At 37.8% G+C, this 72,089-nt stretch overlaps 2 protein-coding genes across 2 annotated transcripts; one reads left to right on the top strand and one right to left on the bottom strand.

Moving 5' to 3' along the window:
- The first annotated feature begins 28,526 nt into the window (after window positions 1-28,526).
- LOC105059287 (pyruvate dehydrogenase E1 component subunit alpha-3, chloroplastic) lies at window positions 28,527-41,200 on the top strand. The gene is given in 4 exon segments (XM_010942530.4): window positions 28,527-28,898; window positions 29,005-29,293; window positions 29,296-29,802; window positions 40,696-41,200. Coding segments are annotated over 4 exon segments (1,308 nt in total). The 5' UTR covers window positions 28,527-28,664; the 3' UTR covers window positions 40,974-41,200.
- Window positions 41,201-44,311: 3,111 nt separating this feature from the next.
- On the bottom strand, window positions 44,312-46,997 carry LOC105059286 (F-box/kelch-repeat protein SKIP25). Its single transcript, XM_010942528.4, has one exon. The coding sequence runs from the start codon at window positions 46,791-46,793 to the stop codon at window positions 45,564-45,566; it is 1,230 nt and encodes a 409-aa protein (XP_010940830.1). The 5' UTR covers window positions 46,794-46,997; the 3' UTR covers window positions 44,312-45,563.
- Window positions 46,998-72,089: the final 25,092 nt, after the last annotated feature.

The following is a 72,089-nucleotide window of genomic DNA, read 5'->3' as shown; positions in this document are numbered from 1 at the left end:
GTCCTTTAGTTCAAGCTATATAGGTAGTGGCACTTTGGCAGCCACCAAATGATCCATTTTTGGCTCTAACCCTACCACCATTGAGTCATTACTCTTGCCCCTATAGTCCAAGGTGAGCTCAATTAGGTTGGCATAGCCGACCTAGAAGCCCTGAACATGACCATCAGAGATGCTCCCCAACACCATGATCAAATAAGAATTCCACCCCGAGGCATTTCTCGTCCTAGTATTCAAGACATTGTTTAGCTCGAGACACCAATACTAATAGAAAGTTTCAAGATATGCTTTGTCAGATTGAGGCCTTAATAGGCCAAACCCAAGCTTAGCTCAATGAGTTTTTCAACATGAACTCATCATTCAGCCAGAAGATCATAGACGAACCGATCCCACCTTAGTTCAAAATATCGCAACTTGAGCCTTACGATGGGACAACTAATTCTATCAATCATCTAAACAGTTTCAAAGTCCTCATGCTCCTCCATAGCTTCACTTATGATGTTTGCTACTAAAACTTCCCCTCCACTCTTGTGAAGGTGGCCCAAGTCCGGTGCTTGAGCTTCCAGCCAAATTTGACTTATTTCTTTGAATAGCTTGGTCGAGTATTTATAATATACTTCATTAGTAGAAGAACAGACAGCACCACAGATCGGAACCCTAGACATCAACACTATAATAGAAAAGAGTACTTGCAATACAAAAAAAAATATCACAAATACTAAATTTTCATCACAAATACTTATTTATGATGAAAATCTTATCGCTTATACTGCGTTGCTAAAAATACGATCGCAAATAATATTTTGTGATGGAAATAAAATTTTTGTCACTAAAAATTATTTTTTTACGTCAAAATATTTGCATCGTAATTTTTTTTAAATTATTTGTAATAAAAAATTCATCACAAATAACATATTTCCATCGTAAATAAAATTATTTATGATAAAAAATTTTCATCATCAATAATTTAATAAATAAATTTAATATTTTTTTAAAAAATAAAATAAATTATTTTTACAACATAAAATTTTATTGTAAATAGTTTCATTGCCAAAAGAATTATTTGTGACATAATATTCCATCATAAATAATTTTAAAAAGATTTTTAAAATTTAAAAAATAAATTATTTATGATGGAATAGTTTCATCACAAATAATATTATTTACAATATATTTTTCATCATAAATAATTTCATCATTAATTAAAATATAATATTTTTAAAAAATATTTTATAAATATATATTTTTGATTTATAATTTTTAATATTTTATATTTATAATCTATAAAATTAAAATAAAAAATTCACATAATGAATTCATAAATAAATTTGATAATTTTATTATATTAAAATATAATTATAAAAAATAAATTTAATAATTATAAAAAATTTAAAATAAAAATAGAAAAATATAAAAATAAGCCACTGACTATCAAGCATCAGCATTTAGAGAAGGAGAACAGATGGAAAAGCTCGGACCAACCTGTTGCTGCCTCATCAGCTCCATCATTGGCTCCATTTGTGTCATCTGCTCCATCATCTACCTCATCAGTTGTCGATTCTCATCGGTCTGCTGTCGATCCTCAACGGTCTGTATTGTATCTCCATCAGTCGAGCATCACAAGTAGTATGGATGTCAGTCCTAGATGAGCATGAGGATGGGGGAGCACTGATCCCATACCCTAGCCTCTAACATAATAAGATCTCGTACCAAACATCTGATCACATATCTCATCATCTATAGGTACGATCAAGCCCTCAGAGATAGGCTAAGATCTGATCTTCATCATACGATCTTAAAAATTAAAGTTATAGCTATTCTAAGTTTGTACTGAAAATCAAAATATCGATGAAAAAATAGTTGAAAAAACTTATATAAAACTCCTGGTTCCCAATCATCCACTTTTCTAATCATTGCTGATGGATCCACTGGTAGATCTCGATCCTATCAAGAAGCTCGTCACTCTCTACATCTCTTTATAATTTGAGAATAATTAATAAAAAAATTTTAAATAGTTAAAAAATTAAAATATACTAAATAAAAATTACTTATCATTTGCTCTATATGACAAGCAAACGGCCTCGAACCCCCACAGTGCATGATGGTCTGTCTCGCCTGATTGATGGCATTTCGAGTATATCGATCCTGTATAGTTAATAGTCAAATTAGTAAGTAACTAATTGAATTTAAGAATAAATGATTCAATTATTAAACTCTAAAAAAAAAATTGGATGCTTAACCTAATTTATCGAATTCTTCGATGGATCTCACCGTCGTCTCACCACCTGTACCGAATAGTCTGAAATAATAATGAATAAATCATTAATATGATAACTATCTATAAACCTAATAAATATAATTAAAAATAAATTTTATTATATAAAAAATATTAATATACCACTCTAACCCATCTCTACAGCACCCTTTAGCGGCTCCGATGGTGCGGCAGTGGAAATAGGGAAAGACTCATCCTCAAGGGGAGGCTGGAAACTCGAACATGGTCATCTCCCTCGTGGCACCATACCAAACCGGATCTTGATCTGAATTCACTATCTACAGATTCTTCATATATAAATATAAGGTAATTGCTATCTAATTATTTTATTATTTAAAATGACTTACATAATAAATGCATCTGAGCATCAACTAATAGGTAAAGATAGATCCTATCCCTTTCAAAAATGTATCACTTTTATGGTTGCCACAGCTTTGTTCCTTGTTCCATATTTGGGGATAATCCGACAGCATCTCCCTTTAGTTCTCTAAGTACATGATATAGATGGATCATATTTTAACCACATCTAATATGTACCCGGAGAACAAATGAGATAACTGCGATAAAATTTCTCATAATAGAGCAAAGAATATCATGATAATAATAAAAAATTGATGCATTTCTGAACTGCCCAAATGGGACATCCAAGAGCCATTCACAGAGTCTATTTTGGAGACTCTGACACTGACTCTTGAACAGGAGTCTAAGATTACATCAATGCATGTATTAAATCACTACCATGCATCTCTCAAAGAAAATAGAGAGATGTATGCAGATCCAAATAGAGAGATGTACGCGATCTGGATCGGATCCCGATCTGGATTCGGATCAGATTTCGATCCAAATCCCAATCAGATCCGATCCGAATCTCGATTCGAATCCCAGATCGGATCTTGATCTGGATGTTGATCTGAATCTCAGACTGGATCCCGATCCAAATCTCGGACCGAATAGTTCATATGCATTAAAAAATTATTATTTTTATTAATAAATTATTAATTTTTAAAAATATTTTTTTATTTTATTAATAAATTATTAATAAATCATCCTCGCACAACACTCTCGGGCCCCAATGACCATCCATGGGAACACCACCCCCCTCCCTCAGCCACCGCAGGCCATTCGCAGGAACACAACCCCCCTCCCTTGGCCACCACAGGCCATCTGCGGGAACAAACATCCTACCCCCATCCTCCGACCCCTGACCCCCGGCTCGTGGTCCCCATCCTCTCCCCCCATCCTCTGCCCCATTCTCCACCCCCCCTTCCGCGTTCTCCACCCCCCGAACATCGCAGGCTGTTTGTGGGAGCAACCCCCCATGTCCTCCACCTCTCGGCGCCCCTCCACCCCACCCCGCTCCCCCTGGCCCATGGTCCCCCGCCCCTCCCTTCCTCGCAGAGCCAAAAAAAATATTTACCTTAAATGTCAGTGGTGGCAGCAGAGGTGCCAGTGTCGGTAGCAGCGGCGGCAGTGGAGGGGCGATGCGCTCGTCGGTGAGGAAGTCCAGGAGGGTTTCGATGGGTGAGAGGGAGGGAGAGAGGAAGAGAGCTAAGAGGGTGGAGAGAGAGAGACAGGAGGGTTTCATGCGAACCAAGTGATCTGGGATTTTTATAGGCTTTTTTGCAATATAATTATCAGTGATGAAAAATTTTTATTGCTAAACAATTTATTAGTGATGAAAATAATATTTTCATCATTAATATTTTCTATCAATTTTTTTTTCTTAAAAATTTTTTCTTCTAAAAAAATTTAACCAAAAATATTTTTCAAAAAAAACTAATTTGTGATAAAAATAAAATGTTCATCGCTAAAAATAATTATTAGTGACGAAAACTAAATTTTCATTGCCACTAATTCCTGCCAAAAAAAATTTTTTCCTCTAAAAATTTTTCACTATAAAAAAATTTAATAAAAAAATTCCAAAAAAAATTTATGATGATAATTTCAATTATTTATGATGCTAATTTTTATCGTAAATAATCTACTATTTATTTTTTAAAAAATTTTTAAAATTTTATATATTATTTGTGATTAAAATTTTGCATCATAAATAAGTTAATATCTATGATGAAAAGTTTTTTTTGCATCATAAATATAAATTACTTACAACATAAATTTTTCATCATAAATTATTTAATTTTTAAAAATTTTTAATTTTTTATCGTTTAGTTGAGATGAAAAATTTTTATCACAACTAATTTACTATTTGTGATGTAAATAAAATTTCTATCATAAATAATAACTTATTTGTGATGAATAATATCTTCCATCGCAAAAATCTTATTTTCTTGTAGTATAATTTTTTTCTAATTTTCTCTGATATGATTTTGAAATTTAAAATCTATCTTTACTATTCATTATCTAAATAATTATCGTTAGAGTATCATCACAAAAGATCATCTCGATCCGATAGCCCTATCTATATCGATCAATAAAATTTAATTTCGACGATCACGAACGAACGCATGATGATCTGATAGATAGAGACCATTGATAGATTCGAAAACTTATAACGATGATTCGGTAATATTTTTAGCATACTATCAAAATTTTTATTTTAATTAGACATCATTATTATGATCAATTTAGTACGGAATGATTTAAACCGTTAAACAAAAAATGAATGATCAAAAGGCCAAACGATATCGAATTGTAAGGTGATTTTTTTAGATAAATAATCTTTACTATTACTTTGATCATTATGCGGTAGTAATCATAAAATTTAAATCATGCATATATGAATCATCCAAAACTATATGTCTCTTGATACTCATTCTTAAAAGCCCTTAGGTAATTATACTTGTGCTTTTGTAAGATCCACTTAACATGGATGGTTCATATATGTGCGATTTATATTTTATGATTACCATCATACAAATGATTAAAGTAGTAGCAAAGATTATTTATCTAAAAAATTACCTTATAATCAGATGCCATTTGACCTTTTGATCATTATTTTTTATTTAACGGTCCAAATCATCCCATATTAAATTGACCATGATAATGATGTTCGATTGAAATAAAATTTTGATAGTATCCTATAAATATTATCAAGATTATCGTTGTAAATTTTTGAACCCATTGATGGTCTCTATCTATCAAATCATCACATGATCGTTCGTGACTGTCGAAATTAAATTTTATTGATCGATATAGCTAGAGATATCAGATTGATGCGATCTTTTATGATAATATTTTAATGATAATTATTTAAATAATGAATGGTGAAGATGAATTTTAAATTTTAAAATTATATCATATTCAAAAAAAATATAAAAAAATTATGTTCGATTGCAAAATATATTTTTGATCAATTTTTTGATGGTAAAATATTAAAAAATTTATGATCAAAAAATTGATTGTAAAATATTTGAATTATTTTTTAATTTATAAAATATTTATATCATAAATGATTTGATATTTTTTTTTTTTATTTTTGTTTTTCATCGATTATTTGTAATGAAAATTTTTCATTGCAAATAATTCACTATTTATGATGCAAAATATATTTTCTATCATAATTTCTTTTTATTGGCGATGCAATAAATTTACATCATAAATAATTTACTATTTATTTTTTAAAATTTTTTGATTTTCATCGATTATTTATGATGTAAATTTTTCTTCATAAATAAATCAATATTTATGATGAAAAAATTATTTTACATCATAAATATAGTTTATTTGTGATGTAAAATTTTAAGTCATAAATAATTTAATATTTATTTTTTTAAAAAAATTAATTCTTCTTGATTAGTTGCGATGAAAATTTTGTATGATAAATAATTTAATATTTATGATGCAAAATTTATTTTGTGCTGCAAATACTGATCATTTGTGATGCAAATATTTAGGTAGTAAATAATCTGCTATTTGTTTTTTAAAAAAAATTATTTTTATTAATTATTTATGATAAAAATTATACATCATAAATAATCAATATTTGCAATGGGAAATTAATTTTTCATTGTAAATAACTGATATTTGTGATGCAAAAAATTTTCATTGCAAATAAGTAATGAATTATTTTTTAATATTTATGATTTTTATCAATTATTTATGATAAAAATTTACATCATAAATTAGTTAATATTTATGATAAAAAATTATTTTATATTATAAATAATAATTATTTATGATAAAAATTTATTGCATCATAAATAATTGATTATTTACGATGAAACTACTTTTACATTATAAATAGCTTTATTTACAATGAAACTATTTGTATCATAAATAATTTCATCGTAAAAATCTTATTTTTTTGTAGTGCAAGTAGTGGGAGGAGTCCCTCAAGGACTATGTGAACCGCTTTAATACAACCACCTTAGAGCTTTGCATTCTAGATCGGTCGATTGCTATGTTTGTTCTGAAAAGTGGACTTTACAGGTATCATTTCCTCTTCTTCCTAAAAAAGAGATATCTAAACGATTTCATCAAGATGCTGGCTTGGGCAGAAAAGTTGCAAATGTCAAGGAAGTGATGGCCTCCGATAGAAAGTTAGAAAACTCACCTAGAAGGAAGCTTGAGAGAAGGAGAGAAAGAAGCCTGAGAGAAGGAAGGATGAGCCAAGGCATGGTGGCCACCAAAGAGAGAGGAGTTCGCATCGATCTAGAACTCTACCTTGAAGATTCAAGAGATGTACCCCCCTTAATGCATCTTAGACCTAGATCTTAACAAAGATTAAGGGACAAGGGTATGTGCAGTAGTCGAGGAGGATGCGAGCACCACCTCATAAGCAAAATTCAAGAAAGTATTGCCGATTTCATTATGACCATGATCATGATATGGAGGAGTGCATACAACTCAAAGATAAAATTGGAGCACTCATTCAATACGAATGACTTGGGAGGTATCTCAATTCATAGCAAGATTAGGAGGAAGATAGACTTGGATGGCAATAACCCAAGGAGAATTAGGACGACTGATCTATAGTCAGTATCATTAATACTAGCTCTGGAGGATAGTATGATAGTTCACTCCGAACTCCCAACTAAGAAGAGGAGGAAGCAACCATGAAAAGGCAGAGGACTAAGGACATCATCACCTTATCTAGCATAGATCTACAAGAAATCCAGTCCCTACATGATGATGAAGTCATTGTTTCATTAATTGTTGCAAATTATGATGTATGCCACATTCTAGTCGATATGGAAGCTCTGCTGATTTACTATGTTATGATGCCTTTTTCAGAATGCGATTGACTTTTGTTTTGGTTAAGAAGACATGATTCACCTCTTCTTGGCTTTTCTGAAGATGCTATCCTTATCGAAGGAATCATAGTCTTACTGGTCATCGAAGGTTGGAAGCTATGAGAATTGACCATATTGTTGAATTTCCTAATGGTTAAAGTTCAATCGACCTCCAACACAATCTTAGGATGGTTCAAGTTGAATGCACTTCAAGTTGTGGTGTCAACCTATCACTTGATGATGAGATTCTCAACAACAAATAAGGTCGCAGAAGTCTGAGGAGATCAAGCTCTAGCTCAGCAATACTACATGGTGACTCACCAAGAAGAAAAGTGCTTCGAAACCTTTTGCATTGAAGATTTAGATATGAGGAATGAGCTAAAGGAGCAACGAGATGAACCAGCTGAAGTGTGCTCATCTTGGTTTAGCTCAAAGAAGGGAATGCCTCCGGTGTTAGAAAATCGCTACGGTTTCGTACGTATAATTCAAAAATTTTTGTAGACATCTATGCAACGAAAATAAATAAATTAAAATAATTTTAATTTATTCATGTACTAGATCAGATCTGAAAATCATAGTAAGGATCTTGATACAAATATTTAACCATGATCTAAAATCTGAAATAGAAAAATAAATGGTTAGAAAAATAAATGGAGATCAGATCTTCATGCCTCGGATCCAGCGGATGTCCTGAATTCTGATCGTAGCCGCGTACGTACCCGACCTCTGCTGGTATCCACATAAAGCCATCTGATCGGAGCATTAAGATCATCGGTGTGCTAGCACCGTACAGATCTTGATCTTCATCCTTGGATCTAGATCTCTTCTTCTAGATCTTGAAGAAGAAGATCACTGCGCGAACTCTTTCATGCAGATCTGTCAGGATCTGAATCAAATCACCATGAAGAGAAGAACCCTTCTTCTTCTTTTCTTCTCTCTCTTTTTTCTTCTTAGATTTGTTCTCTATCAGATCTTGATGTGGAGTATGGAGGAAGGAGGGTGTTGGGGTGTGTCAGAAAGAAGGAAGTGGCGCAAGGAAAAATAGACATCTTAAAGGAGCCATCCCAACTCTCACACACAAATTCTCTCATGCCCAAAAAATTTTGTTGCACCAAATATGAATCCCACTTTCTTAATCAGATAAGATTTCATCTCATCAAATGAATGGATGAGATGTGGGGGCGTGAAGAAGGAATAATGTAAGAAAGAAACCACCCAAAACATTCTCATGCATGCACACCCCTTTTCAAAAAAAATTTGTCGCACAAAATAATCTGATTCTTCTTTCTTTTCATGCCTCAATCAGATATGATTTGTTTGCATTCAAATCTGGGTTCAAATGAAATTTTTATCATGTAAAGAAAGAGTCCTAGAAGGATGGTTGGTGCCCCCTTTCTCATCACACGTGCATGAAATAAAAACAGCGATAAAACCATCACCTATGCCCTTCATGGTATGAGATCTGGAGAGAGAGCCCTAGGGGACTAGAACTCTTCAAATCAAGGTTCTTCTGGTTTAAATAGGACCTTAATCAGATTCAAATCAAATCTGAAACGACCCAAATTCGAAAAGACTATCAAACCTGATTCAATCAAGCCTGAAATTCAAATCTGATTTGGATAATTGAACTCAATTAATATTAAATTAAATTAAATTAAATTAAATTAAATCTAATTTAAATTAATTAAAATTTAATTTATAATTTAATCAATCTCAAAAAATTATAATATTTATAATTAAGTCCCTGTGCTAACAATTAACAGCTGCCAAAACTATAACGATTATAAATTAGCAGTTTCTAAAATTCAAACTATCAATCTGATTGATAATTTGAATATGATCCAAGTCATTGATCAGGTCATGCTCTTTTTGTGTGTGACTCTTTAGGTTCTATTCTATATGATAGTGAGACATACCGTGATCTCCATCACAGTATCATCGAAACTCTTTTCGATGGGCTGAAACGATTCCAACTCACCTCAATAAAGATAGTTGATCCAAAAATAATCTTAGTGAGTTCTCATAATTTACTAGTGACATCTAGCAACATGTAGTGGTAACCTAACAGAATAGAAAAAAAGAACTCCTAGGTGCAGTTATCATGTGATACAATCCCTCTATCGTGAGTCCTAACTTGACGAAGATTATAGAGAACTCGTCGAATTCAATTATCAGCCATATACTAGATTGGCTCGACTCGAGTTTATTTGTGAATCCTGTAAAAAATTTTTTCCAAATTCGCACTTACTCTGATCAGAGATTTTTTTGAACTCAGTCTTACGAATCGCATAAGACTTCTTTTTTTCTACCAAGATCGATAGATTCTGTTTAGGTGTATCCTTCTCCAAACAACGAACCTGAACCTACATAGCCAACATACACAGTAAAGACACATATGGGTAGGGACCAAGAGAATGTGCTGTCAAACTAAGTAACCTCGCTGCAAATAGCCAATACACCATAGGTCAAAGGATCAGTCACACCACTGCAGCATCGAAAAAAATTACTGACGAGTGAGTAGACATCCAAGTAATTTTTCGTATTGATCACACTCAGTGCAAGTTATCCTCTAACAACCACCTGCACTTTCACCTCAGTATCTCTACACCACAGACTCGAGACTCATCTATCCTAAAAGGAGGTGATCCATGCACCGATCTCGAATGGATTGATCACTGTCCTCCGTGACGATCCTTCGATCGGAAGTATTTAAAAATTAAGCACAATGATATATGTTTCAAATTCTCAACACTTTGAGAATATACAAAATCATCTTTGTTAATTTTTAGGATAAATCATGGACACATAAGACATGATTAGTTATAAAGACTGCCTATCAAGTACAAAATATGCTCTAGAAAAAAGTATGTATTAGTCAAGATTGACTTCTAGGGCACACATCTAACAAACTCCTACTTGCACTAAAATCAATTTGCCATATACCTGAGCCCCATCTTCTAAAGACAGGCTTCGGTGTTCAGCTGGCTAAGTGACTTGGGCCTACCACTATTATGTGGAGTCTACTCTCTATACCTCTATATATTTCTACTTGAGGTAATCGCGTATATCTCTGCTCTATGTGCATAGACTTCTGGTGAGACCTTGACTTCTTAGCAAAGGCTATGGACCATTATCTTTGCAATATAATATCATAGTATCTAATGGTATGACATCTAGTTCTACAACTATCATAAGAACTAGAACATATCCTGCACATCTACAGCATATTCAGCTTTCATTGATCGATTGTTTGGAACCCTTCCAACAAATCGAACCATCATAACTCAAGAATACATACTGATGTAGACATTCTACCATCAGCATCAGTGTATCCTCCCATTCTTAGCTCTAACCCTTCTTCAAAGATGAAGAACAATTTTTTAGTACTTCTCAAGTACTCAAGAATATTTTTTACAGCCATCCAATGCTCTCAGTCTGAATTCGATTAATATCTACTCATGACTTTCACAGTAAGATATACCAAGTCGAGTACATAGCATGGCATACACCTATGCCCAAGAGGATAACGGATCCCTCTTGAAGGTTTCAATGCTGAAATCTTTCAGCATCTCTTCTATGTACTTATCTATGAAAATTAAACATCCTTTTAGGATCTATCTCTATAGACCTTTATTTTCAAAATATTTGACCTAGATCTTTAAAAAAAAAATTCTATATGTAACCACATCGTAACTGATGTCAGTATGGGATCCTTCTACTGACCTTCATGTAACTATATGATTTCTCATATCACGTTGTTGTAGGTTTCAGAATCATCCCTATATTTTCAATCTCCCTCAAGAAATACTTTCTCTGAATTCTTTGTAAGAATACTAAGTATCTTTCTAAAGGATAGGAGTTCCTACTAGATCTACGAGACAGAGGAAGTACTACATATATTGGCTTATCTTAAATAGGTTGTATAGGTCCAGTGACTCGTTGTTCTTTAGAAATTTTTCTTTGAGTTCATCCTCTCACTGTTTTCAAAGAAAATAGTATGCTTGCTCACAATCACATTGTGAACCATTGGAAAGAAAAAATAACATCCCAAACCCTTTTGGGATACCCTATAAATGAGTTCTCACAAACCTATCCTCTAACTTGTCCACCATATCATATCTCATATGGTGTGGTGAAACCAACTTCAGAGGAAACCTAATTAAATTTCAGAAATTAAATCTTGTTCTTAAAGAAATAATAATTGAACTACTGATATTCATGATGGATTGGACCATATCTCATATAGTGCCATCGCTCCTCATAGATACACCATTGAGCTGAGATGTACAAGAGTAATTCTATCACGAAACTATGCCATTCTCTTTAAATAATCAATAAATTTTTTATTTGATATTACATCCTCGATCTGATCGAAGTACCTTTAGAAAATTTTTGATTTATCTTTTCTACTTCACATCTGAATTCTTTGAACCTTTTAAAGTGTTTCAAATTTGTATCTCACATACATATACCTATACCATGGCTGCTCATCGGTAAAGATGATAAAGTAGTGATAACCTCCTATTCTGGCTCATCAAATGGGCCATGCACATCGTATGTGTACTAGAGTAAGTATCTCACTGATCCTATCCCTTTGACCATCAAAGGACATCTTGGTCATTAATCCTTAAAGAGATGATTCATAGACTAGATATGATTGAACAGTCAATGATCTCAAAGGCCCATATTCTTCAGTCAGTAAATCATTTCTTCTCATATATAACCTAGCCAAAAGAACCATCTATATACTTCAGGTTATTTGGATCTGGATCTCTCAGACCCAATGGCATTCACTATTTACTCAAATATTTTTTGATAAATACATCACTATGCAAATGATAAAAATTAAATTCAAATGATAATCATCGAGATTAGGTGCTCACGATCTAGTGCAACTTTTGCACCATTGTCGATTCAAAAGAGTCACTTCATCTTCCTTCAGTCCTCTTTCTTCTTTAGACCTTATATTAAAGTGCATAATATGCACTAAAGTCTAATGAAAAAGAAAAAATCGTAAGATTAATTTTGAGCAATCGACATACCTTCCAAAGGTATGTAAATATTTTTTTAGATTCTTCAGGTATGTACCTCTGAACTTTTCAAGGTCCCTTAGTTACCAGCATATTGACCAATTCAGTTAAGGTACTATAATATTTATTCATATAATAGTTTCACAAACTATCTGTATAAATTAAAAATTGTAGGATCAAATCCATTAGCAATTTCTTATGCATGGTCATGTCGAGCTTTTCAAACTCTTCAATGTTCTTGATCATCGATCATGGATAAACTGCCCATAATACATCTCATGCACTGTGCGACTCTGATCATCTCACAATTATTACAGATAAATCAGTATGTCATTGGCAGTCTACATATCCTTATGCATATATTAGATCTCATCAACTATGAAGTCCAATTTATAGCACTTAACCTAATTGTCAATATCCAATCATTTATCAAGTATAGCTCGTTGACTATGGATTGGACGAGCTGATGACATTGGGTTAATCTGATCAAGAAACATGGCTTAATTTTTAAAAGTTAAGAATTATTCTTAAATTTTTGAGCCAGAATATGTAGTCGATTTTGGTTAAGTGGTAGATATCTAGGATTCAAGCTAGAGTGTTGGAAGCTGAAGAATTGCTTATAGAGAGTAAAGATCTAATTAGATGATTGTCCTTATAATAGTTTATTCTATAGACTTTAAAAATAAACAAAAGGCTCCCACTAACTTTTTCGAGTCTCTTATACTCCTCGGGTGGAGAAACAAAAATCCTAATATGATAAATGATTCTAGTGGGTGTTGCAGTCTCATTGATGTACGACACCTCACATAATAATTATTGGTGATACGTATACCAATGTATGGACAACTCTTTATCCAGATGCTTCTTCAAGTATGTTACAGTGACATGGTCTCTAAGTCCTGTGGCCTCACCTAACAGTTATTGACACATTCCTTAGTTAAGTCGACCCACCATTTACCAGCGAGTGCAAAACTGTTATTGGATCCCTCACCTAACAATTATTAGGTCCCACCACATCTTTATCCCAGGGCATTTGATGCCAATAAAGTGATTATGTCTTTCCGATACAACCGAACCACTGTAACCAACCGAGAACGATCAACGTCGGAAAAGGCACCCGCATCTCTACAACGGTGGAAGATCAGTAGACTTAATACTTAGTGAGGAGATTTGGATTCAGATCTCTTCTAATTAGTCACATACATCTGATGTAATGACTAATATGGTTTGGATTAGCACATTGCATATCTGACCACCCTAGTCGGCATGGGTGAACTCAGGTCAACAAGTAACCTAATACAAAATATACTCTCCCAAGATGGCCAGATAAGTAAAGATGAGTGGGGGTCCCCCCGTTGCTTTTCTTAGATACCAACAAATTGATCAGATCAGACAACGGAATCAATTAAATAACCATCATCTAATACTTACCTTAGACACCAAATTGGTTGATTAGAATTAATTAGGTTAACCTATAGATCCAGACTCGAACCGCTGAGCCAAATTCGATCTTGATTTAATCAATTCACATCATATGTGAATCACTTTGACCAACTACAACTAAATTTAGTTCTGAGCCACTTTGACCTAATCACAATCAACTCTTGATTAGGTTCGATCAACTGCTCAAAATCGAAAAGGATTCTAATCTGATCTAATCAATGACCCTAGTTGTAGTTTAGTCTTTAAACCTAATTTGTTCAACCCACACCCAAAAGTCCATATTTATGCATTAAAATTTAGATCTTAAATTCATAATTTCAGATCTTATAATTTCAAATCTTAATTTTTAATTAAGTGCATTATGTATATGGGTTTAAGTTTAGATCTCGAAATATTTTTTAATCTAAACCATTTATATTGCATTCCATATAATATTGCTGTTTGTAGAATCGAGTCGATTCATCCTAGTACACGAATCGACTTGTCACAGTGAGTCAGCACACACTGAGATAAATAGAAACCTATAAATCTAGCCTGTATAATTGAGTCGGCTCATCAGCAAATAAGCTGATCTACCAGGGTCTTGAGTCGACTCTAACAAAAATGAGTCAACTTACCTTAACAACTTGAGTCGACCCAATTGAAAATTGAGTCAACTCCACAAGCATACCAGTCACAGTTTCATATTTTTCATACAAACAAAGCCTAGGATTTTGGATCTAGAATTTTACAGAAATTAAGTTTTAGATCGGATGTCAAAATAATATATCATATATAATATTAATCGATCTAAAATATATAAAAATATATGCATAATCTGATTTAAATTAAAATATATAATAATTATAATTTTTTATTCGCTGTTCATCTACATAGGAAACATCACAGTCGGCATCCTTACACGTCATAAGAGAGAACCCATCAAATGAGCAAGAAAATGACTTCAATCCCTTCATCATCTTATGATCGGATGGCCATGATGACTATCCCAATTCGATTACTAAGCTATTAAGAATTTAATCTAACATATCACATATGTAATCAATTAAAAATCAGATCTAATTATCTTTCACATGTTAAACATATGAACAATAACTATGAATCTATATATGTAATAAAATTTCAGCAACTATACTAGATCCATATTACACCCTAATTAAAATTTTTAGATCTAAAAGGGTTTCATGTTCGTATCAGAATCTGGCTCTGATACCACTGTTAGAAAATTGCTACGGTTTCGTACGTGTAATTCAAAATTTTTTTAAACATCTACGTAATGAAAATAAATAAATTAAAATAATTTTAATTTATTCACATATCAAATCAAATCTAAAAATCATACTAAGGATCTTGATTTGAATATTTAACCATGATCTGAAATCTGAAATAGAAAAACAAACAATTAAAAAAATAAATGAAGATCAAATCTCCATACCTTAGATCCTGCGGATGTTCTAGGTTCTGATCGTAGCCGCACGTGTGCCCAATCTCTGCTGGTATCCATATGGAGCCATTTGATTGAAGCACTAAGATCACTGGTGTGCTAGAACCTTATAGATCTTACTCCTCATCCTTGGATTTAGATCTCTTCTTCTAAATCTTGAAGAAGAAGATCACTGCGTAAACTCTTTCACACAGATCTATCGGGATCTGAATCAGATCACCATGAAGAGAAGAAGAACTCTTCTTCTTCTCTTCTTCTCTCTCTTTTTCCTTCTTAGATCTGATCTCTATCGGATCTTGGCGTGGAGTATGGAGGAAGGAGGGCATTGGGGTGTGTCAGGAAGAAAGAAGTGGTGCAAGGAAAAATAGACATCTTAAAGGAGCCGTCCCAACTCTCACGCACAAATTCTCTCACACCCGAAAAATTTTATCACACCAAATATGATTCCCACTTTCTTAATCAGATGAGATTTCATATCATCAAATGAATGGATGAGATGTGGAGGCATGAAGAAGGAATAATGTAAGAAAGAAACCGCCCAAAACACTCTCACGCACGCACACCCCTTTTCAAAAAAAAATTATCGCACAAAATAATCTAATTCCTCTTTCTTTCCATGCCTCAATCAGATATGATTTGTTTCCATTCAAATTTGGGTTCAAATGAAATTTTTATCATATCAAGAAAGAGTCCTAGAAGGATGGGCGCCAACTATTGGCGCCCCCTTTCTCATCACGCATGCATGAAAAAAAAAATAGTGATAAAACCATTGCCTATTCCCTTCATGGCATGAGATCTGGAGAGAGAGTCCTAAGGGACTAGGACTCTCCAAATCAAAGTTCTTCTGGTTCAAATAGGGCCTCAATCAGATTCAAATTGAGTTCGAAACGAGCCAAATTCGAAAAGACTGTCAAGCCTGATTCAATCAAGTCTGAAATCTAAATCTGATTTGGATAATTGAATCTAATTAATATTAAATTAAATTTAATTTAATTTAAATTAATTAAAACTTTATTCATAATTTAATTAGCCTCCAAAAATTATAACATTTTCTATTAAGTTCTTGTGCTAACAATTAGCTATTGCCAAAACTATAACGATTACAAATTAGCAGTTTTTAAAATTTAAATTATCAATCTGATTGATAATTTGAATATGATCCAAGCCATTGATAAGGTCATGCTCCTTTTGTGTGTGATCTCTCAGATTCTATTATGTCTAGTAGTGAGACATATCGTGATCTCCATCACAGTATCATCGAAACTCTTTTCGATGGGCTGAAACGATTCCAACTCACCTCAATAAAGATCGTTGATCCGAAAATGATCTTAGTGAGTTCTCATGATCCACCAGTGACATCTAGCAATATATAGTGGCAATCCAGCAGAATAAAAAAAATAACTTCTAGGTACAGTTATCGTGTGATACAATCTCTCTATCATGAGTCCCGACTTGACGGAGATCATGAAGAACTCATCAAACTCCATCATCAATCATATACTAGATTGGCTCGATTCGAGTTCATTTATGAATTTTATAATTTTTTTTTTCAATATTCATACTTATTCTGGTCAGAGATTTTTCTGAACTCAGTCTTACGAATCACATAGGATTTTTTTTTTCTACTAAGGTTGATAGATTTCGTCTAGATGTATCCTACTCCAAATAGCGTATCTGAACCTACATAGCCAACATGCACAGTAAAGATTTATATGACTAGGGACCAAGAGAACATGCAGTCAAACTAAGTAGCCTCACTGTGAATAGCCAACACACCGTAGGTCAAAAAACTAGTCACACCACTACAGCATCAAAAAAAATTACTGACAAGTGAATAGACATCTAAGTAATTTCTCGTATTGGTCACGCTCAGTGCAGGTAGTTCTTTAACAACCACCTGTACTCTCACCTCAGTGTCTTTACACCACAGACTCGAGACTCATCTGTCCTAAAAGAAGGTGATCCGTGCATCGATCTTGAATAGATTGATCATTATCCTCTGTGACGATCCTTCGATCGAAAGTATTTAAAAATTAATCACTAATGATGTATGTCTCAAATTCTCAACACCTTAAGAATATACAAAATTATTTTTATTAATTTTTAGGACAAATCATGGACATATAAAACATGATTGGTTATAAAGACTATCCATCAAGTATAAAATATGCTTTAGAGAAAAGTATGTGTCAGCCAAGATTGGCTTCTAAGACACACATCTAACATTTAAAAATATTCAGATTGGCTTGAAGCTGGATGAAGTAACACAACAACAACTTTCTCCTTCCTTTGAGCAAATATGGACATCTTCGTCTGATCAATGTGAGACTTGCCAGGCTACATACTTCAAGATGATGGTGCATCGACTTAATATAGATTCAGGATATCAGCTAATTAGACAAAAGAAAAGAAGTTTTGCTCTTGAGCACCAAAATATGATTGATGATGAGGTGGATAAGTTGCTCAAGGCTGACTTCATTCAAGAAAAAAGTTATCCGGACTGGCTAACAAATATAGTCTTTATCAAGAAGGCAAATGAGAAGTGGCGTATGTAAATCGACTACATTGATCTCAAAAAAGCATACCCATAAGACAACTTCTTTTTGCCTCAAATTGACCAACTAGTGGACGTGACCATAGGTCATCATCTCCTCACCTTTATGGATATCTTCTTGGATTACAATCAGATCTGAATGACATCTAAAAATGAGAAGAAAATAACTTTTACTATTGATAAGGGTCTTTTTTGTCACAAGATTATGCCCTTTGGTTTGAAAATATAAGAGCAACCCACCAAAGATTGGCGAACAAAATCTTCAAAGAATAAATTGGAAGGAACATGAAAGTTTACATTGACTATATGCTAGTCAAGAGCTGAAAAGTTAGCCATCTATTGCCAACCTCGAAGAATCTTTTGCGACACTCCAGATATACTAAATAAAGCTCAATATGAGAAAGTGCACATTTAGAGTTACATTTTTGAAGTTCTTTAGTTTTATGATCTCATAATGAGGAATCAAGGCAAATCCAGATAAAATCCAAACCATGTGAGGGATGGCATCACTAAAGTCCATAAAGGAGGTATAGTACTTGATGAGATGGATTGATATGCATAGTAGATTCTTCTCTAAGTCAGTCGAGAGGTGCTCATCATTCTTCAAAGCTTTGAAACAAACCAAGGACTTCCAATGGTCTGATGAATGCCAAGCAACTTTTGATAAGTTAAAAAGGTACCTCGGTTCACCCCTACTCAGCAAGCCAGAACTAAGCAAGGTGCTTCACATGTACTTGATAATATTGTCCACTATATTAAGCTCAGTGCTCATCTAAGAAGGAGAAAAGCTACAGAAACTAGTATACTATATCAGTAAGATCCTTGATGATCCGGAGACGAGATGCTCAAAGCTTGAGAAGATGGTGTATGCCTTGGTGTCCTCACCAAAAAAACTATGCCCATATTTCTAAGCTCGTATGTTGTGTTGACCGACCTATGGATGAAGGTCATCCTCCATAGACTTGATACATCAAGTCATCTTGCTAAGTAGGTGATCGACTAGACGAATTTGATCTAAATTATTAATCTCAGCCAACCATCAAATCACAGATACTTGCAAACTTCATCCCAGAATGTACTATCATAGAGGAGGATGTGCCCAATGCTGATGTAGAGAAGAAACACTTGATGAATCCTAGATTTTGCATGTGGATGGATCTTCAAGCTCAATAAAGTTTGGAGTCAGGCTAGTTATAACCAACCTGGAAGGTGTGGTTGTGGAGTATGCTCTTCGATTTGGGTTCAAGACCTCAAATAATAAGATAGAATATGAGGCTCTCACGACTAACCTCAAAATTATTAGGGAGTTGGGAGTGCAATGAATGAGGGTTGACAACGACTCTCAACTATTTATCGGACAAGTCCAAAGTGAATATGAAGCCTGAGAATGCAGCATGATGAAGTACCTACAAAAAGTCAAGGATGTTGCCTTAGCCTTCACAAGCTTCAATATCCAGCAAATCTTCAGGTCCAAAAATGTTAGGGTCAACCTATTATCAAAACTCACCACTTCGGGAGTAACCGATCTTAAGAAGGGGTCATTCTTTGAAGTACTTGAAAAGTTGAGTATCTAAGAGTTGATATCGATGATGTAGGTAGATCTGGAACCAAGCTGAATGGATCCTATCATCGAGTATCTTCAAAATGGGATGCTCCCAACCAACCAAAGTGAAACTCGAAAGCTAAAGCACTAAGCTCTGCATTATGTCCTCCACAACAGTAAGCTGTACAAGAGATCTTTTTCTTTGTGTTTCCTCAAATGCCAGCATTTAACTAAAACCAATTATGCATTTAGAAGGTTCATGAAAGAATTTATGACAACCATCTGGAGATAGATCACTGACTTATAAGGTGATTCAATAAGAGTACTATTAGTCGACTTTACAATAAGATGCAGTCAATCTTGTCCAAAAATGTGATTGACGCCAGTAACATGCAAGTATCTAGCATGGAACTACAATATCCCTGATATTGACCAATGCTCCATGGCCTTTTGCACCATGGGGAATAGGCATCCTTGGGCCATTTTCTTGGCATCGAGGCAGTGAAAATTCCTACTCATTACCGTCGACTACTTCATGAAGTTCGTCAAGACTGAGTCATTGGCTCGAATTACCTAAGGTAAAGTCTATGACTTTATTTAGAAAGCTATTATCTACTGATTCGGCTTTTTTTAGATCATTATAACTGACAGTGGCATGTAGTTTAACAACATCAAGTTCAAAATATTTTGCAACAAGCTCGGCATCTCACATTTCTTCATGTCAATAGGACATCCACAGACTTACAGGGAAGCTAAAATAACCAACAGAATAATTTTATAGGGATTTGAGGCGAGGTTGGATTAAGCTAAAAGTCTATGGACAAAGAAACTTTAAGCATACCAAATTATGCAATGGATATCCACTGGGCAGACATGCTTCATCTTGGCATTCAGAATGAAAGCTATTATTCCACTTGAGATCGACCTCCTTTCAGCTTGGATAGAGAGCTCCAATAAGCAAAATAATTCAAAGCATCTTTAAGCAAACTTGGATTTACTTAAATAAATAAGGAAGGAAGCTCAACTCCGAATGGTGGTGTACCAATGGAAAGTAGCTCGATACTATAACTCCCGTGTCAAAGAAAGATCTTTCAAACTATTGACCTCATCCTTTGATGAGTCAAAGTGTCATAACCTAAAGAACATAGGAAACTATCACTGAACTAAAAAAATCCTTATCAAATTGATGAGATCGTGCTACTTGGAGCATACCAACTACGACATCTAGATGGTACCTCAATGCCTCGAACTTGGAGCTTAAAGAACTTATGAGTCCATTACCAATAATATAATTTGAGTTCTAGAAATTACATTTGATAAAATTATTTTTTGTTCTTTCATGCAAGTGTTTCAGGTCAACATCCAGTATAAGCCATAAAAAAATTTCAGCTTTCCTACTACTGATCTACAATGAATTTAGAAAAACCTAGCAATAGTTGGCACCTCGACCTATAATGAATTAAGGGCAACCCAATAACGGCTAGGATTCTGATCTATGATGAATTTGGGACAATCCAGCAAAGGGTAGGACCCTGACCTACGATAAATTTAGGGCAAGCAAGCCATGGCCACGACTCTGACCTATGATGAATGTGGGGACAAGCCAAAAGAAATCAGGACCTCAATGAGAACTGCTTGAAGAACCAAATCATTCTAATGGAGATACCTCAATACAAAACCAAGACCTCTGATGCCCGAGCCTTCTCAAAAGTGACTAGAGCTAGAGTCGAACTTTGGCCACTTGAGGTGGTACGACAAGACCTCCTATGCTCGAGCCCTCTAGGAAGTGAATGGAGCTGAAGTTGAACCTTGGCCAATCGAGAAGGAGACACCTCGGTATGAAACCTGAGCCTCCTATGTTTGAACCAACTTGGGAGTGGGTGGGGTCGAAACTGAACTTTCATCACTTGAGAAGGAAAAGACCCAAATAGGGATCTCATCGGACCAACACCAATGCCGGTAAGAAAGACCTAATTGAAGTTAGGTCTAGTTTGTGTCTAATCAAACTAAAAGAGGTATCGAGTCACAAGATAAAGCAAACTCAAAAAAGATAAGGGCATGTATAAACCAAATACAAGTACTTAAGAATTTCTATTTCATTGATTGAAAAAAGAATATTCATATGATGTTGACTACACCGACTATAAAAATAGCTCGGCTAGTTTGAGCATAAACAAAAATGAAGAAAAGATCAAAACAAAAAGGCCATGAAGGCCTAGGCCTTGGTTGAGAGAGTGGTGTTATCAGCTAGCATGGAGGAGGCATCCTCTGCAATAGGTGGGGCATCCTTGGTAGTTGGCGGAGCATCCCAAAAGGCTAAAGGTTGCTATCATTGTCATTATTTAGGATGCTGTAATTAAGGTAAGGAAAGAGCTGCTTTACCTTAGCTTGACAGTCAGTGAGCTTTTGCAAATATGGCTCTAACCCAAACTTGATCAGGACGTCTTGATGTTGTTCCAAGGCCAAGTGTTCCTCCATAGCTTGGGAGGACTTTTCTTTGATGGTCTGTATCTCTTCCTTCAGTTGTGGACCTCTTTGACAACTTGGGCAGCCTCGGCCACCACCTTGGTAGCCTTCTTTTCAGCCACCTTGGCACTCTCCTTGGCTAGTCAGCACTCCTGTCCTACATCCTTGAAAACTTTCTTCATCTTTTCCTCGATCCTTAGGACCTCCTTTGCCATCTCCTAGGACCCCTGGGCCCTCTTCTTGGCCTCATCCACACCCTATCTTCCCTTCTTCGATGCCTCCATAAAGTAGTCAAGATGGTGGGCGAGCTTGGAAACAATGAAAAAGGAGTCAGATCAAAAATGAATTACAAAGCCAAGGCATGGAGGTAAGAGTTGCTTACATGAAGGATGAAATCGAGGTCGTCGGTTACATGGAACATGAAACCCCTCTACCTAAGCATCACTTGGTTGGCCAGTAGTAAGACTCCTCGGAGCAGTGCCCGAGCGACCTTGTGGTTGTGGAGCTTGAAGTCCGATGGCTTGACTATTGGAATATACAGCCCCTGCTTTGCCTTTATAGGGGTAGGCTATGGAGCTAGGGTGGAATGCCTAGCTCAGAAACATGCTTGGTGAGGTGCCCTCTCATCTCGAAGGGTTGATGATGAAGAAGTTCATGTCGGTAGCCTTGCCCAATGAGGGAGTGCCCAAAGTGGGCTCACCACCTTCACATCGGGATCGACTGCTGGCTCTCTTGCAGTAAAATCTCGGTCTATGGAAGCTTTTGGAGCACCTCCTACCTCATTTCTACAAAATTGAGGAGTTAGGAAATATACAAAACAATAGAGAAATTAAAGGCAAATGACTATGAAGGCTCAACTCGAGGATCCATCAAGATTGAGGCCAACGTTGAACAAGATCTACTTGGACAATAACTTGCATAGAGGTGGAACGTTATGTCTGAGCATAACCTTCAAGGACTAGTGGTCGATTTTCGATAATCTAGAGGTTCGTCCATAGACTTACAAGGTCTGCTCGAAGATATACTAAACTCCTAAATTGCTCGACATTGATGAAGATGAACCTCTCCTTCCATCTGTAGATGGAGGAAGGAGCTCTTGGTTGAGACAATGTTCCTTCTGAGGGAATAAATACCATCAATTCCTCTCTAAGAGATGCTTCTTCAACATGAAACAAGCTCAAAAAAGAGAAATAATCAATCTAACCTTAAGAAAAAAATAAAATAAAAGAAGATAATTATGAACCTCCACAAATTCAGGACAAGATGGGTCAGAACTAAAGGATAGTACTTAAAGATTTGACCTATAAAAGGATGGAGAAGGAGCCTTAGGTCGGTCTTGAAAGACTCCTTGTAGAAGCTAAGCCGACTTAGAGGAGAGTCAGTCACCTGATCTTCTAGGTCCTCGAGCTCCAATGGGAACTCAGAGAGGACAGAATACTAGAGGTGAATCGCCTCTAGGTCCTTGTGAGTGAGGATAAACATAATATGGTAGGGACCAAAGATGACTTTGGTCCCAACCTCTGAATCTTTGGGGGCAGACTGATGGGTCTGAGGTGGGGCCTGATGACCTTAAGGCAGTTCATGGTCGGATAGCCAACTTTCCACTGACACCTTGGCCCTGCTCATCCTCAGTAGGTTGATCAAGGACAAACTACAAGACAGAAGAAAAGGGAAGTAAAATCTAAAGAACAAAGAGAAATATTAGGGGTGAAGGTTGGTACCTAGTTTAGAAGGTTGAGATCAAGAGAGGATTAATCAATTAGAGTTGGGACCTCGTAAGCACATGAACACTACCAAAGTCAAGTTGCTAGATAGTGTAAAAGGAGACATTGGAATTTATGGCAGTTTGCCAAGCTCGGCCAAAAGTTGCTAGAGTAGCAGCACCTCCCCTCATAAAATGGTTAAAGTAAAAAATGAAGAGGAAGAATGACTCAGATGACTATGATCAGGCGATGCTTCATCTAGACTCTCCTGATCCCATCGAGCTCCCATGGATTGCCATGACCAACAGTCCAGATTGAGAGGACAATTGTTCAAGCTAGCTCAGATTGCATCATGTATCACTATGAAATTGATGCATTGGTTAATTACTTGAGGCGTATTCATTACAGAAGACTTTGTTTGGCCATTGAAGTGACCTCAGTTAGACAGTTATTTCAACACCATTCATTCGATCTCAAGAACAAGCTTGGACTTGGAACAATTGACCTATCCACCTTAGCTATGGGCGATCTAAAACAATGATCGTGCCAGCCTGTGATACTTGACAATAGTTATGTCTAGGATCATTATCTGATTGTTATGGTGTGGATAAGACATTTGAGACTGTCCGATGATGTTTTATCTCATTTGTATATTAACCATGAGATGTGATCACCACACTCGATCATCATGGAGATCTTATTGCTTATTATGGGAACAGCCTCCATCCTTCCCTATAAATAAGGAGAGATGGGGACCCTTAGGGGCATCGTCGAAAAACCTTCAATAAGAATTTCTTTTACAAATCCAATCTTCCATTTAAGAACCCTAATAATGTCACCATCCTTAGTTTATCTCGATCCAACCAATCTTAGTCTTACTTTGAAGACCGGCAACAACATCTGTAATTTTATATTATCGATGTTTTGAAAATTATAAATTTATAATTTTGTATTGTTAGTATTTCTTTGGGTTAATTATTTTAAAAATCTTGAATTATTTGGAGATTTTTATTTTTATCCGAAACTTTAATTCATTGTAAGTAAGTCATTAAACTTTTAGAATATTACAATTTCTCCCTAGCTGCTACTTTCATCGAACGGTTGTGACGGATATAGTCACATGCTATCACATAACATGTAGTGAAAGCTGATATGGCATGAAATAGCTAATATGGAATCTTTGTAAACTTTTTTCTTTTCTTTTTCCTTTTTAGTTCGGATTTCTGCTTTCCACTTCATCCTTTCCTCTTTACCACTACCTCCTCTAAAACCCCACCACCTCCTACACCACTATTAGTATCTCTACCTCTACATCATCAACTCCAAAGCCTCCACTATGTCCACAACTATCACCAAGACCATCTCTGCCACTACTACCAAGTCCACCGCTGCACCCCCTATGACTTTTAAGAAACAAGCTGTTTTTAAGGAGCATTGATCCCTGTTGTAGGTGGTCAAGAATAAAAACCAACTCAAACTATATAGATAGGGTGAGTAAGGATCATTTCCATAGAGATTTAGGATGATTATCTTTTTTTTAAAAAAAAATAAAAGAGAATTGATTGTGAAAGGATTAAAAAGAAATAGAATAGCAAAAATTAAATTAAAAATATCAATTAATTTGTGAAAGAAAATAAGTCAATGAAATAACTCAAAAATTTTGATTCCACCATGCAAATTAGATTTATTTTTTTTTATATTGTAATATTAATTCTTATGATTAGGATATTAGTATAGCTTATCTTTAAGGGGTACGAACTGTATCAATAGATCACAGCTCGTCCTATCAGAGTATAAATTATTTAAATTTAATTATAAGATATAAAATTTAATCTAACATATCATGATCTATTTCTCCTAAGCACGAACCGTATCCAGAGATCACGGTACGTCAGTAGAGGGTATAGGCCATGCAGGCTAGATCAATACCTCAAAAAAATAAAAAGATATGAAATAAAATTATAATTTTATTATATAAAAATTAAATATAAAAAAAAATAAAAATCTATTTACAGGCTTCATCGTATTCCTAGATTGAAGGGTTTTAGCCATGCATCAAGATCTCTAGCTCCATATTCATCCTCTCTTTTGGATCCCTAAATCTTTCTTATTTTTATCTCTAATTTTTTTGCTTTTTCTCTAATTTTTTCTCTTTCCTACACTTATTCTCAGACTCCTTATTTATAGATAAATTTTTTATCTTTTTTTGATCACAAAAGGAGTCCTAAAACCCTTAGAAATCGTATTATACCCGTATAAATAATTTCTGACCGTTAGATTTTCAATGGATCGCCCATATCTGATAAAAAAATATTGTTTAAGTCCTTTTTATGGTCAAAGATGTTCTCAGCCATTCGATCGCACCCAGAAATTCTATTCAAAGTCGAAAATGATGTCAGCCATCGGATCTGGTGTAGGATTGATATAAGCTGTCGGATCGCACAGATTTCTTTCGCCTTGCCCGTGAGCTGCGTCGTGGACCCCGAACATATTTTGATGGACCGTGCCATTGCTTCTGTGGATCGAGCGACCGATCCAATATGCATTGAAGGCTATAAATTTTATTTTTTAGGATATTTCACTTGATTTTTTGCTCCAATTTTTATCTGAAAAATAAGAAAAAATATGCATTAAATTTTTCAATAATTTTTCATCATTTTGGTGCTTAAAATTGTTCAATTAAATCAATATCTATTTTTCATAAATATACTCTAATTTTATATTTTTTTAAAATTATTTATTTTTATAAAAAAATTTAATTTATTCATGAAATTAGATTTTTAAGATGTTAGCACAATAAATTATCAAAAATACTTTCAATAAATATAAAAATATATCACTTATCACATCTCCTAATTTGAACTTTGCTCATTCTCGAGTAAAGAAAAAATTTAGAATTAAGTATCATTTAACTTAAAATTTTAAATTTTATCAAATAATTTTCAAAAGGACTATTGATATTTAGTAGAGCATGAGCAAGGTATGTCATTGGAGCATTAATACTAATAAATGTGAAAGTTAAGCTAAGAATACTAAATATTTTTTGAATTTTTTTAAATTATTTTTACTTTTATCTCCAAATCATTAACCTCATATATCTCTCTGTTGCTTTCCTTAGACACCAACTGAGTTGGTCAGATAAACGAATAGAACTAATTAAATAACCATATTCCTTCAGGACGTAGTCTCTGAACTACTTTTCTAGACACCAGTCAAACTGATTAACCCTAACTCAGTCCAACTCTCAAGATCTCTTGTCCTATTGAGTTTGAGAGTCCTTAGGAGCCAACGTCTAATTGATTTTAAGTTAAGATTTAGGTCAATGTAATATGCAAAATGATAGTTTGTGGGCCAAAGAAGGGTGATGAAATCCTCATCTTTTCTTGTTTAGGGTTTGTGCCCTTAAGATATTTTATGAAATTATGTAATGTAAAAAAAAGTAGCCAAATTTGATAGTTAGTCAAAAGTAAATTGATTTGTTTCACTTTTTAGGTTTCGTGATTAAGTATCTAATTTTCTAAGTAGATTATGAGGTGTCAATGTAGAGATTTTTTTTTTTGGAAGAAATTAAGATTGACTAATGAACTAAGCAAGTTAGAAAACAAATAAAAAGAAACTAAGAAGATGTTTTAATTTCATATTTTTTTAAAAATTATTTTTTTATAAAAAATTTATTTTATTCATAAAATTAAATTTTTAAGAAGATGTTAGAATAATAAATTATCAAAAATATATTCAATAAATATAAAAATATATCACTTATCAAGTATATGTTATAAAAGATAATTTTTTTTTATACAATAGCCGATTAAAGTTATGAAACTCTTTCAACCATGCTAAGCTCATGTGCTTGTCTCCTTCCTAAATATTTAGAAGAGGAGGTACAAATGGTGTGGGTTTTGGAGACGATAGTGGTGGATGAAAATGAAAATTAGAAATCCTAGTTAGAAGAGGAAGAAAATTGGAAGAAAGAGTAAACTTTAGCTAGAAGAAGAGAAAAGAGGAAAGTAGGAGTTTAAATCCTAGTTAGAAGAGAAAGAAAAGGGAGAAGAAGGACCTTAGAATTCCATATCAACTAATTTCATGCCACATCAGTTTCTATTGAGGTTGTGTTTGGTGCATCATCAGACAATCTTGGAAGGTAATGTGGATTGTTTTCAGGATAGATTGCTACTATTAAATTATCAGTAATATTGATTAATGTTGTAATAAAATTATTAAAACTCTTGATTGACATGTTTGGTATGACGATCGGATTATCGATAATGTGAAATTAAATTTTCAAAATACCTCCAATAATTTTGCCATGATGCTCTTTTTTTTTCGGATAAGAAATAATAGAAGTGATCTGGGTGTGGTGATGGTGCGGAGAAGTAGCTGGCCGAGGGATGTGGAGAGAGGGGAGAGGGTTGGCAATGAATTTTGCATGATTTTTTTAGAGAATAATTTTGTTCAATATCTTATTACAATATTATCAAAGAAATGATAATCTGGATAGTTATCCCTCCTCAAAGCAATTCAGATTATCTTCCATGAAGTAATTTGGATTACCATCCAAAAAATATATCAAATACAGTAATCTAAATTATCATATTAAATTATCAGTCATTTATTCAGATTGCCTCCTACCAAATACAATCTAAATATCATAACATGTGATCATTTTTATTATGGTCTAAAAAATAATAGTTAAAAAAAATTATAATATTTTAAAAATCTAATGGTTTAATTATAATGAATTATAGTTCAGATTAAAATTAAAAACTAAAAAATTGTGAGATTTTTAAAGTAATTTGGAAGTATCGCGTACTTCACAAGTTCCCATTTAAGTTTCGCCAGCTAGTCTCTGTGTTCGGTCGCCCACGAATAAAGACAAGCCTTTCCTAGGCGAACATTTCCACGTCTCCCTCCTCGTTTTCTCCGCCGTCCCGACCCAATTTATACATCTCTTCGTGCCGTCCATCGGAGAGAAACTCAGGAAGAGGAGGCAGGGGAGCGAAAGAGAGAGAGAGAAAAAATGTCCGCATTCTCGGCCGTCAAGATCCTCCCACCCCCTCCCGTCACCGCCAGATCCACCCCCTCCAACCCCAAACCCTCCTTCCCCTTCGTCTTCCCCTCCCCTCCCTCACCCACCGCTGGCGGCCTCCACCGCTCCGCCGCCGCCCCGCTCTCCTCCTCCCCCCGCCTCCTCCACGCCGTCTCCTCCCATGTCCTCAGCAACGAGCACCGCGTCGCCTCCCCTTCCCACCAGGTACCTCTCCCCCCCTCCATTCTCTAAAATCCTCTTCAATTAATCATCATCTAATCGAGGAATTTTTCTTTGTTGTGTGCGATCTTTCTTTCTTTTTAACCAAAAGGATGAGGCCGCAGTGACCCGTGAGGAGGCGCTGGATCTGTACGAGGACATGGTTCTGGGGCGGTCCTTCGAGGATATGTGCGCCCAGATGTACTACCGGGGGAAGATGTTCGGCTTTGTCCACCTCTACAATGGCCAGGAGGCCGTCTCCACCGGCTTCATCCGCCTCCTCCAGCCAGGCGACTCCGTCGTCAGCACCTACCGCGACCACGTCCACGCCCTCAGCAAGGGCGTCCCCGCCCGCGCCGTCATGTCCGAGCTCTTCGGCAAGACCACCGGCTGCTGCCGTGGCCAGGGGGATCCATGCACATGTTCTCTGCCCCCCACAACCTCCTCGGTGGCTTCGCCTTCATTGGTGAGGGCATCCCCGTCGCCACCGGCGCGGCCTTCTCCTCCCGCTACCGCCACGAGGTCCTTAAGGAGGCGTCGCCAACCGGGGGCCTCGATGTCACCCTGGCATTCTTCGGGGATGGCACCTGCAACAATGGGCAGTTCTTTGAGTGCCTCAACATGGCTCAGCTCTGGAAGCTGCCTATCGTGTTTGTTGTCGAGAACAACCTGTGGGCGATCGGGATGTCGCACCTGAGAGCCACATCCGACCCCGTGATCTGGAAGAAGGGGCCTGCATTCGGAATGCCTGGGGTGCACGTGGATGGGATGGATGTGCTGAAGGTGAGAGCGGTGGCAAAGGAGGCGATCGAGAGGGCGAGGAGGGGGGAGGGGCCTACTGTTATCGAGTGTGAGACTTACCGTTTCCGAGGGCACTCGCTTGCTGACCCTGATGAGCTCCGAAAGCCTGGTGAGGATATTGAATCTAAACTATGCGCCTCTTTTCCTCGTTACCTCATCTTTGGTTTGATGTTTAAGTTTTCTGTTTCTTTGTTTCGTATATTGTACTGAAGTATTACAAAAAGCAAAAGATTTCGAATTCATAGATAAAGTGAAGGTTTATCATAAACATGCTTGACTATAAAATAAAACTAGACATAATAATTTCGGAAAAGAATATGATCTGGGCATGAACAGTTTATATGCTTTTTTTTCTTGTCATAAAGTATGCTGTTGAATTAGGGAGCTTATTTTTTTTTAAAATAATAAGTATGCTAATAAATCAGGGTGCTGTCACCTAATGGTTTATAACTATAGAATGAATGTTGGCTTGGTGGTGTTTCAGCGATGCAGCTTGGGTGTGTTGTTTTGTTGGTGGAGATCACTATGTGGTATCATTATACGCTTTTTGATTTTTAAGCAGGAATTTTGCTTTGTGAAATGTGTTTCTGTTTAATCACCAACTTGGGGACAGCTTTCTTGTCTGTAATATTTTGATGGCAATTCACCATTAGAGGCTTTTCAATTACCTGGATTCTTTGCTTTGTTTTTCATAAGATTTTGTAGCTATGTTTGGTTCATGATGACACTATAATTCTTTGTTGGAATATACAATTTAGTGCATTAGTCTCTTGGTTTTTTCTTTTGTGTTCTGTCAGGTTTCCTTTGTGTTCATACCCTAGCTATGCTTCATACTAGGTTGCTAATTCTTGATACGTTTTTCTCCTTAGTGATTGCTGGTTCTGAATCTTTTTGGGTATTATGCTTTCTAAAATTTAAAATGATTGAAACATTGATCTGGACATCTTCAAGTTATAATTTACTTGAATATGCCCAAAATCACACAGACATAATGGGAAAACTTCACTTTATATGGGTAGGCATACCATTCATTGGTGGCAGATGTTAATTACCTAATTACTGATATGTGTACTCGTTGGATCAGTCTACTGAACTTTATGTTTACCTCATCTTGATGGTGCTCCTGGTAGAGCATCCTGTAGATATCCTCGTTTCTTCTTTTGTTTCTTTCTTTGTTTCTCTTTCCTCTTTATTCTTAATTTTCTTTTTGTTTCCATTTTCTTCTTCCTTCTTTCCCTTCTTCCTTCTGTCCTTTCTTTTGTTTCTTCTCACTTCTTTTCTTTTCTTTTCTTTTCTTTTTAATCTTTTATTCTTTCTTCCCTTTCTCACTTCTTTCCTTTTCTTCATCTTCTCCCTTCCTTTGTTCCATCTTTTCTTTTCCTTTTCTTCTTCTTTCCTTTCTTTCTTTTCTTTTTCTTCTTATTTCCCCACATGGATAGGTTTTGGAGTCCCATCCTCATCCTAGTTTTTCTTGCAGAAATGGGATGGGATGGCTAGGATGCCCTCCCATCCTATTGGGATTTAAAACTGTGTTATACATAACATTTTTATAATATATGACACAGCTCTTAACTATTCCATGAAATTCTATTTGCATTCAACATTTGCAAACTGCATAAGCAATTTAATCTCGATTCTGTTGTAGGTAACCATTCCAGAGGTGACTAGCTTGAGTTAGTGAAAGCAATGTTACTTAGGAATCCATTATTAGTCGATTCTATGGCTTGGCTTGACTACCAGCATATATTGTTCAATCCCATGATGTGTGAAAATCAGTAGCAATTTGTTGCTCATTTCCCTATGTTTTTTTTCAATAAGTTGATGGTATAATCACTATCAATTAATTCTTCTATATACATAGTTTCATCAGTTTCAGAGCATGTCATTGATGGAAACACTTAGAGCAGCTGAAGTTTGATTAATTGATGCACCTCTAGGTTTTAGGACAGCGCAATGATCATATAGAAACCACTTCAAATAATATCAAGTACATATACCTATAGAAATGGCTTCTTATGTTTTTGAAGGCAATATTAAATATTTGGAATTGATTGGATAATGAGAAGACTTGCTTTCCAGAAATTTCTAAGTGAAGATCCATTGGCTTATGGCAGAAATCAGTAAATCATGGCTATATAATGGATTAATCTCATGCAGGGACACAAAAGACACATAAGATACTAAACTGAATAAGAGGAAGGTGGGAGAAGATTAAAAGAGAGAGAGAGAGAGAGAGAGAAGAAAAGAGGAGAGGAGGCTCTATATTAGCCCAGAGAGGCAGAGATGCCTGTTACTTTTCCAAATTATGTTGCATAAAAAAGGCCCTTCAAATCAGAAAACTTTATGCCAAACAACCTTTCATAATCTATAGTACCCTTATTAAGTGCCAGCTTGCTTAGTTGTGTGTGTGTGAGTGTTGTGGTTGTGGGGGGGGGGGTGTAAATTTCGAGGGTAAGGATATCTGAAGGGAATAGGGAGGGTAGCTTTTCTAATCTCAAGTAGCCATGAAGCCCAATCATTTGAATTTGTGGAAATAACTTAAGTCATTGCCATGTAAGTCCACAAACTTGCTCTTCAAAGACTAGGAACTATCACTTTTGTTCTTTCCTGAGTGAGACTTATTAAAATAATAATGTTGATGAACACTAAGCACAAAGTTTAGCAAAAAAGGGCTTCTAGTTCACATATAATTGTTAATCCTTCTAATATTTGATTCTCAATGTAAAATCCAATGCACTGCTGCTCCCAAATACATCAGCTACTTGGGCATGGAAAAGAAGCTTACTTATGACCCTATCCTAGACATGGTCCAAGAATCCCATTTAGATGTAGAAGCTACTAGAATAGTAGGTGACCTTGTCATGATGCATCTAATGCCTTGTTCTTTCAATTGAAGAGACTATAGGTACAACCTATAGGATTCAAACAATGTTCTCATCCATGATCTTGATGCCTTGTGAATTGCTTCTAGGTCATGTATCCAGAGGATCCCAAAACATGACATAATTCATAGGACAACACAACAACCAACATAAAGTGGAACATATTCTCCTAATGTAATTTATGGGTAGCATATATTTTTAATTATAGCTCATGTTATTCCTTATCCTAGTAAGAGATCGGACTCTAGATGTGGAATTCTTTTGGGGCCCTACCTCTTAACCGAGTCTATGAAGACTAGATTCCAACGATTTTATTAAAAGCCATTGTGCCAAAAATACCAGTATGCCATCTCTTATCCACTCTTATGTATGTTGTGCCATTAAGGCTAGTCGCTTGCCTGTTAAAGCACCCTCAAGCTCCACATGTGGATATCATCTTCTTTCTTCTTAGGTTCATCTCATCATTTTATTCTTTAGCCATAACAATAATCGCACTACCTCCCAGGGCAAACATCAGCAATCTATGTTGTCTACCCACAACAATACCACATCACTTTTGATGCCCTTGTTTTCTCATTCACATGTTTGATCGGTGCTAATGCAATATGGGCAAGCATATATGGTTAGCAGGATGTTTTGGAATTCCTCAAATGCTTAGCCTCGACCTCCAACACATCATGTTATAGCTACTTTACCATTGCATAGTCTAATCAACTTCTCTTGAATGTTCTCTTATGTCCCACCTCATAATTCAATGCCCAAGTGTCCTCAGTATGAAATTAATATGTTCATGCAGGCAGTTCATGGAACTTCTTGATTCAGGCTTTTATGGACTCATCCATCTACTATAGTTTATGAAATTGAAGTTCTAAAGTCTTCTCATATCCAAAGGAAACTATTCTCATGTTCATCTCCCAGGCACAAATCTCTCTATCCTTCCTCCTATCTGTCTTCCTGCAATTGCTTGCTCAATATTTAAGCTGCATCCTTCAACTTAGCTATAGAAAAAAATAAATAAAATTTCCTCATCGCGGACTGTTGTTAATCAAAGAAAACATCGCAACTGGATACCTAGTCCAAAGAGACTTCTGGATGCCTTTGTCCTTAAAAGTATGGCACTCAAGCGACCTCATCTATCACCTTGGGTCACGTTTTAAAGGTACAAACTCTGGTCCCTTGTGAAAATAGAACTGTTTCCTTTTACTAAAGTATGATCTCAAGCCATGCCCCTGTGCTGCCACTCTTTCACATCTCTTCTATTCTAGATTTATGAGGTGTTCATCCAGCCATACCCAGAAAGTATCAAAATTTTTATTTTTCCCTTTCAAAATGTTGGTTGGGGCCATGCCTCATGCAGCAAGGCATAACTCCAGGGCCCTTGAATGTTTTAACTTCAAGCAGCAGATTTTTTTCATTTTTCCCCTTTCTTTTTCATGGTGGTGGGGGTCAAAGCTAATATTTGTTGAATTTTAGAATACTTATTGTGGTCCCTTTGATGTGGAACAGCATCAGACCTAAGACAGGTTATTTTAATGCTTTTCTGTTGGAAACTTTAGGTAGCCATTAGTCAGTGAGAGATGCTTTATATATGGAATTTTTATGTCCAATGTCTATTTGGCATAAGATCAAAGTAGAACATGTGTTTTCTCTCATGAATACATATATTACTTCTTTAATCATTTAAAGGATATGCTAATTGCAGCTTTGCTGTTTCTAATTAAATGGATACAAATTTGGAAAGTGGCAAATAACTTGTATTTATGAATAGCTTTTCATTATTGGGACATGAACTACTGAGCTGATGGTCTCACTTGTTGTTGGCTTTTGTGGCCTCTATGTTTTCAACTGATGGTTGCTACCAAGGTTGAGAGGGATTACCACCGTAAACAAGTGGGAAATTTGGAACTATGGGGCATTAAATTTGATAGTGGAACTACACCCATGACAACTATTGATGGGTAATGAGTATATTGCATTAATTCAAGTTGGAAAAGTCTGCAACTTGCATCAATGTCTAATTTAAGTTCAGGACATAATGGTATAATCTAATATCTAATATAATATATAAAAAGGACCAAGTTGGTGACCTTTTGACAAGTGGCATTCTGAGTGTTTGACAAGTGGTATTCTGAGTGTTTGACAAGTAGCATTCTGAGTGTTTAGCATTATTTATTATAATTTAATAGGAAGGATCAGGTTGGTAACCTTTTGACAAGTAACATTCTGAGTGTTTGACAAGTGGCATTCTGAATGTTTAGCATTATTTATTACAATTTAACAAAAGAATTTATATTAATCATTAGGAGAAAGAATTATTTATTAATCATTTTCAATATTAGACCAATTAATTAGTTTCAATTGTTATTCTGTTTAGCTTTAGCAAAATATACAATTTTTCTTTCATATACTCTTCTCTTTTTTTGTTACCCCGTGCATCACACGAGTTTTAATATCTAGTGGTATAAATAAGTTTAGGATCAAGAGCGACAAATTTTGAAAACATAGTTAAATTATTTATGAATAATTCCTAGTATCTCAGTCTAGAACCGAGAACCTCAAGCTTTGAAGTTCTACATGTAAGATTTAAGAACAAACAGTGAAGGCGTAAAAAAGGATAAACTGTTTATCCAGACTCCAGGACAGTTCAGGGTTGATGAAAACAAGTAGGATGATGATTTTAGTTTGTGAAAATAATGATTAAAGCAATTGTTGATTTTAACCCTGAAGAAATTCAAATCACAAGAGGTAACTTTTCTTTAAAATGTGGTCTTACAGTTTCTCTCTAACGACAGACTCTGGGAGTTGCATCCTTAGTAGCTAAATATTTTATCTATGCCGCAACACATGATTGACAGTCTTGCCTCCTTTCATATTTTGTGATTGCCCATCTCAAATTATCTTTACGTCACTACCTTCATTATCTAGAATCAATCTTTATTTTGACAACATTATACAATACTTTGTCCTGTTGTTCTTGAAATCTATCTGTCATATATTTCTTTAAATTATGGTAAGAATGTTATGTTCTTTCAAGTATTTATATCATTTTTATGGTTGTTTATACGGCCTGTATTCATTGATGCCCCTGCTTCCTCGGCCCTTTCATTTGAATATGCTCCTGGTCCTAGCCCTATTCCTGGTCATATATTTGAATATGCATGCAAACCCTGTTTCATAAGTAGTAAAAGAGAGAACCTATTGATTCTTTATCAATACTATATTGTCAAATGAGAGAGGTTGATGACAAAAAGATTCTGTATGTCAAAATTGTTCACCAGAGTGCCATTATATTTAATCAATTAAACTTACTAGAACCTGATATCTTAAAAGGATAAATGGGAATAAATGGTATCTGTGACAGTCTGGATGTCCATGAAATTCAGAATTTCATAAAAAAGCTTTTCTCTAACTCAAGAGGCCAACTGAACATCCTTGCTTACAACCTCCTCATCAACTGAGCCAACTCAAGCATCCATGAGTTTTAAAGTGAAAATCTGTTATTTTTATTATTGGATTTTCTATTTTTTTTGTTTATTTGTTTTTTAACATTCATTCCATATGGCCAGTTGCTAGCATAACATTTCTTATTATTTTTGGCTGGTCATTTTAATCCCCCAATGTGATGGCTGGTCTGTCTTATAAATCTTATGATTTCCCAGTTAACATTGTATATGTACTTGTGCTTAGGCAATACCAGATCACCAACATGTGTATGGTGTCATGGAAGTATTCTTTTGATATTCAATATTATATTTCAGTAAATTTTAGTTTTTTTAACGTGGTGACCAACTTAGTATGTTGATTTGAATTCAAATATTTCTTTGATGATGTGACTCTAGGACTGCTAACTGATTGAGTCTCTCCAAACCCAAATACACCTCCAGCTTCTCGTTTACCATAATATTTTGCTAGGATTCTGGTATGCTTACTTACCACTAACCATTTAGATGCCTAATGCACAACTAGTTGGTAATGGACATGCCTCAGGCCTCTTGGCAACCCCTGCTTGGAATGTCATAAACATGCATAAAAAATTGCATATACACATGTATAATGGTAAAATTTATATCTAGACATGTATATCTGCATAGATATATGTACAAACATCAATGTGCTATGTATATGAAGTATTTTTTTTGTAAGTCCATTTGATGAATGTCACATGGATGCTAATGAAGGAGGGAAATGCACAAGGTTGCACCTAATGAAAGGTCACATTGCATTTAAAGTAAAATAACTTAACATATTAAACAAGTGACCTTGAAAATGACATGCGAAGCTTCGGCCTCCAATAAGATGGACATTAAGGAGGCTCTGCAATCTTTACTGCCGGAGCTTAGACTATAAACCTATATGTATACATTTTATTATGCCTTATTGATGAATTTAATATGTTTTTTAGTTGTTTGCATTCATTCATTATGCCACAAGGAATGCTGAAATGATAGTTTATTGAAACAATATAATAATTTGCTGATATGAATGAAGTAGTATCACCAAACAATGATTGAGTTACTATTTACGATGTTCTTTGCATGGGTGCCTTGGTGGCACTTTGGGATAGGCTAGCTCCGTCACCTAGGGCTGCCTGAATATTTGACAGTTATGTAGTTGACTCTGACTTAAAGTTTAGGTTCTAGTCTGTTATGCACATATCAAATACAAGAGACAATTTCCTTGCTGGCCAGAGCTGCCAAAACCCTCCTAACAAAATCTGTACTCTTCCTTTCTTAGCTTAGTGCTTACTATCCGGAAAAGCCTAAGACTGTCTGTTTGGATGGTTGGAGAGTTTGGATTAAACGGGTCTGCATATCTACTATGGAGTAAACTGTTCTACCCTACAGGGTCAAAAAAGAAAATGTAGCTCTCAAATTTTTAAAATGCCTACTTTCTCCCTGCAATAAGGTCAGTTGTCAGAGAATATTTGGCAAGAATAGCTAGAACATGAGGGTTAAAGAGGCTCTATTCCATTTTAAAACTCCCAATCAAAGTCTCTAGAAAGGCTACCATGAGTGTCATTATAACCTTACTGAAATCTGAATCGTCTACCTTGGGTAATGTACCCACTTCCAAGTGTAATTTTCCATTATTTTGTTGGGGGGTTGGGGTGGGTTGGGGGTGGGGGATAATTAATTTTACTAAAATTAAAATTGTATTATAATTTTTTTTAAAAAAATGTTGACGATATTTAAGTTGTGGACATGTTTTTTCGTGAAAGTTTCTAAGAGTTACAACAACTATTCTAGCACCATAAGAAAGCTACTAATATATATAATCAGAAAAAGGTAGAATAAAATGCAAACAACATGACATTGGAGATGTAACTGAGCCGAGATTGACCGAGCTAAGGTCCGATCAAGCTTGGCTTGAAAGTAGTTTCAAGTTTGAAAAGCTTAATTTTGAATTGAGTTGAATATGAGCCTATTTGGTCAGCTCAATAGTCCTAAATCAAGCTGAAATCAATTCGAGATCAAATGATGCTTTTCTTAAGCTTGCATGAAATCTCAATTCTTGACTTCAAGCTTGGTTTAATGTTTGGTTCAGATGTACACTAACATTTAATTGATGCAAACAATAAAATATGCACCAATTAAAACATTAATTCAATGATCTATTATATAAAATATATATTTGTATATATATAATTTAAATATCTTCAAGCCTTATCAAGTCAAACCTGATCGAGTTGGGTTGCTTTTGAGCTCAGCTTGCAATTAATTTTGAGCCCATTTTGCTGGTTCAAGCTTGGTTTCTTTAGTGTCAAACTGAGGTTTATTCGAGCTTTTCTTGAGCCGAGCTTGAGCTGCTCAGTTCATTTGAGACCCCCTACATGAAACCAAAATGAAGTATGTAATACGTGTAGAATAGTGAAAATAACACAAAGGTAACTCAATAGAACATTTGAGAACTCTATGACATATTACAATAAAAAAAAATAAGACATTCAATTAGTATATCATGGTACTCTATTAATTAACAAAAAGGGGAATAAGGGATAAATAAAATAATTACATTTATTTTCAACAAAATCTGGTCACAGCAAGAGCTTGAAGCTTAAATTTTTCCTGGTTGTTCTTGCCTTGGACATCATACGTAAAATAATTTTTTTTTTATAAAAGTAGTTAAATAATTGTATAATATTATAATATCATATTAAGTTACCTCTAGTTTCTGTAATGGGAAGGAAAAAATTGTTGATCAGAAACTTCAAACTTTGTCGTTCTTTTCTTTTAGGGGAGTTTTCTTCTTGAGAGTGAGGGAGATGAGATGGGGACTTAACTTTTTCCTTTTGCCTTTTGGGTTGACAAAGATGACGCATTAAATTATCATTTGCAGAAGAGGAAGCATAGGTGGGTTTGATTAATCATAAGTCAGATTTAATTGAAAATGTGTTTGCACCGTATATGGAACTACTCTACTTTTTTTTGAAGCATGGTCTCTTCTGTCCCTTGGAGCAAGAGGTAATCTAAGTAATTGGGTGATTTTATCAAAGATGGTATTACTTTAAGCAGAGATGTCAAGAGGGGACCACCTGATCATGCATGAAGTTAGGCTTAGAAACTATAATGCGGCGTACATCTAGTGTCTGGGTGGTTTTAGCACCTCCCTTTTCTCAGAAGAAAAAAAGAAAGATTAGAGAGAAAGATTAGAGATCCCAAATATTCTATTGGCCAAAGATTTTTGGGGAGCCAAAATCCAGTGGTTAAGGGATTTCACTGGGTTTGGGGGGCTCATGCACCTCCGTCCCTAGGTTTTGTCTCTGCCCATTTTGGAATGCCCCCGGAATTTTGAATCTACATCCATTTAGAAGGACTTTCCTACTCTAAAGTGTTTCCAAGATATCCACTTCCCCTCAGCTGCACCTGCACCCACACTGCTCGTACACCCATCCATGATTTTGGCAACTAAAATTATGGTATTCTTCATTGCTATTCTTTAGATTCTAAATCACTTATAAGAAAACAATAATCTGCTGTTTCTTAGTTAATACTTATGTTATAAAATGCATTCTTTCATAAATCACTAATGAAGTGCTTCATTCATCATAGAAGACTGACAGCAAACACTTCTGATTCTGCCTGCATATCTCTAATTTTGCTTGATATGGTTACAACATGCAGATTAAATAGCAAAAGAATAATTGTACTCTAAGTTGTTTCAAATTCGGGCCAGTATATTCTGTCAGACTTGAAAAATGAACAATGATAAACTCAACCAACAAGGCTTTTTCCCATTAGTTTGTGGTTGGTTTTTATGGATCAGACGTTTATTCTCTGAAATGTTTGCCAACCTGCAATCAAGTATCATCTTTCATATGTATTCAAGTACTCTCTTTCATCTCTCTCTCTCTCTCTCTCTCTCTCTCTCTCTCTGTTTCTCTCGCCCTCTCTCTCTCCCCCCCCCTCCCCACCCTTCTATATCTCTGCTTTTTCATCGCAAGGGAAGTGAATATATGGCATGCTGCTTGTTTGTTGAAAATGTTTTCCATATGCTTATTGTTAGAGATATCTCTCGATATACTAACTAATCCTTGGAAATTAAATCAGTTTTGACATTTTTCACTTCTAAAGTTACTGGTAATCATCTTGCAATCTATTCTTAATCTTGTTTTTCAATTGCGGACCTATACAAAGTTCTTTAATTTATAATTTCATCTGATAGTGTTCAGAGCAAGGTTTTTATCTTGGCCAAGATCTCAAGTTTATATCGGTATTGGGCACTCACAATATGATATATATAAAAATGTTGCCCCTACTATCTTGGCTGATATAAATTGATAAAATTTGAGATATTGGCCGATGAGATATTCATATCAGCTAATATTTATTAGACGTTTTTGTTTTTTTCCTTAAATAGGCTTTCTTAGTTGATCAATCTCAAAAAACCAATACTTTAAATATAGTTTTGAAACTTCAATTTTCCATATTGGCCTGGATAAACTGAGATTTCAGTTCATCTCAGTCTCATTACTCATTGAAATAACTAATATATCGAGATTTAAAAATGATGATTCATAGACATCATTAATATTTAAGATCTTAACTTCTATGATATAGGTATCCCTGAATTTCTATCAACATAAATACTGTCTGTACCAAGCTTATAGTCTGTTTTGGCAGATGAGAAAGCTCACTATACTGCAAGAGACCCCATTTTAGCCTTGAAGAAATACATTCTTGAACATGATCTGGCCGGTGAATCGGAGCTGAAAAGTATCGAGAAAAAGATAGATGATGTGATTGAAGATGCTGTAGAATTTGCAGATGCAAGCCCCCTTCCTCCTCGAAGCCAGCTACTTGAGAACGTGTTTGCAGACCCCAAAGGTTTCGGAATTGGCCCTGATGGGAAGTACAGATGCGAGGATCCCAAATTCACTGAAGGCACTGCCCAAGTCTAAAGGACTGAACTGTGACTGCCTATTTGCATTTACGTTGTCGGTTTTAGTTTGTTCCCGTAGCCTGATATGTGTTTCCGATCTTCCTAAGACAGATTTTTTTTTTCCCTTATTTATTTAGTTTCAGATATATTACTTTCTTTTTCTTCCCTCCCATTTGCCATCCTATATTTATAATGTTGTTGAATCTACAACGCTGGTTTCTAACAAAGACCGGTTGTGTTCCCAGATGCATAAAGCGTGTTGTGACATTTGGATTTCACGATGTCTGGTAAATGTTGCTGCACATCGGGATGTTGTAACCCACTTCAAGTGGATCATTGAACTTTACAGACGATTGACGTAAGGTTCTCAAACTCAGTCATCTAATTTGTGGGATTTTTTTTCTCGCACTTGACCTTCTCACAATTTTTTGTGATGAGTGGCACTATTGCCTTCTCCAAAAATATCAGTGTTCTGGTGAGGGGGCGTGTGCTCGGAGCGTGAGTAGCATCTGAACTTGGATTCTCAGAGGTTTAATCAGTTACCTTGGCCTTCTCATTAGTCATGTGGTTATGGATGGCGATGTATGATTCAGAGCTCTTGATAGAATCTTTCGAATTTTGAATTATCAAATCGGCAACCATTATCAGTGAGACAAATAAAATTGGCAATGATAGCCTTAGCAAGAATTTTTGTTGCATCAGGGCAATGGGAAATAGGTTGAAAATGTCCATCTCCAACTTTGCGGAGGATCAAGGAGTCGTGATTGGAGCCAAGGGCATTGACAGTCGGCATTGTATATTAGCATTTTTCTGGCACTAATTAAACCTCCATAGCATGTTGGCCATATCCAGCTATAAGGTTACGGATGTACCTAGTTGAAGTATCTTGTGGGGGCCTCTCAAGTGATTATCATAAATGTCCTCATAGATTATGGTATGTAATTTGCCTCGAATGGGCATAAACACTGGAGTAAGGGTAGAGAATAAGATATTTTATACAATTTTTCATCATGAAGGACATAGCAAGGTGTTTGGTCCTTCAATTTTCTGGCTTCATCTCGGTCGACAAGAGCATCCTGTCCTTTAGATATTGTATGGAGTTCATCCAACTCGATTCCGAACTTATGTGCATCATTGGACTTCCTCTTTAGTACTCAACTTTTCCAAGACCTTGAAGTAAGAACTTTTCTTGAGATAGGAATCTCCTGATGTGGCGAGCTTCAATAGCAGGTCGGCCTTGGTGTTTTTTGACCTTGGGATCCACTAGATGTCGAGTGTTGGGAAGGCTAGGATAAATCCTCGACCTTTTATAGATATCTAGTGATATTGGGTTTGTGCCCCTCATACTCATATTGTACTTGAGCAATGATGAGCTATAAGTCGTTACAGACCTTTAGATGTTGGGTCCCTAGTTTCTTGGTGATCTCAAGTCCAAAGATAAGAGCCTCAAATTTAGCTTCATTCTTCAAAGTTTTGTACCCAAAATGAAGGTGTTCTCTGTGATAACCCCTTCCAGACTAATGAGGATTAGCTTAGCTCTGGATCTTGTCATTATAGAAGATCCACCCACATGCAAGATCCAAAACTTCTCGGGTTCTCCTTCTCTCAATTCGGCTTTGGGTGCATCATCTTCTAGATAATACATTCTAGGATAAAGTTAGTAAGCACCTATGCCTTGATAGCTAGTCAAGGTTGATATCTTATATCGAACTCTTCAAACTTGATTACCCATTTGGTAAAGCCGATCAGTAGTTTCTGGTTGGTGAAGGACTGTCTTTATTGGTTGGTTGGTCAGCATAATTATTGTGTATGATTGAAAATATGGGTGCAACTTTCTTACCAAGATTACCAAAGCATACACCAATTTTTTTTAGCTTTGAACACCTAATTTTTGCATAATGAGAACCCTGTCAATATAGTAGATTGGCTTCTCGGAGGAAGCTAGCTGCTAGGAGTTTGTCCACTTCATCCTCAATCGCCTTTTGCCACTTCGAGGTGAAGCTCCTCTTCTTCTATTTGACTAATCTACATCTTAGGTCCACATTCGGCCGATGTACTATGATCTTGGGATCTATACTTGGCATATCCTAGGCTGACTAGACAAAGACATCTGTATTGGATTGGAGGAATGAGCTGAGGTGCCGTAGGGTCACCTCATCCAAGTTCAAGCTGACCTAGATAGTTTTGGTTAGGTTGTCTTTCTTAGACTGATTCTCCTCATTACTCTTGCAGCTCATCTCATACATCAAGTCCCTCAATAGATAGAGGCATCCGTGGGGTTCCTTCCTTGCAGGATCGCCATGTAGCACTGCGTCTCCAAGGTCTAATCTCTACATACCTCTCCAACACCATTTCTTGTCAGGAATCTCATTAATAGATGTATGTTGACACTATAGGTCAAAGCACGTTCAGTCTTAGTCGACCCAATATGGCATTATAGGTCGACATAATCTTTATGACTAAAAAGTTAAGTTGAATGATTGATTGTTATGATGCCCATTGTACGTTATTTTTAAAGTCATGACTCCTTCCATAGGGATAACATCCCTAGAGAAACCCGCGAGGGGAGAATCATGTCTTCTTAACCGATCTCAAGATAATCCTATTTTCAAGAAAGCATCATAAAATAAGACATTGGCTAAATTTCTAATATCTATCAAGATACGACGTACATCATAGTTTTTGATTATTAAAAACACTATAACCATGCCATCATGCGGAGACTGGACTCCTCGAAGTTCAGTGCCAGAGAAGATTATTACATTCTCTATCTTCTGTCCTTTTGAAGCATTTTTCCATCTCTTCTTGATGGTGGCCCTAGGTCGGGTTGTTAACTTGCACCCCAGAAATAGTGTTGATGATACCCGATATTAGTCCGTTCTCAACATTTCCTTCAAGTTGCTGCTTAACTTGGACCTCATTTTGGTTTTGACACATGTTCATATACCGTTTAACCCATCCACGTGATGAGCATGTCGATTTTGTCTTGGAGTTACATGCACTCTTCGATATTATGGTCGTGATCATGATGATATTGATAGTATTCCTTCTTTCCTCTCGTAGATATCTATTGTAGGCAGTCAAGTTTTTTCCTTTTTTTTCTTCGTTTTTGTCTTCATTTCATGAATACAGTGAAAAAGTTGAAGGAGCTTATAAATTATTAGACAACAGATGGGCTCGTAATCCAAATCCTCTGACCATCTTAAGTATGCTCACATGCACTTCAACCAAACTACCGTGCATGTATTTTGTGTGCCCCATGCAGGATTCAAATTGTGGAGCTCTCAAATCCTTCTGAGCTACAGCTATCAGGCAAAGTAAAGTTGCTCTCTTGAATCCTTCTTGTTAGGATGAAACTTTCTCTCGAGGAAATATTAGCATGATTTTTATTTTTTTTTTTGCTGTAGTTACAAAAGAGGTTGTTGCCCAAAAGACAAACAAAAATCTACAACATTACAATTGACATTTAATATACAGCATTGCATAAGCATCAGCCAGCTGCAGATTCAACTGTGATAGAGTAGCGGAAGTCGCATCCCAACAATCTTCTATTCTTCCTCTTGAAGCCGAACCAACTTGTCGGCCACCTAATTTCCTTGCCATAAATATGGGATGTTAGCATGAACTTTGGCGTACTAACATAATGGTCTATTGTGAATTTTCTGTGCCTTTCGCATTTAATGTGCACAATTTAATTTTATCAAGGATTCCAAATACATACACGGTTAAAACAACACATTTATTTGCTAGAACTTATACTTCCCCCAGATGAAAACAATGGAACAACTCATACCTTGAGTTCTGTTTACAAGTTCTATTCATATCATCTACTAAAGACTTTCTTTTTTGTTTGTACTACCAAAAAAAAAGAAGAAAAAAAAAGGACTTTCTTTTTGTTCAAAACAAAAAGACTTGATTTCCCATTTAGGACCTGCTTGAAAGCAATCCTGAAGGATCCAACAGGATCAGTCGTAGAAGAGGAGGCTAGAGAAGATAAAGAAGGTACAGGAGAGAACCAGATAGGGTTGTCTTTTGAACCGGATGGGGTTGTCATGGGGTCATTTGGGCAAGAGATCGGGCGGAAGCAAAAAAATATCTCATAAGATGTATTTTTTTCAAAAAATCCCACAAGAATCATCAACAATGAGCCCATTGGATGCCCTTGTTCTTTTTCTCTAGAATCCTACCTTCCAGCCAGATCCAACAGGAAGTTTCCAAACACACGATCAAAGATAAGGATCCCATAATGCCTCCTAGTTACAGGATGAGAGAGAGAGAGATTTTTTTTTAATTTTTTGTGGTAAATTTTTATTATTTATTTATTGGTAAAGGCTCCAGACCACCTCCCTGGTTACCCCTTCCAAGGGGAAAAAACAAGGAAATAAAACGCAGGTACACGCGCGTGGAAACAAGAAGAGGAGGAAGATTCCGGGAAGTCAAGTCATAAAAGAGCTTCTTTGTCTTTTGCGCCGTCCACAAGGCGGGTCACACGCATCGCAAATGTATCCAATACGGATGATAATAGCAGCAACAATAAAAAATAATTAGTAAAGTAAATAAATTACGAAATTTCTGGAAGAAGGACAGACGTAGATCTGAAGCGGAACGGTCAGGATTCGGCCCGAGTCATCCGGGGAAGAACGTGGAGAGCGACCACCCGCTTCCCCCGCGGCGGTTCCACCACCCACATCCGCCCCGGCCTCGCCGCCACGTCCACTACCACCACGGCGGAGCCCCCGCGGTTGACCACGCACACCCTCCCTCCTCCGGCAGCCATCTGCACCGCCCCCTTCAGCTGCTCCGACTCCGGCACCACCACCCGCCACCGCTCCCCATCCCAGTCGTACCCCCTCAGGGCGCCTCTCACCTCGTCCACGACGTAGATGGAGCTGCCGTCGTCGTCCGCCGACGCCGCCGGGCCGGTCCAGCCAGCGAGGAGGGCGGGTGGCATGTCTTCCCAGCGGTCGGAGCGGACGTTGTAGACGATGCCCTCCTTGGCGCCGCGGCCTCGCAGGTTGACCATGCACAGCTTTCCCCGGGTGGCCACCGCCTCGACGGCCTCCCTGCTGAAGCGCCCGCCGTGGCGGAGCGGCGCCACCGGCTCCCAGGCGGCCGAGGCGGAGGGGCCTAGGCGGGGATCCCAGCGGGCGGCGGAATGGGAGACGTCGGCGTTGTACTCCGGGCCCACACCGCTGGCGAGGTAGACGACCCCAGCGGCGGTTCCAGCGGCGCACCAGCGGCGGGGGCAGGGGAAGGGAGGGCCGAGGCGCCAGCGGGCGGAGGCAGGGTGGAAGACGAGCGGGCGGGGGAGGGCAGGGAGGAGGGCGGGGGTGGAGGCGGCAAGCAGGACGAGGTGGCCGGCGGCGGCGACGGACTGGACGGGGAGGCTGCGGGCGATGAAGGAAGGGTGGTGAAGGAGGAGTCGTGGGTGCGGCGGAGGGGGCGGGAGTGGAGACCAGACAGCGGCGATAGGGTCGAAGCAGTAGAAGGCGATGTCGGAATCGTTGTCAGAGTCGGAGTCAGAGTCAGAGGAGGAGAGGAGGGCATAGAGGGCGAGGAAGGGAGGGAAGGACGGGGAGTAGAGGAGGCGGCGCCAGGAGCGGCAGACGGAGTAGAGGAGGGGCGGCGGAACGAGAGCCAGGCACAGCTGGGCCAGGTGGTCGGGCAGCCCGGGCAGCAGGTTCTGCTGCTCCTCTTCTTCTACTTCTTCTTTTCCTTCTCGGAGGAGGAGGATATGGTGTTGGTTCCCGCCGGCGGCGGCGGTGGAGGAGGAAGAAAGCTTGGGGCGCTTGGAGGAAGCCGCGAGGTCCATTTGATCTGGGCGTGGAGAATGGGGCATGGGACGGGATTGGGATGGTGGGAGGGGAAGCGAGGGTAACCTCTAGCCTCCAGCTCTAATGGGGTGGGTGGTACGAGAGTGGGCTGGGCGTTGGAGTCATTTACCGAAAGGGTACTGTTCCATTAAAGATCGGCACATACTCTCATGATAGGCCAAATTCAAGTTTTGGGATTTGTAGTTATCAAACCGCCGTCTAAGCTGTAATATGGTTGAGCTGTAAAGTAAATAGGTGGATTGCAACAGCCCAATCTTCCCCATTTAGTTGGAAGCAAAATTATTAAATCCGGTCCGGATCTTGACCCGAATAAAACATCGAGTTAGTAGGTCAGCGATCCAATCATCGGGTCAATGATTGAACCGATAGATCAATACACAAATCATAAAATTTAAAATTTAATAATCTATTTATATCCAGAAATACAATAATAGTTCTGATAATATATATTCCAATGCTACAACTATCAAAATACAAATGAAACAAAACTGTAATTCTATAAATATAAATAATTAGACTAAAATATTGATGAATATAAAAATTTAATGGTATAAAGTTATAAATGCATAATAACTAGTAGTTTAAAACATAACCATGCACATCTGCTAGCAAAATGAAAAGTTTTAACAAACAAGTACATAATAATGTACGACATTTCACTTCAATATCTTTTAAAAAAAAAGTTAAAAGTGATAAACAAGTACACAACATAAAAATTCAAGCTAATGGACTGAAATTTATGTCAATATTTGCAAAAATATCTTCTTGAGTTGCAATGTTCTCATCTCCTCCATCTTCTCTCCTATTCGCATCATTTCCATCATTTTCACCATCATCACCATCCAAATCTTCCAAGTTCAATATATCTGCAAAATCATAAATTAAACAAAAAGTTAAAAAAAAAATCATATGTAATAAAATTGTAATAATATTTTATTCATAAACTATATAATAAAATAATTCGCTCACCATTATTATTATTTTCTTGAATAGAACATGATGCCAATTCACGGTGAAAAATTTCTAATTCCTTACTAGTTAATTCCGATGGCTCATTGACTAATATCCACGCATCATTATCACCAAACAATTCAAAGTCAATAGGATCATAGTTGCGACCTTTGAAATAAAACCTGTATTTAATATTTTTTAGTTTGAAAATTAAATAACAAGAAATAAATACAAACAATTGGATATCATTCATAATAAAATTACCTTTGTTGTAGTCTCAAATTATAGTGCACAAATACTAGATCATTAAGCCTTTGATGCTCTAACCTATTTCTCTTTTTAGAATGAATATGTTCGAAGATGCTTCAATTTCTCTCACACCCGGACGCACTATAAGTTTGGCTTAAAACACGAATAGCTAACTTTTGCAAATTAGGTGCACAACTTTCATAGGTAACCCACCATTCATCTAGATACAAAATATTGTATTTGTTAAAATAGAATGTAATTGAAAAAACTTTATATCAATGAAACTAATGAAAGCATAAGAACATAACTAAGGAACAAGCTTACCTGGAGCCAAGCGACTTCGATCATTTATAGCCGATGAGCGTCCAAAGTCATTTTCTGCATTTCTAAATAACCTCATCTCATTAGTTAAGTTTTCCTGCAAGGTTGGATTACCAAATGAATATCTCTCTATGACATCTAAGAGTCCAGAAACACTCGAGGATGTTTATCCATAAGTTCTGAGTCATATTGAAAACAGGGATTCAACCAAAACCCAGCTGTATGAAGATTTTAGTGTAATTGCAAATCCCATCGAGAATCAACTATTCTCAAATAAGGTTCAACTACAATCTTTCTCCTTCTAAATCTCTTGATCATTTCATCTCTAGCTTGATACACAGCATGATACAAGTAACCCATTGAAGGTCCATCATCACTGTCAACAATCCTCAAAACTCGAATTAAAGGCTCTGTTAGTTTAACAAATGGTTGCACATTCATTTCAAAAAAAAGAATTAAGCACGTCATCGGCAAGCTTTTTTCCTTTACTATCCTTAGCATAAGCTGAAGTTGTCCACTCTCTAGAAGTCACCATTGCTCTTAATGCATCTTTGTGGCCCAATATGCTTTGTAAAGCAATAAAATTGGTAGCAAAATGTGTAGGTGCCGGACGAATTATCTCCTTTCCACCAGTAAATTTTCTCATCAAATATAGAGGATAACAATGATTATAAATATATTTTGTGATACCTACAGCATGGGCTACGGTATTCTTCACTGAAACTAACTTGCCAATGTCTTGCATGATGAGATTAAGACAATGAGCAGCACAAGGTGACCAAAAAAGTATAGGAAAGTCTTGCTCCAACTTTTTACCGGCAGCAACATAGTTTGCAGCATTATCAGTCACTACATGAACCACATTTTCAAAACCAACGGACATGATAATTTCTTTGAACAACTTGTACAACATATCAGCTGTCTTTGAGGTATCTGAAGCATCCACGTTTTTCAAAAATACGGTTCCTCTAGGACAATAAACTAAAAAATTAATCAAAATTCTCCTACACTAATCTGTCCATCCATCAGCCATGATTGTGCATCCTGTTTTCTTCCATATGGCACGAAAGCTTTCAACATACTTTTTCACCTCATCAACATTCTTGGTTAACAAATAACCACGAACAGAATGAAAATTTGGAGCTTTGTAACCAGGCCCCATACTAGCTATGGCATCTATTATGCACTGATAATACTTAGAGTTGACAGTATTAAATGGCACACATGCATCTACATCCATTTTGCCACTGCAAGATCACACCTTTCAACTGCTTCTTTGTTTTGCAACAAGCTTTTTATAGTTGGTTGAGCACCAGGAGTTGTTCTTGGCATGAAATAATTTTCAATTATTTCTAGTTGTTTTTCTTTTCCACCTTCTATATTTTTACCTCTTGTATTACTCGTAGACTTGTTTGATGAGGGAGGAATTTCTTGTATGTCATCATCTTCACCTAATTGCCTATAATATACTTGTTCCTCATGTTCCTTATGCCTTGCACTAAAGAGATTGTAATCTTCACCCATTTCCTTTGTTCTTTTCTTCTTCTCACTAATAGCTTGAATATTTTGTATCATTTGATGACGAATATCCGCCGGCACCTTGCGACATGGTTCTACTTCTCCTTTTACTCCTGCAAGATGTTGTTTGAAGCGATTGATCCCACCACCAGCAAATGACTTTCTACAATACAAGCATGCCAACTTCATCCTTTTGGTATTACCACTAAGTTCAGAAACTTCTCTACAATGATTCAATGCAGGATCGCTTTTACCTCTAACACCAGTTATTTGAGTGGATGAAGTATTACTTGAATCATCCATGGATGGCATACTTTCCTCAACAGAGGCCATTTTGATAATCTGCAAAAAAAATTAAATTAAGCTATAATTTATAAGTAGAAGATAAAATAAATAAATAACAAGATCAAGTCATCGACATCTTCTTTCATTTCTATCCAAAATTTTTTTTTCCCATGATCCTATAGAGTCAAACTCACAGTGATCACAGATTACAGAAATTAAAAAAATAATATTTAATATTTACTATATCAATCAGTATAGCATCATTAAAAAAAAAAATTCTTCATGCTCACGGGTGTTTACTGTACTGTGGTGTCTAGTGTTACTGTGACACTGCAGTCAGTCACACAGTATTTAAAAAAAAAAAAATTTGCCGTATCCGCAGACAGTCACACACTCACACTGTCACAGCATTTAAAACAAAAAAAAAAATTTTCACTATGTCCGCGGCTGTATACGGAGGAGGAGGGGGAGGAGGCAGATGGCCATATGGAGGAGGAGGAGGAGGAGGATGCGAAGGGGGGAGGGAGCCGAGTGGAGGAGGCAGAGGGGGGAGCGTACGGAGGAGGAGGAGGAGGAGGAGGTGGAGGGGGAGGGAATGGAGCGAAGGAGGAGGCCGAGGGGGGAGGGGGTCGAGTGTACGGAGGAGGAGAAGGAGGCGGCGGAGGGGGGAGGGAGCCGAGGGAGGAGGAGGCAGAGGGGGAAGGGGGCAAAGGGGGGAGGGAGTCGAGCGTACGGAGGAGGAGGAGATGGCGGAGGGGGGAAGGAGCCGACGGAGGAGAAGGCAGAGGGGGGAGGGGGTCGAGCGGAGGAAGAGGAGGCGGACGGCGGATTCTCGGATGGTGGAGGAGGAGGAGGCAGAGGGGGAAGGCGGCCGAGTGGAGAAGAAAGAGGCAGAGGGAGGTTCGGAGGGGAGGGGGCGAGCAGAGGAGGGTGGTCGCGGTTGGAGCCTTGGAGGAAGCGGACGGAGGCAGAGGGGGGAGGGAACGGAGCGGAGGAGGAGGCCGAGGGGGGAGGGGGTCGAGCGTACGGAGGAGGAGAAGGAGGCGGCGGAGGGGGGAGGGAGCCGAGGGAGGAGAAAGCAGAGGGGGAAGGGGGCAGAGGGGGGAGGGAGTCGAGCGTACGGAGGAGGAGGAGATAGCGGAGGGGGGAAGGAGCCGACGGAGGAGGAGGCAGAGGGGGGAGGGGGTCGAGCGGAGGACGAGGAGGCGGACGGTGGATTCCCGGACGGCGGAGGAGGAGGAGGCGGAGCCACGGAGGGGGAAGGAGGCCGAGCGGAGAAGAAAGAGGCAGAGGGAGGTCCGGAGGGGAGGGGGCGAGCAGAGGAGGGCGGTCGTGGTTGGAGCCTTGGAGGAAGCGGACGGAGGGGCTGATTTTGGATCCTATTCGCTGCCAGACTCCGAAGATTTGGAAAAAAAAAAGAGTTAGATAACAGATTACTCACCGGAGATGGAGAAGACTCGGTTCTCCTCCTTCGCTGTCGCTGCTGATTTCATCGCCGAGGGAAGATGGGCTGAGGCTGGGGTTTGAGCTCGGAAACAAAGACAGATGAAGGGACGACAGGAAGTCGAACTGTCGATCTTGAAGATCAGAAGATTTTAATTTTTAATTTTACAGCTCAATCGGGTTAGACCGGGTCAGATGGTTCACGGTTCAACCGGTTGGTTCATGCGGTTTTAACCGGATTTTAAGCATAAACGGTTTAATTAGATAACCGGCCCGATCTTCTGACCGGGTCATCGGGTTTTCGATCCGATCGGTCGGGTCGGGCCGGATTTAATAACACTGGTTGGAAGATGGGAAAGAAGAATTTGGGTTGCATCTCTTTTGAAAAAGAATGATCGATCTATTGTGATGTTGCCCGTGGGATTGTACTCTACATGCATCTCAAAGCATTTTGAACCTTCCAATTCATCCATATTCGTAGATCTTGAAGCAACCATTGCAAAGGAAGGTGAATCCTTCTTTGATGCAAAAGATACAATCCCATCCCAAGAGGAAATAGGGGATAGAGAGGATGGAAAGGAGAGAGACACAGGATTGGATAAGGGTATGGATGAGAGGGGGAATGTAAGAAAATGGTGGTGAGCCCCTCCAATCTCACCATGTTCAGATGATCCCACCATTGGAGTACCGTTGTCATAAATTGTATCCTCTCTGCAGCACCATGATTTTCCTCACTATAAACCCATGGAAAATGTTGCTAGTGATGGCTAAGAACTAGGCTAGCTGGATGGGTAGCCTCCAATGCTAGAGGGAAGGGGCCACAAGTTGGAGTGGGTGTAGACAATTGATTGAGTGGGAGATATGTTTGAAGGATGTATGGTACATGGAAGTGAGAGTGTAAAGAATTTAGAGGGCATCAGAAGATTGGGAGAGAGGAAAGCATTGAAGGATAAGAGGAATCGGATGCATTGAAAATGAAAAGAGAATTGGGTGTCGAAGGATTGAGTGGAGCTAGACTTTGGGCTTTATAACACAAGCCTAGCTAGGGTTTTGATTCTTTTTTTTTAAATTAATGATAATAAATTAAGTTATATGATTTTTGTTATCGCAATTAACAATCAATTTGATGTGAAATATAAGGATTTATCCAACGCACAACCCACATTATAGTTCCTGCATGTCTAAGGTTCCTTTAGGGTATTTTAGCGCAGTCTATTCAGTTAGACATGAAGAGTGGAATGAGCAGAGCAGAAGCATCCAACCTCCAAGACTGATATCCTTCCTGCTTAGTTCTATAGCTTCAACTACTGACCCACGCTAAGCAATCTTTCCCATAGAAAGGGTAGCTCAGGTTCCACTATTTCAAAGATGCACATGGTTTCACCATATGCTAGGTTGTATGACAATCCTCAAGATTAGTATGCCACATTAGCGGTAGTTGTGCCAAAATTTTGAATTTGTTAGGATGTAATTCTAGAAGATTCGAACTCCAACTATAAATAAATTGCAATGGTTCTTCAGAAAAGATAATAGAAAACAATCTCAACTTAGAGAAGACTCTTTGTATCTATTTTCTCTTTTAATTTCTTTCTCCTTCATTTTTATCCATAAGACCTTTACCAACTTAAGTATTAGAGGGCTCAACTAGAGCCAATCTGATGAGCTTTCATCCTTCATTCATTATCTTATAGGACCATGAAGGCAGCCCACATCGACTTCCTATGATTGGGAGTAACAAATTTGCACTATCTGTGAAAAGCAAGAATAGAAAGGCCATGAGAAGTAGAAGAAACAATGGCTTAGAGGTCATCCAATATGAGTCCAACAGCTCTCATGATGGTGCCGAAGGTCTCCGCTGCTACAATTTAGCACAGAGGCCACCAAAATAGGGTAGTTAGGCCTGTCGATTTAGTAAGTGCAAGCTCTTACTGGAATGGTGGAGCTGTAGCTATGGGTCCTTCCTCTTATGGTAGGGCCATCAGATTGTCAGGATGAGCCTATCTAGGGCAATAGCCATCTCCACCCTAAAGATAGTGAGAGGATTTAGAAGCAAAGCTGTCCTTAGTCTTCTTCTAAGGCCAAATCTAGTTCTGGCAATCTCAATTTGAACTAGCCAAAGAGGGTCTTCAAGAAAAAGATGGATTTGGATAGTAGAATCAAGGATATATGCAACCAAATTAAAGTCTTACAGGAGTAGAATGTTGAAGCTGGAGACAATTTTAAGATGATGAGCGAGCCTCTCTTCACCAAAGAAATCATAGAAGAATTCTTACCTTGGAAGTTCAATGTATCTTAAAATCTATGACGATACCACAGATCTGATAGATCATCTTATGAGCTTCAAAGTTCTCATGTTGCTAGAAGTGGTTGTAGAGATCGTGATGTGCTAGCTGCACCTTCTTGACCATGCATGCTCGAGAAGGTAGCATAGCTTTGGTACTCAAGTCTTCAACTAGATCTGATTGGTTCTTTTTATCAGCTTGGTCACTAGTTCACCTGTCACATTATCAATAATAGAAAATTAAAAAAAACTTTGATTAGCTTGTTCACTATCAAGTAGAGTGAAGATGAGTCTGTTTAGTACTATATTCTTGATTCAAAATCGAGATACTAAAAGTGCATAAGTTGGACTATCCTCATTATGATAGCTTTACTGATGAATTGGTTGAAAATCTTGCACTTCAGCTTCTCCTTAGAGAAGAAACCCATAAATGATCTTGCCGAGCTCCTAACTCAAGTAGAAAAGATAATTAATATCAAAGAGGTCATTACTACTAGGAAAAAGGTGGTGAAAAAGATAAGGATAAACATAAAGACTGTGAGAAAGAACTACAAAGAAAGCATAATTGAGAAGAGAGGCATTGTGCGACTTTGAGGCCTACCATAGAGGCCTGAGAGATATACCTCTCAATGCACCAAGAACCTAGATCCTAATAGAAATTCATGATCGAGGCTATTTGCATTGGCCTTGGAAGTTACGAACCTTCACGAAGAAAAAAGATATGGGTAGATATGATAATTCCACAAAGATCATGGGTACAACATTGAGAAGTATCTTTAGTTAAAAGATAAAATTGAAGTGCTCATTCAGTGAAGATATCTTGATTGCTATGTCAATAACTTTAAGAATCTTGATCGAGATAGATAAAATTCTAAGAGGTAGGATGACAATCAGCCCCTTGCTGAGGTGATAGTCACTATCTCCTAGAGATCTACATCAAGGAGGTTAGACCCCTCACCCTCAACAAGCTAATCATTGAGATTGAGGTATGGATAGAATACATTCATGCCTAATGACTGAGCTCAAGAAGTTCAAACTTTAGCTATGACATGATGTAGCATCAGTAACATTTAAATTCTTAAATCTTTATACCCTTTATTGCCAACCATCAATGGGATTGTGTTTCAAAATTCCTCCACCAACGGCCAAGATGCTATAGGTCATATTAATCTGGAGAACCAACAATCTTGAAAGATTTTATATCAAAAAATCCTAGCATAGCGTAGGAGGCACACTCGATCTGATCACTTGAGTTCTACGCCAACTCAAGCCCCATTGGCCTCAAGGAGAAAACAAGCTTGTTGGCCCTTATATTTGCCCTCAGAAATTCTCAAGGTCTATTGGCCCTCGATGTTCAAGCAAGCCTGTTGGCTCCTACATTTGTTCTCATATATTCTCAAGATTCATTAGCCTTTGAGGTGCAAGCAGGCCTATTGACTTTTAGACTTGCCCTCATGTATTCTCAAGGCTCATTGGCTCCTGAGGTTTGAGTATGTCTGTTGGCTTTTATAAGGATAAGGACTCTTCTCTCTTTGAAACAATACTTTTCTTTAACAAGGTGAGCTACAAATTGTCTATTGAGTATATTATGGATGCTTTGTTGGCTTCAATCACTTCATATATTCTTATGCCATGTGGTCAAAAGTTATCACAAATTGTTTCTTTGGTTCATACTATTATAGTTTCTAGCTATCATGATCTCTTATTTATCTTGGCTTGTCCTCAAAGACATTATAATATGGCAATGCCATCTTGCAATACTTATCCGATCTTAAACACTCATGGATTCATCTACTCATGACTTATCTCGACCTTCTGGTCTTATTCATCCGATCTTAGAAACTCATCCCTTTGGTCTAATCTGATCTACCTCGATGTCCTAAAGATGACCTCAAGCCAATATTTTGTATAACAGGTGGCAAAAAAGATGCACAATAACTTTTATTTAAAATAACATGAGATTATAGTAGGTCAAAGACCAAATTAAATAACTACAAGAGGAAAGTGCTTGGGTCAACCATGCCCTAGTTGATGACTTTGGAAAGGTTATCTAGCTCAAGAGACCACCCTTCATCTCATCTATGCAATGGTGTGAAGGAGCAAAAGAGGGAGATCTATAAAAGCCTATTCTTTGTAGTTTGATAGGCTTCTTATCCTTCCTGTCGCTGCTTTGCATGTCTTCATCCTCCCCATTGCTCCACACTTAAGGTTCATCATCACTATTTGCGGTTAGGTCAAGACTATTAAAATTTGCTTAGATGAAGAGCCTCAACACTTGGCTCTAGCACTTGTTGGAGCCTTCTACAAAGGCCTCTATTGTATGTGGTTAGAGCAAACGGCACATGTTAGCTCCCCGACATCTTCAATTACTCTATCACCTAAAAGCCTTTTTCTTGGCTTAAGTGACTTAGAATCGGATGACTTTCAGCTCCTCCTTTATAGCAATTGCTTGGAGCATTGCTATTTGGGTCTGAACCTACTCAATTGCTAGCCCACTTTTGAGGGATCCAAATTTGGCTTCCATCTTGGCAATTTTTTTTTTAGCCTCCCATAAGGCTAGACAAAATGTCTCCACCTGATTCTAAATGCATGCCCCCTTAAGAGAATCTATTATGCAAGGCAAAAAGAAGAGGGGTCAGCAAGGAAGCTATCTACTTAGAAGAAAAAAGAAGAAATGAGCAATGAAACCACTACCCAAGTTTATTTTTGAAGTAAACAGAGAGACCGATGCTATAGAAATCTCCTTCAAGGTGGCAGAAAAAAAAAATCCAAAACCTCCTCAAATGTGTAAGCTAGGACATCCACCCCTTTTTACAAAGCTTTGAATGGTCAAGATTGGTTTATGGTCATCACTCTATTTGGATTGAGGGTGCACCACCACTACACTAAATGGTTAATGATGCATCGAAAAATAGAGCATCTAGATTGACCAAGCAATGCAACACTACTTAGGAGTTATAATTCTTTTTAAAGTGGTACAGATTTTAACAAAGTAATTATTTTTTTGCCCAAATAGTATGGGATATTTTAGACTCAAAAGTAAGGACTGGTATCATGATAATTAATAATCAATCTAATGTAGCATATAATAATTTATTCATTGCATAACTTATACTATGATTCTCATGCGTTCGAGATTCTTTTAGAGCCTCTTAGCCTAGTCTCCTCGATTGGGCATAGAGAGTAAGTGGAGAAGAGAAAAAGTATCCAGCTCAGAGGTTGATACCTTCTAGCTCCATTTCACAATCTCAACTGCGACCCATGCTAAGTAGAATCTTCCTGCAAAAGAAGCAACTCTTTCACCATCTCAAAGGTGCACCTAGTCCGTCACAAGCTAAATTATCACAATACATCCCTAAGATTATTAGGAGACATCAGCAATTTATTGCAGCATGATCTCAGATTTGCTAGAATGTAATTCTAGAAGATTTGAAATATAGTTCTAAATTAGTCTAAATGGTTCCCAAAAAAGGTAATAGAAAATAATTTTAGTTTAGGAGAGATTTTGTCTCTCTATTTTTTATTCTTTCTTTCTCCTTTGTTTTCTAATCATAAAATCTTGACTGACTTAAGCATCAAAAGATTTGGTCAGAGTCAATCTAGTAAGCCTTCATCCTTCATCTATTGTTATGCAAGTCTATATGGGCAGTCCATATTGACGCTTTAAAAATGACAGTAATAATTTCTTTTTGTACTAGTAAGGTTTGCCCATACACAATTCGAGTTTGATCTCTCTTATAATTGTAATAGGATACAATTTTATTGAAATAAATATAACTAGTGGAACTAAGTATCAGAAAGCTAAAATTCTATAGGAGATAGATCTCATTTTCTATATCAATTTTGCTTGCAATTTCTTTACCTATTTTTTTTTTTTGGGATTGAGAGATATGCCTAGTTAGAGTGTTTCCTAAAAAGAAAATATTTGCATTGGCTAATCCACTTCAAGATCCAAAAATAAAATTTGGCCCTTATTGCTTCATATATTATACCACTAAGAGGGTGGTGCCACATCATAAAGCTAAAAAAATTACACAATTTCAAAAAAAAAAAAAAGGTACCTCAATCAGACATTGTATGGGCAAATTATACCTTGCAAAAGTTTAGCTAGTGATTTAGCTTCCTGATGTCACGGTTCTCACTCTTAGACCCTGTTAACTCCTCATAATTATCAAAATAGTCCATATTGAGTTCAAAGATCCTCTTAGATAAGTTTCATAGTCAATAACCTTAAAACTAGTTGTGGCATTTCGGGCTTAAGCTGCAACTCTTTTGATAGGTTGAGCTATTCGTGCCATTTACTTATGGGCTTTGTAGGTGATATGTCCTTACAACTTCCGCTACATGCAAGGACCATTTGTGATGATCAGAATATCCTCTTAGGATAGATGGAATCGGAGAATATTGATCTTTTATTAAGATTGAGTCATATCTACTTCAACCATTACATAGTGTGTTTACTCTAGTATCTGTTTTAATGAATAATGAACTAAATCATATTTATTCAGCAAGTATAGGAGTTTTTTCTTCTTTTTTGATGAATTAGACCACATGCTTGAATGGTATTTAGTTGTAGAGACCTAGGGCATATTTGGTTGGAGGGAGTTAGGGCTTGGAATAGAAATGAAAATGGATGACTTTCATTCTAGCCGTTTGGTTAGAAGGAGTTTTATTTCGATTCCAATTCATAGGGGAATGAGAATGACCCAATCCTCCAAAACCTAATATCAACTCTTCACTAAGGATTCGAGTCATCCATATTGATTTTGATTGCAATTCCGATTCCAATTTCAGATATGAACCAAACATATTAAGAAATATGGCTATTCTGAATCTCATTCTAGGTAATTATGATTTCGATTCTAATTCTAGTCATGGATCAAACACACTCTAAACTCCCTTATATGCTGCTAATGGGCTAAAATCATAAACTTTTGGATCACAAATAGGGCTAACAGTCGGATGGATTTTTTTAGGTACTTAATTCATCCCAAATCCTAATAAGACTCTTTTAATATTATCTTATAGGGTTTGAAAAAGTTTGGGACTTAAAACTTAAAACTATCTAGATGTGGGATGGATTTGGGGTTTGACCCGCTGGTACCAATCATCCAAGTCTGATTATACACACACACACATACAATAGGAGGGTGAGAGGATTTGAACTTCACACCTTTAGACAGCTTAATCATTGGTTGTTTGAGTTGATCAAGCGGGTTTGGGTATCCGAATAATCCGACCCAAATAAAGATTAATCGGATGGATTTGAGGACCTTATGGTTTCACCCTTTTTTTAATGGAACAGGTTTGAGATTTTTGAAAAATTTTTTAATCAGATTTGAGATGGATTTGGATAGTAAGATTTTAAAATGCATCCAGATATGAGTAGGGCAAAATTTTCAGGTACCCTATCCGATGACATTTCTAGTCACAAATGGCATTGACATTATATGAAATTATAGATACACCAATCAGGACTCAAGGCAACTGGGGTATTGGTGCTTCCCAAAATAAATCAATAGATAGTGAACTAACATGCTTTGGTTCAACACTAAAATGACAATACTCGAGTCCCAGAGCTCGTTGACGTACCAAACTTTTCAGCCCATTGAGGCTGTGGTTTCCTATCACCAGTGTTCCATGACTTTTATAAGTATTTTATAGTAGCATGGAGTTTGAGCCCAGCTTATGTGGCACTTCGGGTGTTTATCTCATAATTTTTTAATATTTGTACCATTTCCATCATCCATTCCATATGATCTTTTATTTTTTTTCTAATATATGACTAATTGGGTCATCCAACGATTAGCTACAAGTGCAATTAACTTATGTCACAATATGAATCATCTAGTTGCTTATGATCATATCGTTACTCCGATCATATCATAATGTTCATCAGATAAAAGTGCAACTGAATTAATATTTCAGACAAATATACGATGCAACATGAGGTTGTTCAATATAAAGAAAGCACAGTGCCCTTGAGTGCAAACAACTCCCTTAGCTGCATAAGTTTTTTGCTTTTCTAATTTATTGAATTTTATGAAATTTCATACGTTATATGGAGAAAGCATCACTATGATAGCTTTGGCCAATGGTGATTACATTCAGCTATGTAAATCAGCAACTATACAATTTTTCTAACTAATACATTATTTACAAATAAATCTGACAGGTTATCATATTTTTTTTATATATTTTTTTTTGAAAGATTTCTTTCATAAATGATTGTTTACTGCCAAGAATTTTCGGGCCAAGCTGGAAAGAATTACTTTTATAGATTGGTCCATTGACTTATGAATTAGATGATCCAAATTAATAAATTATATCTAATTTTAAGTCCTTTGGTGTATATTTTTAATGTCAAATAGGATAAATACATCAAAAATAGATGAAAACAATTAATTTTTGAAGATTTTGAGTTCAAGGATGAAATTGAAAATTTAGGTTGATTTTGATTTCTGTTTTTCAGTAAACCAAATAGCAATAATGGGAATCAATCATTTTGATTCGATGCAAATGGCATGTGTTGGGCAATATGGCAATTCTAATTTCTATTTCGGATGCGTTTGGTCTACAATTGGAATCAAAATTGAAATTAAAATTAGAATAGATTGGAATGAGAATCGGAATCGCCATATCTCCTAATATGTTTGGTTTATGATTGGAATCAAAATTAGAATTAAAATGGACTTTGAAACTAGAGAAGAGTAGGGATTGTGTTTTGGGGGATTGAGGTATTTTTCTTTTCTCCGGAATCAAAATGAGAATGAGATTCTTCCCAACTAAATAGTTAGAATGAGAGTCACTTATTGCATTTTTATTGGAGAGTCCAACTTCCCCCAACCAAATATGATATATTCCAATCCCAATTCCATATGCAAATCAAATGCACCCTTGGCTTCCACAAACTTTTAAAAAGAGTAATCCTTTTCCCATAGATATCTTCGAGTATGCAGGCCATTCTCCACAAGTTTTCTTTGCATCAAAATGGCAGTAGTTGGAGGCCAGGGAATGAAAGTTAGCTGGTGGAGTCCGTCGGGAGATGTTGGATCACTTTTTTCCTCTTAAAAAGTAAGGAGAAGAAAAGGAGGGTAAGACGATGTCACTGTCCCACTAATAGCTTGGGACGACCATTCCCTGTCGAGAAAAGCCAGGAGGAGAGATGGCTTTAGGGACTTTTGGGCTGATGAAAAGCGGGAAGGCAAAAAGAGTGGCTGAGCTGCGTTGTCTTTCTTCTCTGGCGACTTCTGAGTGTTGTGTTGGAGAGGGAAGCCTTTTCTGCCACTCTTCCTTCCAAGATTCCACACCTCACAACTTTTATTCTTTGATTCCCCATATAGATATTCTCCTAATAGGTTTGGTTGTATTGCTTTTTTAGTTCCTCTTTTTATCTGCCATAGAGTTCCAAAATAAACCTCCATGTAATAAATTTTAAGCCCAAGGTTGGGCCCAAAGAGCAATTGTTATTGGTTGCTATCCTGATTAGGAAAAATAATGTGGGATATAAGAAAAGACCAAATAAGAAGTTTCATGGGATTCACATGAGTAAAATACATGTTCCCATAGTTTGTATTACATTAAACTTAATTTCTTTTTAGTGATTATTCCCACTAAAGTTTCGAAGCTATTTCAGTTAATGTTCACCAAGCAACAACCATTCGCCAATCCAGAGATAAATTAGGAGTATGATGAAGATCCTAGTAGAAAGAACCGGAAAAACCAAAAGGTTTGTCTGCCTTGTGCTTTTCATGCATAATGACACCATTTTTATGATGCCCGTAGAGAGAAACTACAATGAAATACCCTCAAAGCCATCTAAATGCTGCCATTGGCACGAAAATTAATCTTGAAAACGATATAACATTATAACTCATTCGCAAGCCTCATCATTTATATACTGTCAATTCTCTTCTTAAATTGTATATTGCTTCTGAATTAAAATGAAGAAAGAAATTCTGGACCACCATTTGCTTCCCGAGCTCAATCAGTGAAAGCAATAAATTATAACAGGTTTAGTAATTTACATATAAGAGCGACGGTAAATGATCTTGAAACATGTTTAATGGCAAAATTGGTGACTGTCTCTTGGTTAACATCTAAAAAAGCTCCCCGGTGACAAATTCATAAAAAAGCAATCTGATCCTCTAATATAGTCTTCTGTAAAACACGTCTAACCATCTGCATGTCTCCATCTCACTTTTTCTATTCCACACCTTTTCAGACCTCATTACTTCCTATCCAATGGAGAAGGAATTCTACGATCGCTTTAAACAGGCTCAGCTTTTCGGCCATTGGACCGGTCACACCAATTCTGGCCTGTGAGCTCCCCTTGGACGCAAATGAATCACTTGCTATCACATGGTTCCATGTTGAGAATGAAAGCTAAGGACAGACACAAACTTACTTTTCGAAATAAAACCTACCAGAGGGCACCCTCGCACCAATTTAAGCTATCTTGTGTTCATGTGGAAGTCATGATCATTTTCAATTTAAAAGGCATGGATTGTTGAACCGCATCGGGTCAGGTCAAATTTTGGTCTGGCTAGGGTTCGAGCCACAACAAACTTATAAGCCTGCTCTTTGGAAGTTTTGTAACTTAAGCTTGTCTCAGTTGTTGATACCAACATTGGGAAAGCAGGTAGACAAATGGGACCAGCCTTAGCCCCTAGATGGATCCCTTTGGAAGTTTAAAAAAGGTTCATCAACCCATTTGCACCTTCGAGTTTTCAACATTGGCATGATTTATCTGGCAATGCATATGACCACATATAATTTCTTGATTGTGTAACTTCAAGTCGAATCTTGTTCAAGTCATTTTCTCTTTATTTTTTTTTTTTTTGTACTTTATGGAATCAGCTAGAGCTGAGTTGGTTGGCATTCCTTGAGTCCAATCTACATTTCCACAAAAGAAGTCTAATAAATAGATGTGATTACTTTTACCAAGCTTGAATCCAACGCCTTGTGGTCCAACCTTGAACACATCCATTTGCAGTCCTGGCAATTGGGATGATTGAGACCTCCTAGGCCCTAATAAATACTGAGCAAAAATGGGGCATGGTCATGGTCATGGTCATGTTAACCTTGTGAGAAACTTGGACCAGTTGCTCCCAGCTTCTCTCTTGTCATGGGAAATTACATCGGTTGGGTCCCGAGCCGACGCATTGATGGTCTCCTCCTTGCGTGCCGACTTTGTAGAGTTAAATCAAGAGATGATGGGGTCGCATTCAAAATGTTTCCAACCACACGCTCCCTAGGTGCGATGCCCCCGGGCCCAAACCCATCCATTCAGGCCCGGTCCCCCCTCCCCAAAGTAAATGCTAGGCAGGAGGAGAGTTCTATGTGACGCCATGGGTGATATTCTGAATATCAGATGGTGCGGCGTTAAATAAGCATGATGATGTGGTGATATTAGACTCGATAAGATCACAACCGATATAGCAATCTCGACACCTTTTGATATGAGCAAACCAAGCCGTCTCTCACCGACTAGACAGTCAAATCAAATAGAGCAAAAACAATCAACCTCCTGTTATCATCCGGCCCAATTGGGCCCAGAATCAATCCACAGCCCAAATAAAAAAAAAAAAAAAAAAAACAGAGGAGAAGACTCCCGAAGGGAGTCTTCTTCCTCCTCTCACCGGCTCCCAATCGGAGTCGGAAAGAACCCCCCCTCCGGTTCTATTTAAGGAGGAAAATCCTCCTCTCTCCCTCTCACCAAAGATTCGAGACCCAGTCGGCGGCAATTGCCGGAAAACCACCGCGGAGCCCCGTCCTTGTGCCGTCCATTTTGCTCACCGGAAAAGCCTCGCCAGCGTCGAAGGTGAACCTCCTCCTCTTCTTCTCTTCTCCTCCTTTCTCCCCGTGTCCGTGTGCACGATCGCCGGTGACTGGAGTCGTCGGATTTCTTTGAGAAAGAGATTCGGTCCTTTTTGAATGTTTGGGTGCCGGTGGTTACCACCGGCCACCAGCTTAGCCCTCCTCTTGCCGTTGGGTCGCCCCTCCTCTTGCCGACGGCCGTCCCATGCCGGTTGCACCACCGGCCGGCCAGCCAACAGGGGATTGTGAGATCCCCTGTTTTGGCCCAAAGGAAGCCCGGGAAGAAGAAAAGAAAGAGAAGGAGAAGAAGGAAAAGAAAAAAAAAAGAAAAAAAAGAAAAAGAAAAGAAAAAAAAAAAGAAAAAGAAAAAAGAAAAAAGAAAAAGAAAAGAAAAAAGAAAAAGAAAAAGAAAATATATAATAATAATAATAATAATAATAATAATAATAATAATAATAAAGAGAGAGAAAAAAAGAAAAAAAAATAAATAATAAAAAAAATATATGTGAGAGAAAATTTCTCTCATCTCTCTCTTAAGTCTTTCTCTCTCCTCTCTCTACCTTCTCTCTACATTTTCTCTCTCTAAATTTTCTTCTTATTTTCTCTCTCTAGACCCTTTTATCTTTTTTTATGGATTTTATCTCTCTAGGGTCATTCTCTCTCTCTGATTGCATCACAGACCATAGGATAAACTTGAGATGAAAATATGATGATCTGAGACTGCTCCGAAATTCATGCAGTAGATCGGATCCCGATCCGATCCTTATTCGAAATTGATAACATCAATCATGATTAATCCATATTGAGTCATCCTGATATGATCTTTGATGATCTCGATCATGATTGCCACTTTTGAAGGATACGAAGATTCTCTCTATTTTCTCTCTCTACTTTCTCTCTCATGATCGACTTTCTCTCTCTAAGAAGGTCTATGAATCCTGTATCGAGTCATGCCTTCATCTTTTAGGAGCTCATGTTGACTCTAACAAGATGATCCAAAGTTGCTTTGATATCTGTGCTGTATGTCAACCTCATTTGATCATATCAAAGATCTTTCAAATTCATTATTAAAGAATCCTATTGATTGATTTTGACCTTAATTCGATCTGTGCTTCACGATTTCTTGATCAAGTCACTTAAATCTGACCCTCAGATCAGAGATCCTGAATTGTCCTGGTATCTGGATGGTCCGACACATCCGATCAACAGTCCTCTTTCCTTATGATTTAATCTTATTGTATTTATGGAATAGAAATTGATGATGATTTGATATTTTAAATAGGATTAGCTGATTCTTTTAACGAAGTCTGAAGATCTAAGATGAACGAGGTAAGTGGATTTTATGCTCCTTATTTATTTTTAAATGATCATATTTTTATGTAAAGAATTGCTATTGATGAAATCATAATTTTTTATAAAATAAGGATCGGCATATGTGATATGAAAAAGCATGTTTTATTATGAGCATTGATTTCATGAATATGTCTTATGAAAATAGTATGATTATGAAGTATGAATTTCATTATTTTTCCATCTATGTATATATATGCTTTAAGAAAAAGATATAATGATTTCAAAGACTCTCAGATGGCTATGAATGAATCCCTTCGGGAAGGTCGACATCCGGAGCTAGCATCCACACGAAATATGGCTCTGCCAGCGGGTATAAAGTTGGCACATGAATTAAGAACTCTGTTGATTAAGAAAAATGACCCTGTCATGGGTATAATAGTGACCTTAGCTTGAATATCTGTGAGCAATGTTTTGAAACATGACATGAATGCATGATGAAAATGATTTACGATTCATGATTGTAAAATATATATGATTTATGCATGCATGATGAGTTTATAACTTGTTTTGTTATATGCTCTATGAAATACTTTATTTTGTATTACCTGTTATTTTCTAAATATTGCATTATCATGAAAAACTTATGTTTGATCGTACAAGTTCTACTTACTGGGCTAGTATAGCTCATATTCTTTTTGTTTTCTTTTTGTTTGAACAGAGAAATAAGGTTAGGATCGGCAAAAGAAATCCAAGCTTGAAGATCGGCATAGCAAGCTGAAAAATTTGGTAGCAGAAGTTTAATTTATTTTATAATCATAAATTTGTAGTTATTTATGAATATTGAGATTCGGGTTAGTACTTGCTTTTAAATTTAGATGCTCTAAACCAATTTGGTTCGATTATTTGATGAATAATGGAATTGAATTTTTTTTATTTGATGGATTTTAGATGATTATGACAGATTGGCTTCGTGTTATCGTTGGCTCCATCCCTCGGTAGCATGACCGTGTTATGTCCCGGATTTGAGGTGTGTCACCTCCAAAGTCGGGTTCCTCAACCAAATAATCACTCAATTTGACGTTAAGCCGACTAGGATCTTCTCACCTCAGGCAATGGCTAGAAGTGCGAGTTATAGTTGGCATCTGCTTGACTGAATGCTTATAGCATGTTCTACTATACTTACTGCACAATCTTAGATCATTACGGTGTATCTAAGATGATTATAGTTGGATCTCATGTGGTTACCACAGAATTTTTTGGTTATAGTATGATCCTAGATTGTTAAGTAGAATACAACCTTCAAAGATTTTGCATCCCTTAACTATAAATAGACCCAAAGTCCTTACATGTAAAAATAATTCGATGAAACTTTAGCTAAATGATACTTTGTCTTCCTGATTGCTTCTTTGTTCCCACATCAAAATATCTCTCTCTAACTTGAGCATTGGAAAGTCCAACCAAAGCAAAGCTCCAGCGAATTCTCTAACTTTTTCGTCGCCTTGCAGATCAATGGACAAACTTATATTAGTGAGGTAGAGATCAGCTGCACCAAATTTCATGGATTTGAATTATGACCATATAACCAGATAGATGTGCAACGGCCTTTCGAACACAAATCTAAACATCATCATGAAATGATAAAAACTATATTCTACTATTTGTATGCAGGAATATAGAGTATTTTGTCTTCTCCTCATATTATTACTACTCATGCTGCTTATTTTAAATGGATGATAATAATATAATTGGGAAGAAAGTTACCATTGATGCAATTATTTTATAGGGTGAATGTCCTATCATTAGAGGCAACATTCTTTATAAACAGAGTTTTTGAGATAGTTAATCTTGATTTTAACGAGATGGTCTTAGGGTTGTCCATAAAACCATTTACATGCCTTTATGGCTCATTCATATTTTGTCTCTACCAAATATATTGTTGGTAGGCAAAACATGAAAAGCATACTAATTCAGAACAACAAGGATGGCATAAGGTCAGACGTAATCATTCTCACACTTGCCACTCGAATCTATGATATCAGCCTGTCTTTTATTTTATTTTGTTTTGTATCTTTTAAGGAATTTCAGCTACATGAGATGGATCAAAATTATGTCCTCATTTTGTATAAAAAATGATTGGTTATTACAGATACTAGTTTATAACCCAATGCAATGCATGGGATATAATTTTTTTAAAACAGTGATATTATGAAATAGCGGCATCATGCATCTATTATTATTTTTTAGTTAAAATACTGCATGAGAGTTATGAATTTATTATTTGAAGCATGCTAAGAGTCGGTTAAGTAACAATCAAAAGTTCTATTAACAGTATTAGGGCCTAATACATCAAGACGACGATAAAGCGGAAATGTTGCAAATACATTATCCAATAGTATAAAATAAATGTTTAAAATATATATTTTGACATAGAAATTTACCTTTCCATCTTTTCCACTTGTGCCAAGTGGGCTTTTTGGAGGTTAAATTGCCATGATCAGCATAGCACACAAAGATAGATGATAAATTTATTTATAACTATTCCTTTTGATGCACGTACATATACATGTTTGTTCCTTTCCATTTTTTTTTTATGAGTTTGCATGCATTCAGACCTTTTGGAGGGTAAAAATTTTATTTAGAAATCTATATTTTTATGAATAAATATTTTTTAAAAAATATTTAATTAAGAAAATAATTTATTTATATTCTTTATAAATTAGAAAGTAGCTCTAAAATTTGTTATTATGTTCTTTGTTATACTGCTTTTTGAGATAAATTGCTAAGATTGATCCATATTTTTCATAATATATTTTGTTTATATATATAATATTCATAATAATATATAAATATTATTATATATAATGTATCTATTATATTATATTATATATAAGATAATAATGTAATATCATACTAAAGTTAGGGGTATTATATATCATATTCTCTCTTTCGGTCTTGGTGATTATCATGGTCTGTTGGTTAAGATTTCGCTTGGACGTAATTGGGAATCATGACATCTTCAATTTTGATACTTTTTGGAAAAAAAAAATAAATCAATTTGATTTTAAGAAATTAGTATATGGATGCGTTATCAAAAAAATTACGGATCTGATTTTCAATGTTGAAGTGGACCTGGTAATAGTTACTGTTGCTTAGCAAGGAAGTAACCCCTGTTCTGGAATGAACTTTTATCTCTTCCTACATTGCTCTTTAAGCATTCAACTTTCTCATCATTCTATGATAAACGACTTCTACAGACTACATTAGCCTCCCTTATAAACCTCTTAGTGCATCCAAAACACTACATGCTTCCTATGCACTCCCATACAGCGAAAAGAAAGCGCATTCCACATAACTCCAACTTTTTTAGATATGTAACTGAAGAGGCCGTACTCTCTCAACAGCCAGCACTCTTTGATCACTGTTGGGTGGATGACTGGTCAGGACACCACCTTCCAAGACTTTTTCAGTACCACGTGATGCAGCAGGAAGAAAAAAGAAACAAAACAAAAGAAAAACAATCAAAATACGTAGATCAGTCACAAAAGGGCTCGCCTCTACGGGGCATGCAAACTTCACTATGAAAAAAAAATTTTACAAGAGAAGACCTCACCCTCAACCCTTGTACACCCAATTCTCTCTCACCTGAAGTTCCCCTCACAAAAGCTCTCTCTCTTGGAGACCCCCCTGAACCCCTGAAGAGCCTGGCGACCGCTGTCCAGGAGCCCTGCTCCTTCTCTCACAGCAACGCTTCCGCCTCTCTCTCTCTCTTCTCGGGTTCGTACGGCGCTGTACGGCAAGAAATCCGAACCACTCCTCCTCCGTTCGTCACAGTACCCTTTTAAAGGGTTAAACCGAGTTTAAACTTGATTAGAGAGGGATTAGGAGTTCTAAACAAAGCCAAAAAACCCCCTGAACCGTCGGATCAAGACCGCAATCTCTCTGGGCCGCGAGAAACGCATGGGAAATGGCCACGCGGTCCACAGGCCCCGCCGTGGACCGCCCGGTCCACGGTGGACCGGGGCAAAGGGGCCGCGGGCCTGGGTCGCGCATCCCGCGCGGGCCCGGGTCGCGCGTCCCGCGTGGGCTTGGGCCTGGGTCGCGCGTCCCGCACGCCGCCACTTGCGGCCACGCCGCTGCTGCCCGCCGCCGGTCGCCGACGGTTCTCCACCGCCTCGATTCTCGTACCGACTTCAAAAGCTCGTATCTCCTCCATCCGAGCTCCGTTTCGGGTGATCTTGGTCTCGTTGGACTCCGTTTTTCACCGCAAACCTCGCTGTGGGCTCAATGTGGGCTGAATCTCAAGGCATCAAATCCTAACAATCTCCACCTCGACTCGATATTCGGCCTCCTCCAAACTTCGAGAGCTTCTGGATCTCCTCGCCCCCATACCCTGGGGCAATCGCCTGCTGATCATGGATGGGCAAACATGGGAGTCGAGCCAGGCTGCTCGATCTCATCTCCGTCGTATGCTGTGCTCCTCCTGACCTGAGACCTACTCGGGGCATCATCCTGCGGCAATAGGAATCTTACCTTGCGACGTCGCCTCTCGTCCTCCCGAGTCTCCTGTCTCGTGCCCAATCCGCCACCTGGAGCTCCACCTCGCTCTGGGCTCCACCTGGCTCCCGATGCTCCACCTCGCACTGGGCTCCCTGCCAGATAATAATGTCCTCTGCTCCCCTTCTTCCCCTCCAGCACAATCCTATCGCCGCGTAGCACCCTCAGGATTCCTCCACCAGCTACCGTCCTGTAGCCTCTCGAATCCAGTTTGCTAAGTGAGATAAGATTCCGCCTGAAATCGGGTATGTATCGGACCTCCCCCAATCTCCTCACTGCACCATCATGTGTCCTCCAGCTGACCGTCCCAATGCCTCTGATCGCACAGCTCGATCCATCCGGCAGATATACAGTGCCCTCACTGTTCTCCAGGGAGTCAAACTGCTCCTCTCTGCAACACACATGATAGGGGCATGCAGAATCTAATATCCACTGCTGGGAAGAAGTAGATACCTCATCAGATATCTCCAGGACATCTCCATCTAAATCGCTGTCGGCCGTCGCTACAGCAGCCACCGTCCGATTTTTAAGTTGAGGACAATCTCTGGCTAGATGCCCCAACTCTTCACACCGGTAACATCTGGTTTTGCTCAAGTCCCTCCTGGACTTGGATCGCCCTCGTTACGATCTCCTGTCGCTCCGTCTACCGCCTCCTGCTCTTCCAGAAGCCACCAAAGCTGAGCTATCGCCACCTGAGCTCGAAGCTGGGTTCTCCCTCCTGAGAACCTCGTTCTGGAGTATCGCCGTGGTGACCTCGTCCATCTTGATAGTGCTCTTCTCCACTAAAAGAGCAGTCACCAAGGACTCGTACGAAGGGGTAAGCGACGCCAGCAAAACCAGCGCCCTGGTCTTCTCCTCAACGTTCTCGCCAACGCTGAGAAGGTCGGTGAGGATCTTCTGGAAGTGGCTGAGATGCTCCTGCACGCTCTGTCCCTCAGTCATCCGCAGTTGGTAAAACTGCCTCCAGAGGAAAAGAGTGTTGGTGAGAGACTTCGCCATGTACAACTCCTCGAGCTTCGACCACAGCACCATCGGGGAAGTCTCGCTCAGCACATGGATCACCACCTCATCCGCCAGGTACATGCGGATGGTACTCACCGCCTGCATCTGTAGCCGTTTCCAATCTCGCACCTCCATGGTGGTCGGTTTCTCATCGCACAAGAGAGCATCGATCAACTCCTGTTGGATGAGCACGTCCTTCACCCTTGCCTGCCACAAGGAGAAATTGCTCTTACCATCGAACTTGTTGATCTCTATCTTGATTGTTCCTATTTTCTCCATCTTCAGTCTTGCTCACCACCACTGCAATTTGCGTCCTTGTACCGCCTTGCTCTGATACCACTTGTTGGGTGGATGACTGACCAGGACACCACCTCCCAAGACCTTTTCAGTACCACGCGATGCAGCAGGAAGTAAGAAGAAACAAAAGAAAAGAAAAACAATCAAAATACGTGGATCAGCCACAAAAGGGCTCGCCTCCACGGGGCATGCAAATTTCACTATGAAAAGAAAATTTTACAAGAGGAGACCTCACCCTCAACCCTTGTACACCTAATTCTCTCTCACCTGAAGTTTCCCTCACAAAAGCTCTCTCTCTCTTGGAGACCCCCCTGAACCCCTGAAGAGCCTGGCGACCGCTGTCCAGGAGCCCTGCTCCTTCTCTCACAGCAATGCTTCCGCCTCTCTCTCTCTCTTCTCGGGTTCGTATGGCACTGTACGGCAAGAAACCCGAACCACTCCTCCTCTATTCGTCACAGTACCTTTTTAAAGGGTTAAACCGAGTTTAAACTTGATTAGAGAGGGATTAGGAGTCCTAAACAAAGCCAAAAAACCCCCTGAACCGTCGGATCAAGACCGCAATCTTTCTGGGCCGTCCGATCGTGCTTCGGTCCATGGAATAGTGCCGTGGACTGCGAGAAATGCGTGGAAAATGCTCACGCGGTCCACAGGGCCCGCTGTGGACCGCCCGGTCCATGGTGGACCGGGGCAAAGGGGCCGCGGGCCTGGGTCGCACGTCCCGCGCGGGCCCGGGTCACGCATCCCGCATGGGCCTGGGCCTGGGTCGCGCATCCCGCGCGCTGCCGCCTGCGGCCGCGCCGCTGCCGCCCGCCGCCGGTCGTCGGCGGTCCTCCGCCGCCTCGATTCTCGTGCCGACTTCAAAAGCTCGTATCTCCTCCATCCGAGCTCCGTTTTGGGTGATCTTGATCTCGTTGGACTCCGTTTTTCGCCGCGAATCTTGCTGTGGGCTCAATGTAGGCTGAATCTTGAGGCGTCAAATCCTAACAATCACCAATTTTCAAACCAAAATATGTAGAATGGGAAAAATTGAGGGCTAGAGTTAGATTAGGGCAAGAAAAGAAAGGGGGCAAAAGGAAAAGATCAGGATTTTGGTAGAAGGGAAAGGAGTAGAAGAGAGAACCTGAAGCTGAAGAGTGGTGATGTTACCGGTGTGGTTGGAGTCTACTCGCTAGAATCACTATTGCAGAATATTACCATGAGAGAGGTGTGGCTCCCTCTCTTTTTTCTGATTTTTTCTATGTTTTCTCAAGTTTTTTCACTATTTTTCCATTCTTAGAAGTCTCAATCA

Source organism: Elaeis guineensis, chromosome 16 (assembly GCF_000442705.2).
Source record: "Elaeis guineensis isolate ETL-2024a chromosome 16, EG11, whole genome shotgun sequence".
Taxonomy (NCBI): domain Eukaryota; kingdom Viridiplantae; phylum Streptophyta; class Magnoliopsida; order Arecales; family Arecaceae; genus Elaeis; species Elaeis guineensis.
The sequence above is the reverse complement of the archived record's forward strand: the minus strand, read 5'-3'. Positions and strand labels throughout refer to the sequence as shown.

Excerpts from the sequence above, each read along its gene's own strand:
- LOC105059286 (XM_010942528.4), bottom strand. The coding sequence starts at position 46,793 with ATGCCCCATTCTCCACGCCCAGATCAAATGGACCTCGCGGCTTCCTCC.